Source organism: Triticum dicoccoides, chromosome 5B (assembly GCF_002162155.2).
Source record: "Triticum dicoccoides isolate Atlit2015 ecotype Zavitan chromosome 5B, WEW_v2.0, whole genome shotgun sequence".
Classification (NCBI taxonomy): Eukaryota; Viridiplantae; Streptophyta; class Magnoliopsida; order Poales; family Poaceae; genus Triticum; species Triticum dicoccoides.
This window is the reverse complement of record NC_041389.1, coordinates 176804863-176872137: the sequence shown is the minus strand read 5'-3', so window position 1 is coordinate 176872137 and position 67275 is coordinate 176804863. Positions and strand designations below refer to the sequence as shown.

At 47.2% G+C, this 67275-nt stretch overlaps 1 protein-coding gene across 1 annotated transcript; it reads left to right on the top strand.

Moving 5' to 3' along the window:
- The first annotated feature begins 24735 nt into the window (after positions 1–24735).
- On the top strand, positions 24736–33538 carry LOC119308006 (NAD(P)H-quinone oxidoreductase subunit U, chloroplastic-like). Its single transcript, XM_037584120.1, has 5 exons — positions 24736–25090; positions 25703–25764; positions 26206–26295; positions 26389–26523; positions 33299–33538. Exons 1-5 carry the CDS (start codon positions 24790–24792, stop codon positions 33395–33397), a joined length of 687 nt encoding a protein of 228 aa, XP_037440017.1. The 5' UTR covers positions 24736–24789; the 3' UTR covers positions 33398–33538.
- Positions 33539–67275: the final 33737 nt, after the last annotated feature.

The following is a 67275-nucleotide window of genomic DNA, read 5'->3' as shown; positions in this document are numbered from 1 at the left end:
ACCTCAGGCACGGCCACCACCACCGTTCGACGCGCGGGAGCAAGGGCTCTCCAACGAGCCCAAGCACGGCCTCGCCCGTGCCCTGTAGCGCGTTTCCGTATCGCGCCGCCGTCTCGGGCCTCGCCGGCGTCATGTCGCCGGTGGGTTTGACCTGTTTGACCTGGGGTTTGACCCCCCCAGGGTCACTGACGCGTGGGCCCCGTCGGCCAGGTGGTCAGATTAGTGCTAATCACTGTTAGCTAACCCCCTGACACTGACCAGTGGGCCCCAGCGCCACTAATTCCTAATTAGGATTAAACTAACCCTGTTTAACCCCCCTGTCACTGACGTGTGGACCCCACACGTCAGGTTTGACCCCAGCCAGCCGCAGTTGACCACTGACGTCATGCTGACGTCATGCTGGCGCAATATATATATTTCTGGATTTAATTTAAATCAGGAAATTCCAGAATATTATTTAAACTTCAAAAATTCATAACTTTTATTCTGTAACTCCAAATTAGACAAATTATATATGAAAAATTATCAGAAAAATCCAATCTATCCATCTGTACTATTTTCATGCATGATCAAACAAGTTAAATTGATGTTTTAAGCAGAACAAGGAAAAGCACTTTAAAAGGCCATACTTGAGTTTGAAATTTGAATCTTTGATTCAAATTGGTTCAAACCCTTCTAGTTTTAGTTGCATTAGCCCAACACACTCATATTGCCATGTTTCATGCATGCATCATATTGTTGCACATTGTTTGGTGATGGTTGTGTATCGGTGTCCTTTGCGACAGGTTCTGCCTCCGAGGAGTACCGTGATTACCCTAACGAAGAACCGTATCAGTGCATCGAACCATCAGGCAAGCAACCAACCATTTGATCATATCGATACAATCCCATGTTCTCGCTCCTGCTCTCTTTTACTGCATTAAGACAACGCGTTTCAAACTGCTGTGTGCTACGGTAGTTGAACCCATTTCCTCTACATGACCTGTCATTGCCACAGTAACTAGATGAAACCCACTAGCATGTGTAGGAGTTGTTTGAGCCATATGTATGTGTTGTTCCTACCTTGCTATGCCTGCTATGCTTAGAGTCGTGTCAGGTCTGGTTCATCTGGGTGATGGGCTAGAGTGAAATGTTTATGTCGGTAATGAGAGTGGTGTGGTGAACACGATTTGGTAAAGGTATCGATGAGAGGCCATGTAGGAGTACATGGTGGGTTGTTTCATTGAAGCCGACCTTAAGCACTGAGATCTGTATGTGTGATTTAAGAATCAGCTACTACCATGCATTGGGCTCGAAACCAATGGACCCTCTCGGCTTCTTATTCACCCTAGTTCTCCGTCCAGGAGTTGCAAGTAGTTTCTGGTGTTTGTAGCCTACTGGAGGCCGTGGACAGCGCTGACCGTAGGGGTGGGCTGTGATGCGGTAGGTACATGGCCGGGTGTACCGAATACCCGTTAGGTATCTCGGGAATCCTGTTCACATCGTTCGGGGCCGTATGGGAAACCTCGGCCGGACTCCCTGCGGATGGAACCTGGATAGGCGATAAACCTGGACTGGAGGCTTAGGTGATTAGGTAGGTCGTGGCCGACACCCACGTTGGGCTTCCGCTTGAAGGTTGCCGAGTACATGTCGTGTAAACGACGGTAAGTGGTGAGAGCGTGTATGAAGAAGTACACCCCTGCAGGGTTATCATAACCTATTCGAATAGCCGCGTCCGCGGTAAAGGACTACTTGGTTGCCTATACAGTTCATAGACAAGTAAATGGAAACTGCTAAAAGCCTCAAGATAAGTGTGAGTGCCGAGGATGGCTCTTTCGTAGGAAGACGGAGGCGGATCCTCGGTAGTTTATTGAGTTGGTGAGTAGTGGACTCGTGTGCGCAAAACCTTTTCAAGTTGGAGTATCGTAGGATAGTCTAGCCAAGAGTCAAAGCTGGCTTGCTGCAATAACTCCACCAACCCTTCTTGATAATATGCATGTATGTAGGATCTGATGTAAGTCTTGCTGAGTACCTTTGTACTCATGTTGCTATAATTTACATTTTTACAGAAGACGCTGCAACCCCTTCTGATGGGTTCTATGTAGACATTGACATCAACGAGTAGGCTAAAGGCCCAGGTGGTGACCCTGAGCTTGTGAAGGACCACGTAGTATAGCTAGGCTTTCCAAGCCTCTTTTATTTTACTAGTTGTCTGTACTCAGACAAGTTACTTCCGCTGCTGGTTTGTATGACTGTATGACTTGAATGTTGGGTCGTGAGACCCGTACCTTTGTGTATGTTATGTATGGCTCCCTAAGCCTTAAATAAAGTACTTGTGTCGTAGAGTCATGTTGTGATGCTTCGTTGTATTTGCACATATCGAGCATATTGTGTGTATGATTGAAATGCTTGGTATGTGTGGGATCTGACTATCTAGTTGTTTATCTTTAGTAGCCTCTCTTACCGGGAAATGTCTCCTAGTGTTACCGCTGAGCCATGGTAGCTTGCTACTACTCTGGAACACTTAGGCTGGCCGGCATGTGTCCTTCTTCATTCCTGTGTCTGTCCCTTCGGGGAAATGTCACGCATTGAGTACCGGAGTCCTGTTAGCCCGCTACAGCCCGGTTTACCGGAGTCCTGCTAGCCCAGTGCTACAGCCCGGACCCACTTGCTGTTGACCGACACGTTCGAAGCTGGGTCATGGATGCCTGTCCCTGTAAGTCTGTGCCACTTTGGGTTTACGACTAGTCATGTCAGCCCGGGCTCCTTATCATATGGATGCTAGCGACACTATCATATACGTGAGCCAAAAGGCGCAAACGGTCCCGGGCAAAGGTAAGGCGACACCCGTGGGGATACCGTGCGTGAGGCCGCAAAGTGATATGAGGTGTTACCGGCTAGATCGATGTGACATCGAGTCGGGGTCCTGACAGCGTTGGCATCAGAGCCGGACTGCCTGTAGGTTCTCCAAGCCAAACTGGTCGATGTTGAGTCTAGAAATTCTTTAGTTATATGTAGGGGAATTGTTTGTGGGTTGGAACGTAAGGCTCTTTTTTACTCCTTTATCTAATGACATTCTGATCTGGGTCAGTCTATTCTTCCACCGGGGGTTAAGGAATTAGGATCTATTCTCTCTATCAGGATCACGTGTTACTAATCAGTAGTACCTTATAGGTATGATGGATACAAGCCTAGTTCAGTTCTTCTACCATATTATGTTGCTAGGATGGACTCAGAATTTGATATGATGATGTTGAGTGTGTATGAAATCCTTTGTCAAATGTCTCAAAATCCTTCTTGAGCATTTACAGCTGTTATGCTGCCGAAATTTTGCTAGAAATTCTAATGCCTTTGCATTATGATTGTGCTTTCAGATGGCCACTCGCGACCTCAATCAAGTGGTTCGCCTGACTCGATGCCTAGATGTACCCGGCCATACTGCCAAGTTGGTCAGGGTAATGACTGAGGCTGGATACCGCTGGTATCCTGAGTACACGGTCGAAGAGCAATTTCGGGACTTCAATCAAAGCCAGTATCTCTGCACTATCAGGATATTTCCATCTTATCCTGGATCCACCGAGCCCCTTCACTGCTCCTATGGACTCGGGGTTACCATTGAGATGGCTGTGCAGGACGCCGCCTACTCTATGATGACCATCATGCGAGTCAGATCTGGACTATTTCGGGACTCTGATTTCCGGTATATGCCAGGATCACTTCCGGGAGCACAAGGGTATCTCCAGGCTATCTATGCTGACCCCACTCAGGAGGATTCACGGACTCGCACCACTGCTGAGATGCTCGAGGATAAGGACCGTGAAAATCGGGCCTTGAGGTTAGAGCTCTTCAATACCCGTGCTGACCACTGGGCCACATTGACTCGGTTCGCACCGGCGGTGCAAGCTGGATATTCAGATATGCGCGATCTCTATCCTGTGAGATCTGCTCTGCCAGACGTGATGGGTTGGCGTGATGTAGGAGGCATCACCCCACCTCGCGGTCCCCGCAGGCCACCGTCTGTTGGTCCAAGGCCTCATCCTAGCCCCTATGGTCCACAAGCTCCGCGAGATCGTCTGTTTCCGGATGATCATGTTGAGCTTCCAGGCTATGGAGGTGACTTCTACGAAGACTACTACAGATCGGTCTGAGCTAGTGGTAGTATCGCTAGTTTGCACTAGTTGTGTCGTCTATCGTCCCGCGTGATCGTGGGATATGACCTAGTTTGTACTCTTTCCGGAGGTGTAGAAAAATAATGTATAGGAGCTTGGAATGCCTCCGATGAGATGTAATCCTCTTTTCACCGTAATAGTACTTTGTTTGGTCTTGTACTAAACCCTGTATGGTGTGTATGACGATGGAATAAAGAAGCAGCTTCTGTATTTACCATGTCATACGGATGATCATCCTGCATTTCGAGTTATTCCTTACATTTTATATCCTATGTCAGAATTTTATCATCCTGACTAAATCATTGTCTTGTTTACCTAGGATGGTCAACACGCGCACTAACCCTGCTCCTCAGGAGCAGGCCGAAGGCAGTGAAGTCAGGGATGCAAATCTGCCTCATCCTCCTTCCCTAGCCGAGTTTATGATGGAAGCTGAGAGAAACAAGCGGGAGACCAACCGTTTGTTGGAGCGTATTGAACAGAACACAGCACACCATCAGAGGACTAACGTGGTGTCACTCAGTGATTTTATCAAATTACATCCACCCACGTTCCACCACTCCGTCGAGCCTCTCGACGCTGATGACTGGCTTCGCAGTATCGCTCACAAACTGCGTTCCGCGCTGGTAGCGGAGGCTGACAAGGTCACCTTTGCTGCATATCATCTTGAAGGCCCCGCCAGTCTATGGTGGGAGAATTATGGAGCTATGCGCCCAGCGGGCCATGTCACTACTTGGGCCGAATTCAGCGAGGCTTTCCGTGAACACCACATTCCGGAGGGTCTCATGGACCGTAAACGTGAGGAATTTTGCAGTTTCACCCAAGGCCGACTTTCTGTGGATGCTTACAGCAGGGAGTTTGGTAATCTCGCACGATATGCAACTGAGGAAGTGTCTACTGATGCCAAGAAGCAAGCAAGGTTCCGTAAGGGCCTTAGTCCTGAGCTTCGTCGTGACCTCCGTCTGCATGAGTGCACATCTTTTCAGAAACTTGTCAACAAAGCCATCAGTGCTGAAACTGGTCAGACTGACTATGACGCAACACGCAAGCATGGCCGTGACATGGGTTCCTCATCCGGTGCTGGTCCTCAGAAGCGCCGCGTGTGGGTACCCAACACCGCCCTGCCACCCAGGTTCACACCGAGGCCATCTTTCCAGGCGCCTCGCCCTGTTCAACAGTCTGCACCGGCCAAGCCCTATGGGCGTCCAACCAACAATGCTCCTCCACGTACCAGTTCCGTGACTTGTTTCAAGTGTGGGGAATCTGGCCACTATATGCTGAGTGTCCCCAGACCAACCCCAACCAGTCTGCTAAAGCTGTTGGCCGTGGCAAGCCGACAGGGAAAGTGTTCCACGCCAAGCCGGCCACCGCCTCACGTGGCCATGTCAACTGTATCTCTGCCGAAGAAGCTCAAGAGGATCCCAACGTCGTTCTCGGTACGCTTCTTGTTAATTGCCACCCGGCATCTGTTCTTTTCGATACAGGAGCCTCTCATTCTTTTATATCTGAAAACTATGCTCGTTTGCATAACACCGCATTCTGTGACATGCCATCCACTATGGAAATTTCTACTCCGGGTTCTAGATGGCAGACCTCTAGGGTAAGTTATGGAAATGAAATCCAAGTCGACAGACTTGTTTTTCTTGCATCTTTGATAGCCCTTAAATCTTCAGATATTAATATCATTTTGGGTATGGACTGGATGTCAGCTCATCAAGCCAAAATTGATTGCTTCTCTAGGACTGTTCAACTCACCCATCCTTCGGGGAAGATAGTCAATGGCTTGACCCGAATAGCCAAGCGACAGTTATTTTCTCTTAACGCCAGCCCTTTGCCAGACCTTGAGGACGTTCCGGTAGTCCGTGACTTCCCGGATGTCTTTCCAGAGGAATTGCCAGGTGTTCCACCTGACAGGGATGTTGAGTTCGTAATAGACCTCATTCCAGGAACCGTTCCGATTGCTAGAAGACCTTATAAGATGGCACCACTAGAGCTAGCCGAGCTTAAGAAACAACTCGATGAGTCCCTGAAAAAGGGTTTCATCCGACCTAGCTCATCCCCGTGGGCTTGCCCCGTCCTATTCGTCAAGAAGAAGGATGGTACGGACCGGATGGTTGTAGATTACCGACCTGTCAATTTGGTCACAATCAAGAACAAATATCCGCTTCCCAGGATCAACGACCTGTATGATCAGCTTGCTGGATCCTCAGTCTTCTCCAAGATGGATTTGAGGTTGGGCTACCATCAAATCAAAATCAGAAACGGGGACATTCCTAAAACGGCCTTTGTTACTCGTTATGGCCAATACGAGTACACCGTCATGTCCTTCGGATTAACCAACGCTCCAGCCACCTTTTCTCGGTTAATGAACTCAATCTTCATGGAGTATTTGGATAAATTCGTCGTAGTTTATCTCGATGATATACTCATCTACTCCAAGAACGAGGAAGAACATGCCGAACATTTAAGGCTAGTGTTGAAGAAACTTCGAGAGCATCGCCTTTATGCCAAATTTTCTAAATGTGAATTCTGGTTGTCAGAAGTGACCTATCTGGGTCATGTAATATCTGGTAAAGGTATTGCTGTTAACCCTGAGCGAGTTCAAGCCGTCCTTAATTGGACTCCACCCGAATCGGTCAAGCAAGTTCGGAGTTTTCTGGGCTTAGCGAGCTATTGTCGTCGCTTTGTCGAGAACTTCTCCAAGGTTGCTAAACCTCTAACCGAACTCCTCAAGAAAGATAAGAAGTTCGAATGGACTCCACAGTGTGAGCACACCTTTCAGGAACTGAAAAGACGCCTGACCTCTGCTCCCGTACTGGTACCGCCAGACTTCTCCAAGGACTTTGTTATCTACTACGACGCCTCGTGACAAGGACTAGGTTGCATTCTCATGCAAGATCGACACGTAATTGCCTACGCTTCACGGCAATTGCACCCACATGAGGAGAATTATCCTACTCATGATCTAGAGCTTGCAGCCGTAGTCTATGCACTTAAGACCTGGCGACATTACCTCCTCGGTAATCGTTGCGAAATATTCACTGATCACCAAAGTCTGAAGTACATTTTCACCCAACCGGATCTGAATCTCAGGCAAAGACGTTGGGTTGAGTTGATCACAGACTTCGACTTAGGAATAACCTACACCCCAGGGAAAGCCAACGTCATGGCTGATGCGCTAAGTCGTAAATCTTATTGTAACAACCTGATGTTACAACAAAGTCAACCGCTTCTCCATGAGGAATTTCGGAAGCTTAACCTTCACGTTGTACCTCAAGGTTTTCTTTCCACCTTGGTGGCAAAACCTACCCTTATGGATCAGATTATCAAAGCACAGAAGGTAGATCCGGGAATCTCCCGCATCAAGAGAAACATTCAGAAAGGAATTGCGAATTGCTTCTCCATTAATGATCAAGGGGTCGTATACTTCGGGGATCGACTAGTGGTTCCCAAAGTGCGCAACCTGAGGCGATTGATCCTTAAGGAAGCTCATGAATCTCCTCTCACCATTCATCCCAGTAGTACTAAGATGTATCAGGACCTACGCCAGAGGTTCTGGTGGACTAGGATGAAGAGGGAAATTGCTCAGTATATTGCTAATTGCGACGTCTGTCGTCGTGTAAAAGCAGAGCATCAACGGCCTGCTGGCACCCTTCAACCCTTAGCTATTCCTGAATGGAAATGGGATAAAATTGGTATGGATTTCATTACCGGTTTTCCCAGGACCAAGAGAGGGAATAATGCTATTTTCGTCGTTGTCGATCGTCTTTCCAAAGTAGCCCATTTCTTACCTGTTCGTGAGAGTATAACCGCTAGTCAGCTGGCAGACTTATACATCTCCCGAATAGTGTCCCTCCATGGTGTTCCTTTGGAAATTAACTCGGATCGAGGAAGTCTTTTCACCTCTCGATTTTGGGAAAGCTTCCAAAATGCTATGGGAACCCGTCTCTCCTTTAGCACCGCCTTCCACCCTCAGTCGAGTGGTCAAGTGGAACGCGTCAACCAGATTCTAGAAGACATGCTTCGAGCCTCTGTTATCTCATTCGGAATGGACTGGGAGAAGTGCCTTCCATTTGCCGAATTCGCTTACAACAACAGCTATCAATCTAGCTTGGGTAAAGCCCCTTTTGAAGTTCTCTATGGACGACGGTGTCGAACACCCCTTAACTGGTCAGCGACCGGGAAAAGACAATTCTTTGGCCCGGATATGATTCAGGAAGCAGAAGAACAAGTTCGTATCGTTCGTGAAAAGTTGAAAACAGCCCAATCTCGTCAAAAGAGTCAATATGACCGAAAACATAAGGCTATGACTTTCGAGGTTGACGAGAAGGCTTATCTTCGGGTCACCCCTCTAAAGGGAACCCATCGTTTCGGTATCAAAGGCAAATTGGCTCCTCGTTACATTGGACCTTTTCGCATTCTCGCCAAACGAGGAGAAGTTGCCTACCAGTTGGAACTACCTCCGCACCTCTCCAGAGTCCACGATGTCTTCCACGTTTCTCAACTCAGGCGTTGCTTCTCGGATCCTATCCGTGGAGTGGACCACGAAACGCTTGATCTCCAAGATAATCTTACATATCGAGAGTACCCCATTCGTATCCTCGATCAGGCCGAACGTACCACCCGACGTCATAACATCAAGTTTCTCAAAGTACAATGGTCGCACCATTCTGAGGATGAAGCAACTTGGGAAAGGGAGGATCGTCTTCGATTTGAGTATCCCGCCTTCTTCCCGGAGGAACCCAAATCTCGGGACGAGATTCTTTTGAGTGGGGGTGAGTTGTCACACCCTAGCTAGTCATGCATTAGAGTGTTGCATCATGTTTACTCTTTCATCAGAAATTTGAAATGGGGATCTGTGAAACCCTCAGAATCATTTTGAAAATGACCCAAATAAAAATTTCTCCAAAAGGGTCCAAGAAAATGCTCATGTTGCTCTCTGAAAATATTGGACAGAGATAAAAATCAAACCAATATTTTTAAGAGCTCATAGGTATTTATTTTGGGCATTTGGAATTAATGCATAAATATTTGCATTGGAAATATATTAGTTATATATATTAATATATGTCCAAAAACTATGCCACCTGTTGGGGAGCTCTGGAATAATATATCTAGCTCCTGCAAAAATTGGCATAAGGAAATAAAATGATTTAATATTTTATTTAAATCAAAACAAATGTCAGAAATTAGAAAAACAAAAATAAATAAAAGGAGGAGCTTACCTGGGATCCTCCCTGTCCGGCCCAGCCAGCTGGCCGGCCCAGCCAGCAGGCGGCCCAGCCCACCACTGCAGCCCTCCGTCGTCTTCCTCCCCTCGCCCCGAAGCTGCTGCGTGCTCGCACGCGCACGGCCGCGCGGCCACCTCCTGCTTGCCGACGAGCTCCTGGCCGCGTGGACGACTTCCGCAGGCCGTCCCGATCCCCCTGACCCCCCTCACTCTCCCGTGCACCTCTTCCCTCTCTCCCTGCTTCGCCTCCCTCGCCCCCTCTCCCGAAGCAGAGCGCAGCCGCCGACGCCGTTCGCCGTAGCTGCAGCCACCGCCCTTCCCTCGCTCCCCCGACTAGCCCAGAGGCTCCGCCTCGACCCCCTCTTCCTCTCCACCGAGCCACGAGGCCCCGGACGCGCTGCAACGCCGCCACCATCGTCGTTTCCGTCGCCGGCCGCCGTGGATCCTCGTCGTCGATTTGAGAGCTACCGGACGTCCCCGAGCCCGCTAACCATCCCTGCAGCTCCGCGGTGAGCCGCTGAACCGATTCCCCCTTGCCCCGTCGTCCCTAGCATCCTGTAGTTGCCGTCCCCTTGAGCTCCGAAGCTCGCCGCCGCCGTGCCTCGTCACCGCCGTGGCTGGAGCCGTTGTAGCTCGAAGCCGAGCACACCATCGTGCTCCACACCTCACCAGGAGCACGTAGCACGCACCAACGCCTCCCCTAGCGCCCTGCATCGCCTAACCCGCCGTTGGCCGAACTCCGGCCGCCGCTCACGAGCTCGCCGTCGTAGGTACCGGCCACCTCAGGCACGGCCACCACCACCGTTCGACGCGCGGGAGCAAGGGCTCTCCAACGAGCCCAAGCACGGCCTCGCCCGTGCCCTGTAGCGCGTTTCCGTATCGCGCCGCCGTCTCGGGCCTCGCCGGCGTCATGTCGCCGGTGGGTTTGACCTGTTTGACCTGGGGTTTGACCCCCCCAGGGTCACTGACGCGTGGGCCCCGTCGGCCAGGTGGTCAGATTAGTGCTAATCACTGTTAGCTAACCCCCTGACACTGACCAGTGGGCCCCAGCGCCACTAATTCCTAATTAGGATTAAACTAACCCTGTTTAACCCCCCTGTCACTGACGTGTGGACCCCACACGTCAGGTTTGACCCCAGCCAGCCGCAGTTGACCACTGACGTCATGCTGACGTCATGCTGGCGCAATATATATATTTCTGGATTTAATTTAAATCAGGAAATTCCAGAATATTATTTAAACTTCAAAAATTCATAACTTTTATTCTGTAACTCCAAATTAGACAAATTATATATGAAAAATTATCAGAAAAATCCAATCTATCCATCTGTACTATTTTCATGCATGATCAAACAAGTTAAATTGATGTTTTAAGCAGAACAAGGAAAAGCACTTTAAAAGGCCATACTTGAGTTTGAAATTTGAATCTTTGATTCAAATTGGTTCAAACCCTTCTAGTTTTAGTTGCATTAGCCCAACACACTCATATTGCCATGTTTCATGCATGCATCATATTGTTGCACATTGTTTGGTGATGGTTGTGTATCGGTGTCCTTTGCGACAGGTTCTGCCTCCGAGGAGTACCGTGATTACCCTAACGAAGAACCGTATCAGTGCATCGAACCATCAGGCAAGCAACCAACCATTTGATCATATCGATACAATCCCATGTTCTCGCTCCTGCTCTCTTTTACTGCATTAAGACAACGCGTTTCAAACTGCTGTGTGCTACGGTAGTTGAACCCATTTCCTCTGCATGACCTGTCATTGTCACAGTAACTAGATGAAACCCACTAGCATGTGTAGGAGTTGATTGAGCCATATGTATGTGTTGTTCCTACCTTGCTATGCCTGCTATGCTTAGAGTCGTGTCAGGTCTGGTTCATCTGGGTGATGGGCCAGAGTGAAATGATTATGTCGGTAATGAGAGTGGTGTGGTGAACACGATTTGGTAAAGGTATCGATGAGAGGCCATGTAGGAGTACATGGTGGGTTGTTTCATTGAAGCCGACCTTAAGCACTGAGATCTGTATGTGTGATTTAAGAATCAGCTACTACCATGCATTGGGCCCGAAACCAATGGACCCTCTCGACTTCTTATTCACCCTAGTTCTCCGTCCAGGAGTTGCAAGTAGTTTCTGGTGTTTGTAGCCTACTGGAGGCCGTGGACAGCGCTGACCGTAGGGGTGGGCTGTGATGCGGTAGGTACGTGGCCGGGTGTACCGAATACCCGTTAGGTATCTCGGGAACCCTGTTCACATCGTTCGGGGCCGTATGGGAAACCTCGGCCGGACTCCCTGCGGATGGAACCTGAATAAGCGATAAACCTGGACTGGAGGCTTAGGTGATTAGGTAGGTCGTGGCCGACACCCACGTTGGGCTTCCGCTTGAAGGTTGCCGAGTACATGTCGTGTAAACGACGGTAAGTGGTGAGAGCGTGTATGAAGAAGTACCCCCTGCAGGGTTAACATGATCTATTCGAATAGCCGCGTCCGCGGTAAAGGACTACTTGGTTGCCTATACAGTTCATAGACAAGTAAATGGAAACTACTAAAAGCCTCAAGATAAGTGTGAGTGCCGAGGATGGCTCCTCCGTAGGAGGACGGAGGTGGATCCTCGGTAGTGTATTGAAGTGGTGAATAGTGGACTCGTGTGCGCAAAACTATTTCAAGTTGAAGTATCGTAGGATAGCCTAGCCAAGAGTCAAAGCTGGCTTGCTGCAATAACTCCACCAACCCTTCTTGATACTATGCATATATGTAGGATCTGATGTAAGTCTTGCTGAGTACCTTTGTACTCATGTTGCTATAATCTACATTTTTACAGAAGACGCTGCAACCCCTTCTGATGGGTTCTATGTAGACGTTGACATCAACGAGTAGGCTAAAGACCCAGGTGGTGACCCTGAGCTTGTGAAGGACCACATAGTATAGCCAGAGACTTTCCAAGCCTCTTTTATTTTACTAGTTGTCTGTACTCAGACAAGTTACTTCCGCTGCTGGCTTGTATGATTGTATGACTTGTATGTTGGGTTGTGAGACCCGTACCTTTGTGTGTATGTTATGTATGGCTCACTGAGCCCTAAATAAAGTACTTGTGTCGTAGAGTCATGTTGTGATGCTTCATTGTATTTGCACATATCGAGCATATTGTGTGTATGACTGAAATGCTTGGTATGTGTGGGATCTGACTATCTAGTTGTTTATCTTTAGTAGCCTCTCTTACCGGGAAATGTCTCCTAGTGTTACCGCTGAGCCATGGTAGCTTGCTACTGCTCTGGAACACTTAGGCTGGCCGGCATGTGTCCTTCTTCGTTCCTGTGTCTGTCCCTTCGGGGAAATGTCACGCTTTGAGTACCGGAGTCCTGTTAGCCCGCTACAGCCCGGTTTACCGGAGTCCTGCTAGCCCAGTGCTACAGCCCGGACCCACTTGCTGATGACCGACACGTTCGAAGCTGGGTCATGGATGCCTGTCCCTGTAAGTCTGTGCCACTTTGGGTTTACGACTAGTCATGTCAGCCCGGGCTCCTTATCATATGGATGCTAGCGACACTATCATATACGTGAGCCAAAAGGCGCAAACGGTCCCGGGCAAAGGTAAGGCGACACCCGTGGGGATACCGTGCGTGAGGCCGCAAAGTGATATGAGGTGTTACCGGCTAGATCGATGTGACATCGAGTCGGGGTCCTGACAAGAAGTGAATCGCATTTCTTTTTTTCGCTTCCGTAACATTTTTTTTGCACTTACGGGATGAACATCACACGGCCGATCGCACTGCTTTTAGAATGAAAACCGCACTGCATCGGACGGGCAAGTGAGCTGCATAATTTCTTTTATCGGACGTTATTTTTCTCATACGAGTTTTTGTTGTCTTTTTTCAACTTTCTTTTATGGACGAGAGTGCACCGCAAAGACAAGGGCAAGTGAGCCGCAATATATATCAAAGTGTACCGCATTACCATCTTGTTGTTTCACTAATTTTTTTGCATTTTCATGTTGGGGGCAAGTGAACAGCGTCACTCTAAAAGATAGACCACATCCAAGGACCAAACGCACTGCAAAATGAACCACACACATTTTTTGTTTTCTTTTTAATTTTAAAAATTCTTCCGCACTTCAAGGACGAGGCGACTGAACCACACCGTTTTTTGCCTATTTTTTTCTTATCCACCGTCATGTTTTTTGCTAAATGTAGTGAACCACAAGACTCCTCGAAGTGGGATGCATCCATCCTTTTTTTTCTCTTGAAAAGTGACCAATTTTAATGCTTTTTGAAATGAACTTCTTAACAAATATTTTTTATACAAAATACATCTTATCCCAACTACATACATTCGATAGACACACAAAAAACCACAAACAACAACACCTATAATGGTGCTTGACTTGACTGATTTCCCTAGGAAATCTGTCGGATGATTTGTAGCAGTCGCCCTTCTAAAATGCAATGAACCCCACGTATTAACATAGCGAGAATGCAAATACTTTGTGCCGCCGAACCGCACGCACTCGCCGCATTGCACGCACGTGATTGCTTGAACTACATGGAGGTGTTGCCCATGCACTATACCAGCAAGCGAGCTACAAAACAAACTTTCAGCGAGCTGTAAAATAAACTTCAATGAGCTGCAAAGAGGGCCCCCTCGCCCTGGGCAACCGGAGCCGTTGACAACCTGGACCCGTAATCCATCCACTCCAGCGTCATTGAGGAGCCTGCGACAATGGCAAGGAGCTCACCGCACTTCTTACATCGGCACTGCCACTGGACTACACGAACGCGTGCACCGCACTGCATGACACATGCCGGAGACCGTGAGGGCTCACCCTCAATGAACTGCATCAACACACTGGAAAATATACTCAACGGGAGCTTCTAAACAACACTGCACCCAATTCACTTATCAGTTTTTCTGAAAAACATTAGAAAAAATAAAATAAACAATAGCAACTTTGTCGACAAATATATTTAGAAATGTGGCTATAGCAGGGCGCATTGGACTTGGGCATATGGATGCGATCCAGTAAAAAGACTAGACACAGGTTAGTCGTCGCTAGCATGTATTTAATTAGCAGCGGTCAATGAACAAGAACCGACAAGGAAGCAGCAATTCAGCAAACACCTAAGCTGCACGCACGCATGAATGGATCAAGCATAGAAATGAAACTGGGGGAGGGATGCGTATCAATGAATCACCTCTGGTCTCCGCAAGTGAATAGACAACACTTCATGCAGGGGGACGGTTCATTAACGCTGCTATCCGTCCTGCAGGGTCGGGGATGCCGGGATCCGGCGATGGCAGAGACCCCGATGCAGGCCATGACAGGGATAGGGGAGGGGCAGAAGAAAGAAATATTAATGGAGTTGGCCACTGGAGAGCCACGCCATGCCACCACCATGGGAGAGGACAACAAGGAGGACCAAGGAGGCGGCCCCGAGCGCCATCCCTCTCCCACTCATGCTCTCAGAATAGGCTAGGCGGGGGATGGAGGAGGTCAATGGATCCAGGGCATCTTCGGCGGATCTTGGGGCGGATGGGTGCCCGATGCACCTCTGGTGACAGTCGGCGGCGGTAGATCCGGCCTGATCCAGCGTGGTCTCCCCCTCCTTCCCATGGATGGATCTGGTGGCGGGCTCGTAGGAGAATGCTGGAGTGGATCCCGGCGGCAACGACGCGGGGCAAGGAGGCGTCGTGGCGGCGCGAGGGTAGGAGGCGGCACTGGGGAAGGAGGCGGGGCGGCGGCGCGAGGGTAGGAGGCGGCGCTGGGGAAGGAGGCGGGGCGACGCCGCGGGGGTAGGAGGCGCAGCGGTGGTGCAGTGGTAGGAGGCGACGAGGCAGGGATGGGGAGTGGGCGACCTGAAGCGGGGGTTCGTGGGGGACATGGTGGTCGTGGGAGAGAAGGAGGATTTGGTGGATAAGAAGATAAGGTGGGATAGTGTATTTTTATGCACGCGCAGTTCGCTCGGTGTAGTTTGTAGCTACGGGGCAGTTCGATAGTGTTAGCAGAATAAGCGTGTTTGATGTGTAGACTAAGGTCTTGAGGGGTGTTATCATAATAGACCCACCCTATATATATATATATATATATATATATATATATATATTCAAATGAAGAACAACCACGGAAAGAGTGAAGACAAAGCAAAGTTGAAGAATTTGAAAAACTGAGGAATTTCAAAAACGAAGAAAAACTCAAATTTGAAGATTTTCAACTTTGGTTGCCGGCGTAACCCACCGTATAAGAAAGCTGATTTCAGACACTACGTACAATTGTCGTAGGGCTCTGAGAATCAATTTCTTCATTAATTCTTCACACTTAGAGGGTTACTCTTCATTGATTGAAGAAAAGCGTTACTTTGTGTGTTGCACATCTAAGTCATCAAGTCAGCATAAGTGTTAGGATGTGTGTCCTTTTCAGAGAACATTCGAAGATTCTAGGATATTTAGCTCACACCGCAACTTGCTAAATCTCTTCTCATCCAAGGGCTTAGTGAAGATATCGGCCAGCTGATCTTCAGTGCTTGCGTGGTCGATGGAGATGTCGCCCTTCAACACATGATCACGAAGAAAATGATGACGAATCTGGATGTGCTTTGTCTTCGAGTGCTGAACTGGGTTATGAGAAATCTTGATAGCGCTCTCATTGTCACAGTAGAGAGGCACATTCTTCACATTGATGCCATAGTCCTTGAGTGTTTGCTTCATCCATAGTAATTGAGCACAGCACGATCCTGCAGCAATGTACTCAGCTTCTGTAGTGGAGAGTGATACGCAGTTATGTTTCTTCGAGGACCAACAAACCAAAGATCGTCCGAGGAAATGGCATGTGCCTGACGTTGACTTGCGGTCCACACGATCACCAGCATAGTCAGAGTCTGAATATCCAATGAGATCAAATGAGGAGCCCCTGGGATACCATAATCCAAGTGTTGGTTTGTGAGCTAGATATCGAAGAATATGCTTCACAACCTTATGGTGTGATTCCTTCGGTGTAGCTTGAAATCGGGCACACATGCAAACACGAAGCATAATATCCGGCATAGATGCACAGAGGTACAATAAAGAGCCAATCATGGAGCGGTATACCTTTTGATCGAAGTCTTTACCATTTTCATCAGTGCATAGATGGCCATTTGTGGGCATTAGAATTTTGACCCCTTTGCAATCTTGCATGCCGAATTTCCTCAATACATCTTTGAGGTATTTCTCCTGAGATATGAATATGCCATTGCGCTATTGACGAATTTGAAGACCTAAAAAGAATTTCAATTCTCCCATCATAGACATTTGATATTCTTCACTCATCATATAGGCAAATTCATCACTGTAACGTTGGTCAGTACAGCCAAAAATGATATCATCAACATAAATTTGGCACACAAACAATTCACCATCATAAGATTTAGTGAAAAGAGTTGGGTCGAGTGAACCGGATTTGAAGCCTTTCTTCGTGAGGAATTCCTTCAAAGTATCATACCACGCCCGAGGGGCCTGCTTGAGGCCATACAGGGCCTTATTGAGTCTGAAGACTTTGTCAGGATGCTTTGGATCTTCAAAACCTGGGGGTTGAGCAACATATACTTCTTCCTCAAGCTTACCATTGAGGAATGCACTTTTCACATCCATTTGTTGTAAGATAATATCATGATGGTTAGCATAAGCAAGTAATATGCGAATAGCCTCAAGTCTAGCAACAGGTGCAAAAGTTTCATCGAAATCAATTCCTTCAACCTGTGTGTAGCCTTGAGCTACAAGTCGTGCCTTATTCCTCACCATAAGGCCATTTTCATCTTGCTTGTTGCAGAAGATCCACTTTGTGCCAATGATGTTGTGCTTGCGAGGATCTGGATGTTTGACCAGTTCCCAGACGTTGTTGAGCTCAAACTGATGTAATTCTTCTTGCATAGCTTGAATCCACTCAGGCTCCAAAAATGCTTCTACCTTAGTGGGATCTGTGATAGAGACAAAAGCAAAGTGCCCACAAAAGTTAGACAAATGTGAAGCTTTTGAGCGTGTGAGAGGACCTGGTGCTTCAGTGTCATCGATGATCTTCTTGACTTGCACTTCATTTGCAATGCGAGGATGAGCGGGTTGTCTTCAAGGAATTTGATCCACATTTTCTTCAGGAGCATTTTCCTCAGCACCATTTTCTTCAGGTGCGCCAGCTCAACGTTCTTCACGTTCTGGAATGAATTCTTCAGCAGATTCTTCGGTAGGAATGACATCCTCAGTATCCTTGAACTTGATAGATTTCTCAGGTCTTGGTTCATCTAACACAAAAGGTAGGTGCTCTCTTTGCGAGCCATTAGTTTCATCGAATCACACATCTACAGTTTCAACAACCTTGGGGAGAACGTTGTTGAAGACTTTTTAGGTGTGCGAGTCCTTTCCGTAACCAAGCATAAAACCCTCATGCGCTTTCGGTGCAAATTTAGAATTGTGATGAGGATCTCTAATCCAACATTTAGCACCGAAGACTTTGAAGTAACTCACATTGGGTTTCTTGTCAGTGAGGAGTTCATAAGCAGTCTTCTTAAAGAATTTGTGAAGATATACTCTGTTGATGATGTGGCACTCAGTATCAATTGCCTCAATCCAGAAATGATGAGGTGTCTTGTATTCATTAAGCATAGTGCGAGCCATCTCAACAAGAGTTCTGTTCTTGCGCTCCACGACGCCATTCTGCTGAGGAGTATAGGGAGCAGATAACTCATGAGTAATACCAAGTTCATCAAGATAGTCATCAAGACCGGAATTCTTGAACTCAGTCCCATTGTCACTTTTGATGTGCTTGATCTTCACACCAAAGTTGGTTGAAGCCCTCGAGTAAAATCGTTTGAAGACTTCCTACACCTCATGTTTGTAAGTGACAATGTGCACCCATGTGTAACGAGAATAATCATCAACAATAACAAAGCCATATAGAGATGCATCATTTGTAACAGCAGAATAATGATTAGGACCAAAGAGATCCATGTGAAGCAATTCAAATGGTTGAGTGGTAGTCATGATAGTCTTCGCTGGATGCTTGGCCTTTGTCATCTTTCCAGCTTCACAGGCTCCGCATAAGTGATCCTTGAGGAATTTGACATTCTCAATGCCAATGACATGCTTTTTCTTCGCAAGCGTGTGCAAATTCCTCATGCCAGCATGACCAAGTCGTCGATGCCATAGCCAGCCTTCTGAAGCTTTTGCAAGTAGGCATACGGCCGGTTGCGGTACTGTAGAGAAATCAGCAATGTACAAGTCTCCTCTCGTAAAGCCTTCGAAGACTTTGGAATTGTCAGCTTCCATGATCACAACACACCGATATTTGCCAAATACAACAACCATATCGAGATCACAAAGCATTGAGACAGACATGAGGTTGTATCCTAAGGACTCGACAAGCATGACTTTGTCCATGTGTCGATCCTTTGAGATCGCAACCTTACCTAGACCCAATACCTGACTTTTTCCTTTGTCAGCGAAGATGATATGCTTCAGATGCGATGGTGATAAAGGAGAATCCATCAATATATTCTTGTCACCACTCATGTGATTCGTACATCCACTATCGAAGACCCACTCATTTTCTTTGGGTTGATCATCCTGCAGATGAATTAGTGCAACTTACGAACTCATATACTTCATCAGTGAAGAATATGACATCAATATCATCAGATCAATTTCATCAAGCAATAGAACAGATAAAACAGTATGAGGACGTGAGACATGAAGGTTCATTTCTTCATGATTAGCCTGCGTCCTTTCAGGCAATGTTCAGGTCTCCAGCAAATTCTTCAGACGTTTTAAGCACGTCTGGAGACCTGACCCTGCATAAGAGATTAGTTCTTTTTCTTCACCACCCACATCTGAAGGGGTGGCAAAGAATTCATCACTCTGCGAGCACCATATGAGAAAGGTGGCATAGAAGCCAGTCAACTTCGTTTCACTTAAGAGGGGTTAGGATAAGCATATGAATAAGCAGAGAAATTCTTCGAGGACTTATGAACATAATGATTAGAAGAATAATGCTCATATTCATAGCCCTTAGCTCTACCCTGCGAAACAGAGGGGTTAGCACGATGATGATCATATGAGGACTTTGATCCATTTGAGGAATTTGATCCACGTGAGGAATTTGGTCCGTATGAGGACTTGGATCCATATGAAGAATTTGGTCCATATGAAGAATTTGATCTGGAGTTCCTATTCTTCATAGGTGGTGTCATGAGTACATTCACCTGAAGACTTTCAAGGCAACTTTTGGGAACCCAGATTTTCTTCATAGGGAAACCGTTCCTGTAGTTAGTGCCAACATATCTAGCAAATACTTCATCATTCTGATTTTTGAACAGTTTATAGTTGGAGTCAAATGACTCATCAGAAGAATGAGGAGATTCACATGAAAAGCCAGATAAATTGGATGGATCAACTTGAGGTCCCTTTGCAGCAACCCATGAGGGTTTGGGGTACTGCTCAGGCTTCCAATATGTTCCATCAGCATTGAGTTTCCTCTCAAAGGTAATACCCTCTTTCCTAGGGTTCCTGTTGAGGATCTGCTTTTTAAGCACATCACAAAGAGTCTGATGCCCTTTGAGGCCTTTATACATGCCTGTCATGTACAATTCCTTCAGCCCCACATCATCAGTGATACTAGCAATGTCCTCAGATGAGGAATTAGTGATAGCAGAGACAAGTGAAGAGTTTGTAGCATTAGAAGCATTTGAACATTCAGGTCAAGAATTAGCAGTTTCACGTTCAATGCACTTCAGACATGGAGGAACAAATTCTTCCTGAGTAGTGCTGATTTGTTGAGCAAGTAATGAATCGCACTCCTTTTGAAGATCTTCATAACTCACCCTTAGCTTCTCAAGATCTTGCTTTCTTTGAAGAAATTCATAAGAAAGCTTCTCGTGAACAGATAAGAGAGTGTTATGATGACCTTGAAGGGTGTCAAACTTGGACTGAAGTCTCTGAATACTCTCAGCCAAAGCTTTTGACTGATCCATTTCTTCACCCAACATATCATCGCTCTTATTTAGCATGTATTGAACTATTTTCCAAAGCTCTTTGTTGTTTAGTGGCAGGGGAAGCAAGTTTGACATAGGTGGGTCCAAATTCATCTCCAGATTCATCATCACTGGACTCGGATAGGTAGCATTCGGTTACCTTAGCACTTTTTGCCATAAGGCATGGTGAAGAAGATGATGATTCTGGTTCGAATGTCATTGCATTGAGAGATTCCTTGTAATCCTCAAACCAAGGATCATGACGTGTTCGATGACCTTCATAGACCTCAGAGAGCCGGTCCCAGATTAGCTTTGCGTGATTGAGATGCATGAAGTTCCTGAACTGATTTTGGGACAAACAGGAGCAGATGACATCCTTCGCTGTGAGGTTAAGTAGAGTGTACTTGTGAATGTCATCATCCTCCGCCATCTTGCATAGATCGGTAAGACCAATCTCAGTGACGGTCCACAGTTTGCTGTCCATAGCCATGAGTCGCTTCTTCATCATGGCCTTCCACCGAGGATGCTCATGACCGTCAAAGATGGGGCAGGATACATTCCTCATTCCTGCAGTCAACATAACTAAAACTCCAGGCGGTTAAACCAAAATCACACAGAACAAGGGAGTACCTTGCTCTGATACCAATTGAAAGTGCGTTATATCGACTAGAGGGGGGGTGAATAGACGATTTTTATGAATTCTTCACTAAGGAATTTGCTGGTGAGGAAATTCCTAAATGAAGAACTACTTGCAGCGAAATAAGTACTCAAAAATAAGCATAGCAGAACACAAGCATAGTCATCATGATGAAATGAAGACAAGCACAGAGTACAGAAAGCGTAAGCACAGGATAACACGGGATGAAGACGGACAGACTGAAGAAATCAAATTGAGGAAATTGAGAAAGTCTTCAAACAGATATGAACAAGCACACAACAACTGAAATGAGAAATGAAAGAGTTGAGGAAATAGAACCAGTAAGCTTGGTGAAGACAATGATTTGGTAGACCAGTTCCAACTGATGTCTTAGTTATACGTCTGGTTGGAGCGGCTAGGTATTTAAATCTGAGGACACACAATCCTCACCGTATTCTCCTTGAGCTAAAGTCACACAGACCTCGCCCAATCACTCGTGGTAAGTCTTCAGGTGACTTCCAAACCTTCACAGACTAGGTCACTCGGCGATCCACAATTCCTCTTGGATACTCTAGACCATGACGCCTAACCGTCTGGAAGAAGCACAGTCTTCAAAGGTAATAAGCATCGGATCCACGCAGGATCAATCTCTTCAGTGATGCTCAATCACTTTGGGTTGTAGGTGTGTTGGGTTTGGGTTTTCCTCACTTGATGATTTTCGCTCAAAGTCCTCGGAGGATGGGATGCTCTCAAATGACAAGTGTCAGTTTCTCTCGGAGCAACCAACTAGCTAGTGGTTATAGGGGGCGGCTATTTATAGCCTAGGGAGCAGCCCCACATGATAAGACATAAATGCCCTTCGTGATATGACCGTTACGTGGGTAGATATTTTGGGACAGTTGGCGCATAGCACAACAACGGTCAGAATTTTGACTCTCAAATTCCTCAGGGCTACCATGTTCCTCACTGTGTAGGCAATCCGCACTGGCGAATTCCTAACTCCTCAGTCAGAACAAATTCCTCAGGGACCAGAAGAACTTCGTCTCTGTCACTGAAGAATATGACTGAACTGTATGAGATTTCCAATGGCTTCACTCGAAGGGATTGGTAGGTGTAGGATTTTGAGTTAAGCATCACTTGAAATTTTTTCCTTAGTATTTCCTTGACCCCTTTTAACAGTACGGTTTTTCCTATGACTCGAGAAAGAGAAAATGAAACTACGAAAACAAAAGTCTTCACGCTTCATGTTCCTCGAATGATTGCCAAGTCTTCAAGGTCACACCAATTTCTTCACTTTCAAAGTCTTCAGAAAGTCTTTAGAAATCCGAAGTCTTCAGTTGAAGAACTTCATTTTTAGGGGTCGACTTTCTTTGTAAATATCAAACTCCTCATAAACTTATAGACCTGTGTACACTCACAAACGCATCAGTCCCTTAACCTATAAGTCTTCAATACACCAAAATCACTAAGGGGCACTAGATGCACTTACAGCTAGGAGGTCGCTGGGAAGGCTAGTTCTTAGTCTTTTCGAGTGAGGGTCCTACTGCTAGGTTCGTCCAGTTTGGTGTTACATTGGTCAGCAAGTGGTCATATCTACCTAACACACTACCCTGATAAAGGCTGGGTGTAAAGTAACACAACACAATCATAGTCATTGGCATATGAAAGAAACTCTTTTAAATAGTTAGCCTCACTTTTTGGTTGCATTTGGTTTTTGCGCCAAGTAAGCAATGGACGAGAAGTCATCTGGGCGGACTTTGATGCCACGAAGAAAACGTGGGCGGGGGAGGACGCGGTGGGCAGCCATGGAAGAGGACCTAGTGTGAGCCGACTGCTGATGGGATCCCAGGCCCTTCTACTTGATGTCTGAGTCCGCTCGCAGTAAAGAGTTTCTGGTAGCCCGCAAGAAGTGCAAGGTGTCCATAGAAGAACTTCGAGGGTGACGTTGCCATGGTTGAGAAGGAAAGCGATGCCACATGGCCGGAAGTTTCTATAGATGAGGTGGTTCGGGTCGATGTTAGTTGTATCTATGTCACAGTGCTTCCGTTTGGCAGTTACCTATGCTTTTGCTTATTCACAACTAGACCATGATGACACACATTGTCACGCCTGTAATATAAAGATGGGAATTTCCGCAAATTACAGTTTTCAGTTACATGAAACATGTAAGCTACTAACTAAATTGTCTGCCATTTCGAATTTGAAGGCAACAATCAAACTTAGTGGATTAACAGAACAAACCATTGATACTTGTTCTTATGAGGATGATACCATGAAACATATAGCTTCATCTGTAACATAAGCCACGGAATTCATACCTTGCCGCCTATGTGGGTTTGTGTCAAATGAATGATAGAGATACTTCTAAAAATTATTAAGGTACAATGTGTCAAACTGGATATGCATGCATATAGAAGTGGCAAAATGCAGTTTTGCTAACGGCACACATGAAGGCAACTATTTTGCTGATTCTTCAAATGGTTTGGTATCTCTAGGGTTACTATCATACAAAGTTGTCGGTACACCAGTAAAGAAAAATAGAATGGAATACAATTAACATGAATAATAGTCTCCCGCAAAAAGAACATGATTAATAGTAATGCTTCTGTATTTATGTACGAAGCAAAAAAGAAAGAGGTTCTGGTATTCACTCGTGGGGCATTAAAAATGCTAGTCATCTTTTTGCCTTTAGTCCTATCTCCTATTTATGTTTCCATTCACTTTCTTCACGGTTTGATGAAATGGGGCCACTTTCATGCTGCATCTTATTCCCTCCGTAAAGAGATATAAAATTATTTAGTTTGCTACTTTAGTTATCTAAACGATCATATATTTCTTTATGGAGGAAAAAAAATCTGCAAACAATATAATGGGACAAATGATATCTGATAAAATAAGAGGACCATACGTAGCTTCTCCTCAATATCTACAATTGCTAAAGTGGTTTTGTAGATACCATTATCTAATCGGCGCATGATCCAGGCATGGCCTATGCAAACGAGCTCCCGGTGTATATCCGCCCAAACTTTCTCAACACGGTGTGCTGGGATCATAAAGGGTGTAATGCATGAACATTGGAGATAAGGGTGTAGTAGGCAGCAATAGTCAAGTTTAGCCTCATGATTATTTTCACAATTTCAAAATAAGAAAAGGCTGAAGCATGAAAACAAAAAACTAGAGTCATTCACCTGCTCAAGCGAACGGCTTTTATGTTGTTAAAGAAAGCCACTCACAACGATAATTATTATCTTTCATTAGTAAATATACAAGACAAATATAGGCGTAGTATAAACATAATCATTTGCATGCAATTCAAGAAAAACAACCTTCAAATAGTTTCAAAATCTGGGGTAGCATTTGGGTTTTTCTTTTTGCGGATCATTCATAAAACATGTTGTTCACAAGTTGCTTGTCTTTTTGGTTGCAGTTGGTATTTGTGCGGTTGGCAAGCTTTAATGATTAGATTTGGATCCTTTTCTCAAGCAGTGGTTTTTTGATTTTCTCATAATCCTGGTGTGACTTTTATTATGTTTGAGGTGCTTTATATTTTTTATAAAATTTATAATTGATTTTTCTTCCGACAAAAATAAAGAACGTACTAGACAAACTTGAAAGCCGTCCGTAAAAAAAGAGGAGAAATACCTCCGTCAGAAAAAAGGAGATTTTTTTTGAATTGGAAAAAAACAGGAGAAACTCGAAAGCCGATAAAGAATGGAAAAGCTAAAAAACTTCTACTTCCATCCCCAGTTCCCTTATCTCCCGCGCTCCTCTTCCTCCACTCCCCATGGCTGCCGTTGGCGTCACCTCCCCGGCGGCACCGGCCACCGTATCCGCCGCCGTATGTTCCTCGTCGACGCGCCGCCGAGTACATCTTGTCCCTACCCGATTCTTCGCAGCAGCGTCGTTCCGCCGGCGATGTGCGGCTGCGGCCGACGGCGGGGCCGCGGCCTCTGAGGACCTGGCTGCGGCAGCGGATGGGTATCCCGACGCTGGAACTGACGTCGCCGGCGGCGCTGCCACTTCCACGCGGCCTCCCTACTCGCTCATCTCCGCCGCCAACGTGCAGAAGGCGATGCGCGGCCTTGGTGCGCGTTTCTTGTTTGATTTATACGGTTATATACAACGCCTACTAATGCCAATGTTTCTGGCTAATCTCTCGTAAGCTTTTAATATTGGACCTCACATCTCAAATTTTGCGATTTGATGTAGACACGATTGAAACACAGGAAAAGTTAAAATGAACGAATAATTGTTTAACATTAGCTAAATTTCTGTTATTGTTTAGCACATTTAAGTGTCATTTATTTTAGTGTTCTAGTTGTGCTCATGTAATTGCACTCATTTAGCACTCGATCTAGTAAATCTGGATATATGGTGTGTAGCTTTGTTTGCCCCCTTTACAATTGGGAGCAACTGTGCCTTGATAATAAACCAAATTAACGGCATAACCTTGTTGATGTTTCCTATATGTCAAAACTTAATCGTTCAATATAGTCACAATCGTGTGCCTTCAGGAATTCAGGCGCTGTTTGGATGCAAGGATAGTTCCTAATTCCAGTAGGACATGAATTATTTTCTGTGGTTTCTGCATTTAAATTACTATGGTTTTCGCAGGAATAGTTGAGGCTGAGGATACCATGTATAGTTTGTCTGTTGGAAAACTATTCTTATATAAGGGCAACTTTCCATACTTGCAGCAATTACAGATGCTGATCACTATGGGAGGCTTGGAATTACCAGATTAGCGTCAACCGATGAGGTACAGAGGAATTTCTGATAAGTGGATCTCATTACAATGACATGTGGAATGTACCTGGTAGATGCAAACTTGCAACGAGTATGACAACCTTTTCCTTGTACAAAATTACGTGGTACCGAACAAGACTAAGCACTAGCTGACTCCAGTGCAGCCAGCATACTTCAACCATGCTTGAGTAGCCTACACTCCTCTGTTTTCCTAACTGGATCATGGTGTGTTACATTCTCAGTATGTTATTTCTTAAGCAAGAAACTTCGTGATTTTGCTGAAGTTGCAACAAGTTTACATTTACCATTGCATTGACCACATGCTTTGCTTCAACTCAAGTGTGGATTAATATATGTTGGCCTCCTTATTCACGTATAACTCGTAATAAGATCGTAACTGCACTTTGTGAAGTCTTGCCAACCCAGCATCACCTGATTTTAACCTTGAAATCAGGTCAAAGCTGCATATGAGAAACGGTGTGAACAACTAAATAAGCAAGGACTGGAAGAAGAGGAAATCAGCAAGGAACATGACCTATTGAAGGTTTTGAGCCACTATTAAGAGTCTGAATGCTTTTCTCCATCCATTACAAATTTACAATTTCCAATAATTCTTAATATACCTGCACCACTGCAGGAATCTTTTACCATATTATCAACCGAGGAAGAGAGAAGATTATATGATTGGAGCTTGGAGAGAAATGGGCAGCCTGAGCGATATGTTTGGCCTTTTGAAGTTGACCCCATGGAGTTGGCACCAGATCCTCCTAAGGTCAGCATCAGCCCATAGCAGAATAGATGGTTTCTGCTGAGTAAATAGGCAATTTTCCGACTAATTTAATCCATAAGTATATGACCAGCATGGCATTGACATGATGAACGACATATTGATACTGATCTAAACAAGCACGTACTACGCAAACAATAAACAAATCTACACATGATGCTAGTACTGCTAATACAGAAATAATCAGGAGAGGGATAAACGCGTTATACCCTCCAGTAGGCCATGTAGAAGCCGCGGCGCCGGTGACAGCAGCAGCGGCATCCTCGGCGGCCTTCTTGTCGACTTCAACTTTCTCCTTCTCGGCGGCGGCACGTTCGGCGTCGGTGGACATGGTGATGATGAGGGCGACGCGGACGTAGAGGAAGTAGATGAACAGCGAGCAGTCGCGTAGTCGCTTTCCAAAAACCTATTCGCCTCTCTCCCGTGCAGGAACCAGAGAGACAGGGTTTCGGAGACCTGCTCTCCCGTCGACCGTGTACGCGGCGGACGGGATGAAGTCACCAGCGGCAGTAGCAGCAAAGGAACGACGGTGGGCGGTTTGCGTGGAGAAGATGTGATCTGATCGTGGCGGCTAGGGTTAGGAGACACCGCACACTTATATAGGCGCAGCCGCGTGGAGAGACGTGGGCTCGACCCACATCCGAGTCCGTGACAGCCCATGATCCGACGTCTCAGATCGTGGCCCAGCTGTCAGAAACTCTCCGTAAGAGACTGGCAAAAATAAGCGCGTAGGTGTGAGCTCGGCTTGGCTCATTCCCGCAACCCGCGGCGCGTCGTGACTTGACGAGGCGAGGCGTGGTGTGGCGAGGCGGGCGGTGGAGGAGGAGCGCGCGAGGGCCTCTTCTCTTCTCAAGATCCAATAGCATGTAGAAGAGCCACCCTTATAAGGAGGTCCAACTCCTCTTCCACTTTCGGGGTGGGACTAAACTTCCCACCTCCACCTAGTGCCAATAAACCCACATGGGCCCTTAGAGATTTTTCAGAAATTGCTATATGGGCTTAAGGCCTATCTCAAATTTCAGTCCCCCACCAGATCTCGAGGGTCCATTGTGTCCTCTGTTCCAATTGTTGTTTCGATATACTAGTGTTTCAGTGAAGACCTGTTAAGGTTGAGCTTCACCTAGAGCAAGTAGCTATACTCCTTCACAACTGAACAATGGACTATGCCTTGAATTGTCAGTTTGGCGTAAAGAATCTTTACAACATGTCTTACTAGTACTAAGCTGCCGAAGGCTGACCCCTCAGGTGGAGCATATAAGTCACACTCCTGGCCTATTCATGAGCTTACTAGAGATCACCCCAATCTCATAGACTGTGACCAGCAGTCAGGCTCATATAGGTGTGTTCCTTCAAAGATCGCTTTGTAGGATAGCATCTTGCTTACATAAGCCTCGGAACACATTAAGACAATAGTCACCCTTCCATACAGTATTGAGAGTATTGCATCTCCAACGGAGTGGGTTAGTATAGGTACTCTCCTTAGTTCTCCACTGGCTTGTTTTCCCAGTTCCTACTTCACGGGATCTCCGATCACATAGGTTAGGTTACCACCATGGCAACTCATGCGGGTCTCATACCCATCTCCCTCGATGCACTATCTATCACAACACGTGATAGCCCTTTTGTAAAGGGATCTGCCAGATTCTTAGCCGTATGGACATACTCCAACGCTATCACTCCGGAGTTTCTTAATTTTCTGACAGCTTTTAATCTCATTCTTATGTGTTTGTTGGACTTCATGTTGTCCTTTGAACTCTTCACCTTGGTGATGACAGTCTGATTGTCACAGTTCATAAGGATAGTCGGAACCGGTTTATCAACCAATGGCAAGTCCATCAAAAGATCTCGAAGCCATCCTGCTTCGACACCAGATGTGTCTAAAGCTGTTAATTCTGGCTCCATTGTCGATCTCGTTAAGATCGTTAGCTTGCAAGACTTCCAGGAAGCAGCGCCACCTCCAAGAGTAAACATATACCCAGTTGTGGCCTTCATCTCATCAGCATCAGAGATCCAATTCGCATCACTATACCCTTCAAGTACCGACAGGTATCCGGTATAGTGAAGTCCGTAGTTCATAGTACCTTTCAGATAGCGCATAACTCTCTCAATAGCATGCCAATGTACATCACCCGGATTGGAAACAAACCGGCTCAGTTTGCTCACAGCAAACGCGATGTCAGGCCTCCTTGCGCTTGCTAGGTACATGAGTGAACCAATGATTTGAGAGTATCTCAGTTGATCCTTAGCCGTGCCTTCGAACTTTCGGACCAACACACTAGGATCATATGGTGTTTGAGATGGTTTGCAGTCCGAATATCCAAAACGGCTCAACACCTTCTCAACATAATGGGATTGCAGAAGTGTGATCCTACCTCATTATCTCTCAGCAGCTTGATGTTCAAGATAACATCAGCCACACCAAGGTCCTTCATCTCAAAGTTCTGAGACAGAAACGACTTGACCTCCTCAATGACTTTGAGGTTGGTTCCGAATATCAGTATGTCATCAACATACAAGCACAGTATGACTCCTTCGCCCCCACTATGGCGATAGTATACACATTTGTCAGCTTCATTAACAACAAAGCCAACAGATGTCAGAGTTGTATTAAACTTATCATGCCATTGCTTAGGTGCTTGCTTCAGGCCATATAAAGATTTCAGCAACCTACACACCTTTCTTTCCTGACCATCTATCACAAAGCCATCTGGCTGTTGCATGTAGATTTCCTCGTTTAGCTCTCCATTCAGAAAAGCCGTCTTAACATCCATCTGGTGGACGAGAAGACCGTGCGAGGCCGCCAACAAGAGTAATACTCGAATGGTGGTCAGTATAGCCACATGTGAATAAGTATCGAAGAAATCTTCCTCTTCTTTGTGGTCATAGCCCTTGGCCACAAGCCTAGCCTTGTACTTTTCAATCGTACCATCGGGTCTAAGCTTCTTCTTGAACACCCACTTACATCCCAATGGTTTGCAACCATAGGGACGCTCAATGATTTCCCATGTCCCGTTAGCCATGATGGAATCCATCTCGCTACGGACCGCATCCTTCCAGTAGTCATCTTCTAGAGAGGCATACGCTTTTGAAATAGAAGTGGGAGTATCATCCACGAGGTACATCAAGAAATCATCACCAAAGGTCTTTGCAGTCCTTTGTCTCTTTGCCCCTACCAAGGGTTTCTTCGTCATCCTCCTCAGGATTTTTATCATGTGTTCGTTCATAATATTTCATAGGAATGGCAGGCTCAGGAGTCTCCTCAGATTCCTGTCTAGAAGTGCTTTGCATATCTCTCATAGGAAAAATATCCCCGAAGAATGTAGCATCCTTAGACTCCATAATTGTACCGACCTTCTGGTCAGGTATCTTAGATTTCACTACTAGAAATCTATAGCCAACGTTGTTCTTAGCGTAGCCCAAATTAACGCAGTCCACAGTCTTGGGTCCAAGCTTACGCTTTTTGGGGATCGACACATTGACTTTCGCCAAACAGCCCCAAGTACGCAAGTACGAGAGTGTTGTCCTTCTCTTTGCCCATTTCTCATAGGGAGTGATCTCATTATCCTTTGTCGGAACTTTATTCAGGACATGACATGCCATCAATATAGCCTCCCCCCACCATGCCTTGGATAAACCCGATGTATCTAACATGGCGTTAACCAGATCAGTTAGAGTACGGTTTTTCCGCTCGGCAACCCCGTTTGACTAGGGAGAATAGGGAGGCGTCCTCTCGTGAATAATGCCGTGTTCCGCACAAAAGGAATCAAACTCACTCGAGAAGTACTCTCCACCACGATCTGACCGGACTCGTTTAATTTTCTTTTCAAGTTGATTCTCAACTTTTGCCTTATAGATTTTAAAGTAGTGTAGAGCCTCATCTTTAGTATTTAACAGATATACATAGCAATATCTAGTGGAATCATCTATCAATGTCATGAAGTATTTCTTTCCACCTTTAGTCAACACGCCATTCATCTCATAAAGATCAGAATGTATGAGTTCTAGTGGTGCCAAGTGTCTCTTCTCCGCAACCTTGTGAGGCTGGCGAGGTTGGTTAGCTTGCACACATGAAAGGCAATTAGAACCTTTGGCTGAAGTGAAACTCGGGATTAAATCCAACTTAGCTAGCCGCGTCATAACACCGAAACTTATGTGACAAAGACGTGAATGCCAAACTTCAGATTCATTAACACTCGAATGAATATGGTTCACAACTTTATTATAGAAATCTGCGAGGGAAAGGCATCCCTCCGCTCGCATAACCTTTTCCAACAAATAGTCCATACTTAGTAACAACTAATTTATTAGACTCGAATACCAACTTAAACCCTTCTTTACATAGATGGCGGGGACATGCTGCACGTTCTTCAGCTGCACGATCCTTCCCGAAGTAAACTTCAGATCGACTATGCCAACACCATAAACAGAAGCACTCACGCCATTCCCCATCAATACGGACCCGTGGCCTGTGACCTGGTAAGAAGAGAACAATGAAATGTCAGTGCACATGTGTCCACCCACCAATCGGTAGGCTGAAACATAGAAAAACAGTAAATAAATTACCGTATCCAGATGCACTATTCTCATTGTTGCCCACAATCATGTTGACGGACTTGGAGTCCTGTCCTGACTTCTTAAACTTGTTTGGGCACTTGTTGGCCCAATGTTCAACCGAACCACAAGTGAAGCAGCCCTTCTTCTTGTTCTTCTTGAAGGTCTTCTTACCCTTCTTCTTGAAGTCGGTTTTCTGTTGGACACCGTTCTTTCCCTTGGGCTTGTGGGAGTTGAAGTTCCTCTGGTAGACCATGTTGGCAACAGAAGTCCCTTCGGCCCCTTTTCCGTGCGAGTCCTTTGCCCTCGAATTCTGCTCAACACTCAGATGGCCAATGACATCCTCCACAGAGAATTCGCGCATCTGATGTTTCAGAGTGGTGGCAAAGTTCCTCCAGGAATTAGGGAGCTTATCAATTATGCAGCCCGCGACAAACTTGCCCGGTAACTCGCACTTCAGAAGCCCAAGCTCCTTAACAATGCATATTATCTCATGAGCCTGCTCCAGTACAGGACGGTTCTCAACCATCTTGTAATCGTGGAACTGCTCTATAATATACATCTCGCCCCCTGCATCGGCGGCCCCGAACTTAGATTCGAGCGCCTCCCACGAGTCCTTGGCGACATGCACATGTAAATATGCGTCGACCAATTTATCTCCGATCACGCTAAGAACTGCTCCGAGAAACACAGTGGTTGCCTCCCTGAACGCCTTCTCTTGTTCAGGAGCAATCGTCCCCGTGGACACACCGGTGACCCAGAACACGTTCATAGCCGTGAGCCATAAAGTGGTCTTTGTCTGCCAACGCTTAAAATACGTACCGGTAAACTTATCCGGTTTCAGTGCTGTGGCAAAGCCACTTGCCGAAAAATTCCTACACATAATAGGTTTTCGGATTGATGAGTAAATAGGCAATTTTCCGACTAATTTAATCCATAAGTATATGACTAGCATGGCATTGGCATGATGAACGACATACTGATACTGATCTAAACAACCACGTACTACGCAAACAGTAGACAAATCTACACATGATGCTAGTACTGCTAATACAGAAATAATCAGGAGAGGGATAAACGCGTTATACCCTCCAGTAGGCCATGCAGAAGCCGCGACGGCGGTGACAACAGCAGCGGCATCCTCGGCGGCCTTCTTGTCGGCTTCAACTTTCTCCTTCTCGGCGGCGACACGTTCGGCGTCGGTGGGCATGGCGATGATGAGGGCGACGCAGACGTAGAGGAAGTAGACGAACAACGAGCAATCGCGTAGTCGCTTTCCAAAAACCTATTCGCCTCTCTCGCGTGCAGGAACTGGAGAGACGGGGTTTCGGAGACCTGCTCTCCCGTCGACCATGTACGCGGCGGACGGTATGGAGTCACCGGCGGCAGTAGCAGCAAAGGAACGACGGTGGGCGGTTTGCGTGGAGCAGATGTGATCTGATCGTGGCGGCTAGGGTTAGGAGACACCGCGTGGAGAGACATGGGCTCGACCCACGTCCGAGTCCGTGACAGCCCACGATCCAACGTCTCAGATCGTGGCCCAGCTGTCAGAAACTCTCGGTAAGTGACTAGCAAAAATAAGCGCGTAGGTGTGAGCTTGGCTCGGCTCATTCCCGTGGCGTGGCGAGGCGAGGCAGGCGGCGGAGGAGCGCGTGAGGGCCTCTTCTCTTTTCAAGCTCCAATAGCATGTAGAAGAGTCACCCTTATAAGGAGGTCCAACTCCTCTTCCACTTTCGGGGTGGGACTAAACTTCCCGCCTCCACCTAGTGCCAATAAACCCACATGGGCCTTTAGAGATTTTTCAGAAATTGCTATATGGGCTTAAGGCCATCTCAAATTTTAGCAGTTTCTAGATGAATGCTCAGCACTTAACATTTTACTAGTTGAATGATGAGCAAGCTCATCAACATACTCCAAGCTGATGATCATTAGGAAGTGTTACCTTTAAAAACAACTAAACTGTCCATATTAAACTGAAGAAAGAAGCATAGGAGTCATATGTACTGAGCTCATAAAATCCAAACTCCGTAGGTAGAACTTGAAAGTTGAAACTCTAGGAGCTGTTTTCTACTTGATAAACGGGAAACCTTATTAGAATCCTTGGGCGGAAATTGTGTGTTTCAGCTACTAACATAAATTTCCTATATTTATGTATGTCGCTTTGGTTATGAAAAGGTATTGAGTTGTTTGTACTTAATTGATGAAACAGGAACCGGAAGATGAGTTTCCTACAAAGCTTGTCGGCTACTTCTTGTTGACATGGTTCATAATTTCTGTAGCCTGCTCGCTGATTCTCAACAGATCATGAAGTTCTCCGTAAACAAAGATGAATCATAATTCAACAGTGTTTTTCTAAATTAGTCAAAGTACATAACTGCACAGTTTGTACAGATCAATTATATGAACCTTTAATTAATTATTCACATGGGCTACCCTGAGTTGTTGACTATGTACTGCACATGATTAGAACAATAGTCTCTATACTCCTGTAGCGCATTTTAGGGAGTGCCGGACACACATTTAGGAGCAATAGTTCCAGATGTTTTATGTTTGCACAAAATGTCAAAATATCGCAGTGCGTAGACCAGTTACAGAAATCTATGTATTAATTGTAAATTATGTCGTGACAAGATAGCCAACTGTTCTTAGGGAAAGAGAAAGGCTGCAATAGGTATATAAGAACCTGAAAAAGGAGTCCTAATATCCTCCATACACACTTATGTCCTTATAGTATTTTTTAGAGAATATACTTTTGCGCCACTTTATAAATAAAGTCAAACGGCTAGACGATACAGAGTGACAAGGAGCCAAATTACAGACTGTCGGGCCCGTGGGACTGGGGTACCCAGGCCTGTCTGCCTGCGGCCCAGTGCGCGGCGCCACCAAGAGGCCCCAGGCTGGCACACCGCTAGAGCTTCGTGAGCAAGGCCCTCGCGAGGACCTTACCTCGCGAGGCGTGCGTCATCAGGTGTCCTCAAGAGCCTCGCGGGGCGGCTTCCAGAGGCCGCCTCTCGAGGCCCCTCAGGGAGGCATGCGAGTCAAGAGATGTTCAGCGGAGTTGCACGGCCCTGCGTCTTCACATGGTTGACGCGCGTGGCGACGAGCGAGGCCAGAGGAGCGCCAGTAGACGCGGATAAAGAGGCTTACCTCTTTCGTGCTAAGGGAGCAAGGACAGCGCGCCGGTTCCCAAAGCAATCCCCAAGGGTTACCCGTTCGGTGCAAGAAGACCAAGACGACGGGCTCGCCAGGATGGAGGTCATCATCGAGCCCACCGGTGCGTCATGGCAGGAGGCTTTTGCAGGCGAAGACCACCTTTAGTCAGGATAGGTTGTACTCCTGTCCCCCTTCAAACTGGCCGTTGTGGCAACCCTTCCCGCCGAGTGTTTTCGGGGGAAGAGGACCAAGGCTAGTATAAGTAGGGACAAGGTGCCACCATGGAGGGGGGCTTGGATCCAATCCCTCTGAGGGTCACTCATCTCCCCACTTGTATTCGCATACACATCCTCCCTAGCGAGGCAATCCAACCACAAAGCAGGAGTAGAGTCTTATACCGCGAGGTGGCCCAAACCTGGGTAAACTGCCGCGTCCTCTGTTCTTCTCTAGCTCGAGCATGCCGGAGCATCGCCGTGAGTGGGTCGTGAGGTAGGGCTTAGTGGAGGTAGCGAGCGCACCCCAATGTTCGAATCTTCTCGGGTCCCGAGAGCCCCGATTCCGACATTTGGCACGCCAGGTAGGGGTGTGTCACAGTTCTTTCGCTTCACTCCGGTTCCTGCTTCATAGTTGCCATGGACGATGCTCGCCGTGTTCGTGCCGAACACCGGGCGGCTCGCGTCGCCCAGACAAAGTCCGCAGGCCGTGGCAACCGCTGCCACTCCGTCGAGGCCGAGGATGCTACTGCCGACCCTGCCGCTCACGAGCAGCAGGACTCTTTTGTGCACCCTTCCGTGCAGCCTGACAGCCGCACCTCTACGCCTTCGCTCGCCACCACTACAGCCTCCTCTTCCCGTGGTCGCCGCGGGCCGCCAAACACGCCGAATGCACTACTCATGGCGCATGAGCTGCTCCGCTACCGCCCGGCCAACGCCAGCTACGACGCCTCCACCGAGCTCGTCAACGCCGTCGGAGAGGCCCCGACGCTCTCCCATTCACTCCGCCCTCCGCCGTCTCACGCTGGGGATGTGGCGCATAGTGCGCCTCCATCTCCCCCTTGCGCAACTATATGGCCGAGCCCCGGCACGACGCGTGGCCGTGTGACCCGCCCCGCGGTGCGTCGGCGCTGGCCCGTGACGAAGTCAGCTGCCAGATCGTCAATCGCAAGCCGCCTGACGCGCCCGTGCTCGTCGAGCAGTAGCGCCAGCGCCAGGGCCGGAACGCCCACGAGGTCGCGGCGGCAGGGCGTCAAAACCGCGCCGCACATGCATGCGGTGCACCCACGAGCACCATCGGTTGCCCGACCTTCACCCGCGAGCTGCGCCGGGTGGTTTGGCTCGTCAAGTTCAAGCTGGAGCTGCCCCCGCGCTACGACGGCATTCCCGACTCCACAGAGTTTCTCCAGCTCTACGTGCTGAGCATCAAGGTGGCGAACGACGACGACAAGGTCGTGGCGAACTGGTTCCCATGGCCCTCAAGGAGACGCATGCTCTTGGCTCATGAACCCGCCCGAGGAGTCAATCTCTTCGTGGGGCGAGCTCTGTGATCAGTTTGTCGCCAACTTCAGGGGCACCTACGATCGCGCCCTCACTGTCAACGGCCTGCGATGTGTGAAGCAGCGCCTTGGTGAGACCCTCCGCAAGTACATTTAGCGCTTCAGCCAGGTGCGCAACAAGACCCCGCGCGCCTTAGACGAAGCCATCATCTTGGCGTTCTCCAATGGCGTCACAGATGTCAGGATGTGTGAGAGGCTCGCCATCAATGACGATCTGGGTTCAGTGCTGGAACTATTCAACATGGCCGATAAGTGCGCCAAGGCTGAAGAGGGCCATCTCTTCATTCACAACGACTATAATGCCGCGCTTGAGGACAAAAAGGCCATGGGCAAGGAGGTGAAGCTCAAGGGCCCTGCCGTGCTGGCGACGGAGCCTGAGCAAAAGCACGGCCGCGACCGCGACGAGCCCATCAAGGATGCCCGCCCATTCCGCGTCTACCACAACATGCGCACGCATAACACCGATGACTGCCAGGAGCTCAAGGCGCACCGCGACGAACGCTTGGGTGGCCGCCCAGACCATAACGACCGTGGCGCCGGCCACGGGGGCGGCCGCGGCGGTGGCCAGTGGGACAACCGCAACGACAACCCCCTCTAGGGCTGTGATACGTCTCCGTCGTATCTACTTTTCCAAACACTTTTGCCCTTGTTTTGGACTCTAACTTGTATGGTTTGAATGGAACTAACCCGGACTGATGCTGTTTTCAGCAGAACAGCCATGGTGTTGTTTTTTGTGCAGAAAATAAAAATCCTCGGAATGTCCTGAAACTCCACGGAACACCTTAGAAAAAATAAAGAAAAATCCTCGCAAAAGATGAAGACCAGGGGGCCCACACCCTGCTCACGAGGGTGGGGGGCGCCCCCCTGGGCACGCCCCCTACCTCGTGGGCCCCCTGGTGGCCCTCCGACGCCAACTCCAACTCCATATATTGGCTTTCGGGGAGAAAAAAATCAGAGAGAAGAAATCATCGCGTTTTACAATATGGAGCCGCCGCCAAGCCCTAATCTCTCTCGGGAGGGCTGCTCTGGAGTCCGTTCGGGGCTCCGGAGAGGGGGATTCGTCGCCGTCGTCATCATCAACCATCCTCCATCACCAATTTCATGATGCTCACCGCCGTGCGTGAGTAATTGCATCGTAGGCTTGCTGGACGGTGATGGGTTGGATGAGATTTATCATGTAATCGAGTTAGTTTTGTTAGGGTTTGATCCCTAGTATCCATTATGTTCTGAGATTGATGTTGCTATGACTTTGCTATGCTTAATGCTCTTCACTAGGTCCCGAGTGCCATGATTTCAGATCTGAACCTATTATGTTTTCATAAATATATGTGTGTTCTTGATCCTATCTTGCAAGTCTATAGTCACCTACTATGTGTTATGATCCGGCAACCCCGAAGTGACAATAATCAGGACCACTCCCGGCGATGACCATAGTTTGAGGAGTTCATGTATTCACTATGTGCTAATGCTTTGTTCCGGTTCTCTATTAAAAGGAGGCCTTAATATCCCTTAGTTTCCAATAGGACCCCGCTGCCACGGGAGGGTAGGACAAAAGATGTCATGCAAGTTCTTTTCCATAAGCACGTATGACTATATACGAAATACATGCCTACATTACATTGATGAACTGGAGCTAGTTCTGTGTCACCATATGTTATGACTGCTACATGATGAACCACATCCGGCATAATTATCCATCGCTAATCCGGTGCCTACGAGTTTTCCATATACTGGTTTACACTTATTTACTTTTTTGTTGCTACTGTTACAATCACTACAAAATACCAAAAACATCACTTCTACTGTCTTTACTTTTGTTACCGTTACCACCACTATCATATTACTTTGCTACTAAACACCTTGTTGCAGATACTAAGTTTCCAGGTGTGGTTGAATTGACAACTCAGCTGCTAATACTTGAGAATATTCTTTGGCTCCCCTTGTGTCGAATCAATAAATTTGGGTTGAATACTCTACCCTCGAAAACTGTTGCGATCCCCTATACTTGTGGGTTATCAAGACTATTTTCTGGCGCCGTTGCCGGGGAGCATAGCTCTATTCTTTGAGTCACTTGGGATTTATATCAGCTGGACACTATGAAGAATTTGAAAGATGATCGAACTACTATTTTGCCCTCAACTACGAGGGGAGGTAAGGGATTGCCATCTAGCTTTGCACTAGATTCTCCTTCTGTTATGAGTAAGTTTGCGACACCTAAACCTACTACTGCTATTGATTCTGATATGTCGCATGTTATTGATGATGCCACTTCTGCTATGCATGATACTTATGATGAAACTACTTCTATGCTTGATACTACTGTGCCACTTGGTGAATTTCTTGATGAGCAAATTGCTAGGTCTAGAGAAAGAGAAACTATTGAACCTGAACACGATGATGTTAGTGGTGATGAACCTATGCCTGCTATCCCTGAGGGTTATCTTTTTGATGCTGAATCTTCTGCAGCTATTTTTGCTTGCCAGGATAGATATGAACTTAAGAGGTTACTAATTAAATGGAGTAAAGAATCTTTTAGAGATTGGATGAGACCTGACCCTGCTTTTGCTACTTCGCCTATCTGTGTTCCTGATCAGGACTATTATGATTTTTCTGTCGATCCAGATATAATTACTTTGGTTGAAGCTGATCCTTTTTATGGCTGTGAATCTGAGACCATTGTGGCACATCTTACTAAGTTAAATGATATAGCTGCCCTGTTTACTAATAATGAGAGATCGTGCTACCTTTATTTACTTAAGATATTTTCGTTCTCATTAAAGGGTGATGCTAAGATATGGTATAATTCTCTTGATCCTGGCTGTGTGCAAAGTCCCCAGGATATGACTTATTACTTCTCTGCTAAATATTTCCCCGCTCATAAGAAACAAGCTACTTTGAGGGAAATATACAATTTTGTGCAAATTGAAGAATAGAGTCTCCCACAAGCTTGGGGGAGGCTTCTCAAGTTACGTAATGCTTTGTCTGATCATCCTCTTAAGAAACCTGAAATATTTGATATTTTTTATAATGGACTAACTGATGCTTCCAGAGATTACCTGGATAGTTGTGCTGGTTCTCTTTTCAGGGAAAGAACACCGGATGATGCAGAAATTCTATTGAATAATATGTTGGCTAATGAAAATAACTGGGCACCTCCCGAGCTACCTCCTGAGCCAGTTCCTGAGCCAACTACTGAGCCTATTCCTAAACCAACTCCGAAGAAGAGAGGTGTTCTATTTCTCAGTCTCGAAGATATGCAAGAGGCAAAGAAATCTATGAAAGAAAAAGGTATTAAAGCTGAAGATGTTAAGAATTTACCTCCTATTGAAGAAATACATGGTCTTAATTTACCGCCTGTTGAAGAAGTACATGATCTCAATTACTTATTTAATGAAGAACCTCCCGATATCCTGACACAGGTAGTAAAGGCAAACTTTCTCTATAGATATGATAAAGCTGAAGTCCCTCCTACTAAAATTGCTAGTCAGTGCTTGGATGAGTTTGATGACTTTATGTTTAAGCAAGATGACTTTAATGCTTATTTTGGTAGACAATTAAAACAGAATACCTTTATGATTAAACGCTTGGGTGATTATATGGCTGATATTAGAGGTGAACTTAAACTTGTTAGCAAACATGCTTCTATGGTTACCACTCAAGTAGAACAAGTACTTAAAGCTAAAAAAGAAGTGCTTGATGAAATGAATAGCAAGAAAAATGATTATGCTGTTAGAGTGGCTACTAGAACTGGTAGAATGACTCAGGAACCTTTGTATCCTGAAGGCCACCCTAAGAGAATCGAGCAAGATTCTCAGAGAAACAATATTGATGTACCTAGTTCTTCTAAAAGGAAGAAAAAGAAAAATGATAGGACTTTGCAAACTTCTAGTGAACCTATTGCTGAACCACCTGAGAATCCAAATGATATTTCTATTTCTGATGCTGAAACACAATCTGGTGATGAACGTGAACCTAGTGATAATGTTAATAAAAATGTTCATGTTGATGCTCAACCTAGTGATGATAATGATGTAGAAGTTGAACCTGCTGTTGATCTTGATAACCCACAATCAAAGAATCAACATTATGATAAAAGAGATTTTGTTGCTAGGAAACATGGTAAAGAAAGAGAACCATGGGTTCAGAAACCCATGTCTTTTCCTCCGAAACCATCCAAGAAAAAGGATGATGAGGATTTTGAGCGCTTTGCTAAAATGATTAGACCCATCTTTTTGCGTATGCGATTAACTCATGTGCTAAAAACAAATCCTTATGCTAAGTATATGATGGATATTATTACTAATAAAAGAAAGATACCCGAAGCTGAAATTTCCACCATGCTTGCTAATTACACTTTTAAGGGTGTGATACCAAAGAAACTTGGAGATCCCGGAGTGCCTACTATACCATGCTCCATTAAAAGAAGTTATGTTAAAACTGCTTTATGTGATCTTGGAGCCGGTGTTAGTGTTATGCTTCTCTCTGTATATCAAAGACTTGACTTGAATAAGTTGACACCTACTGAAATATCTTTGCAAATGGCTAATAAATCAACTGCTATACCTGTCGGTATTTGTGAGGATGTGCCTGTTGTGGTTGCAAACGTTACTATTTTAACGGACTTTGTTATTCTTGATATTCCCAAGGATGATAGCATGTCTATTATTCTTGGAAGACCTTTCCTTAACACTGCAGGGGCCGTTATTGATTGCACCAAAGGCAATGTCACTTTTCATGTTAATGGCAATGAGCACACGGTACATTTTCCGAGGAAACAACCTCAAGTTTATAGTATCAACTCTATTGGAAAAGTTCCATCGATTATATTTGGAGGTTTCAAATTTCCGCTCCCTACTGTCAAGAAAAAGTATGATATTCTTATTGTTGGGGATTTTCATATCCCCATTGAGATAACTTAGTGTCATTCAAAATTTCTCCGGTTCTAGGATTATTCGGAATGGGTTTGTTAACAAGACTTGATCAACCTTGTTAGTGGGTTCATTTTGATGATCACGAGATGGATGAAACTAGAAGCACAACTTTCTGTACCTTTTTTATATTTTCTGTTATTTAGTAGAAATAAAGTAAAATAATATTTTTCTGTCTGTCTCCTGAATTATCTGTGCAATATAAAAATATCCCGAAAATAAAAGTTCTCAGAATGCCATGCCAATTTAATATGATTTATTCGGGAATATTTGAGAATTTTGTGCAAAAATTACCACGGGGGGAGCTGCCACCTGGCCACGAGGGTGGAGGGCGCGCCCCTGCCTCGTGGGCCCACGGTGGCCCTCCTCCACTTATTCCTGCACCCTTCTGCTTCCTCTGCCTCACACAAACACGAAAAACCAACTCAAGCACGAGTTCCAGCCCCCGTTGGTGTGATTTTCGATCTCCATGCTCAAAGCACCTCTCGCAAAACTGCTTGGGGAGATTGTTCCTTGGTATGTGACTCCTCCATTGGTCCAATTAGTTTTTGTTCTAGTGCTTTATTCATTGCAAGTTTGTGCTGCATAGGTGACCATGTTCTTGAGCTTGCATGTCAAATTTATATGGTTCCAAGTAGTTCTAATGCTTTATATAGGCTCTAGGCACTTATGAGAGTTGTTGCTATCAATCTTATTGAAGTTGGTTCACTTTTATTTGAAGTTACTAAAAATTTCAGAAATTTTTCAGAGGAAACAATATGCTTAGGAGGATGTTCCAAGGTGGTCCTTCAAGGAAGCAAGGTCCCAGACTTGCAATACGTGATGCTGATGAGGAACCACCAAGAGACGCTCCTGTGAGGCCTTGTGAATGGCCATCAATATTTTTTATGAATCAAGTGGGAATCAAAGAAGAATTTAGCACATATTTGAGTAACGCCGGTCTTGAGGACTTTGAAGCTGACAAATGCCCCCAGTATCGTGATCTCACAAGTTCATTTGTGAGGAGGTTTGAGTTTTCATCTTCGCATAATTCTCCTTCAGTCATGTTTGACCTTTATGACAAATCCTATACCATGGACTTAGAGGATTTTACTTCTGCTTGCAAACTTCCATCTTGGGGTAATGTCAGAGATCCCCCTAAATCTGAATATAGAGACTTTCTTGCTAGAATAACTGTGGGGAATCTAGAGATATAACGCAAGCTACTATAGGGAGCATTCACTTTCCTGCTATACATTATTTTCCTCTCTTCATAGGTAGATGCATAAATGCTAAGGATGAAGCATGTCACATGTGTGTCCCTGATCTCAGTATTCTTAGGAGTGCTGTGTTAGGAGACCAATCTTATCATTTGGGAGCCATAGTAGCTCGCAGGTTGCATCAGAATAGACATAGCGGAGATTTCTTTGGAGGAATTTATGCAACCCGCTTAGATAAATTTTCTTGAGGTAGACATTCGTGAGGGTGACTGCTACCTCTTGAGCACTGCGTTGGATTTCCCCGAAGAGGAGAGGATGATGCAGTAAAGTAGCGTAAGTATTTCCCTCAACTTTTGAGAACCAAGGTATCAATCCAGTAGGAGACCACGCACAAGTCCCTCGTACCTACACAAAACGATAGGAACTCGCAACCAACGCTTAGGGGTTGTCAATCCCTTCGCGGTCACTTATGAGAGTGAGATCTGATAGAGATAATATTTTTGGTATTTTTGATAGATAGATGCAAAGTAAAAAGTAAAGGTAAAGTAAAAACAAAGCAAGTAAATAAAGTGATATAGATTGATATGATGAGAATAGACCCGGGGGCCATAGGTTTCACTAGTGGCTTCTCTCAAGAGCATAAGTATTCTATGGTGGGTAAACAAATTACTATTGAGCAATTGAAAGAATTGAGCATAGTTATGAGTATATCTAGGCAATGATCATGTATATAGGCATCACGTCCAAAACAAGTAGATCGAAACGATTCTGCATCTACTACTATTACTCCACTCATCGACCGCTATCCAGCATGCATCTAGAGTATTAAGTAAAAACAGAGTAACACCGTAAGCAAGATGACATGATGTAGAGGGATAAATTCATGCAATATGATAAAAACCCCATCTTGTTATCCTCGATGGCAACAATACAATACGTGCCTTGCAACTCTTTCTGTCACTGAGTAAGGACACCGCAAGATTGAACCCAAAGCTAAGCACTTCTCCCATTGCAAGAACTACCAATCTAGTTGGCCAAACCAAAAAGGATAATTCGAAGACTTGCAAAGATAACTCAATCATACATAAAGGAATTCAGAGAAGAATCAAATATTTTCCATAGATAATACTGGATCATAAACCCACAATTCATCGGTCTCAACAAACACACCGCAAAAAGAAGATTACATCGAATAGATCTCCACGAGAGAGGGGGAGAACATTGTATTGAGATCCAAAAAGAGCGAAGAAGCCATCTAGCTACTAGCTATGGACCCGAAGGTCTGAAGTAAACTACTCACACTTCATTGGAGGGGCTATGGTGATGATGTAGAAGCCCTCCATGGTGGATGCCCCCTCCGGCGGAGCTCCGGAATAGGCCCCAAGATGGGATCTCGTGGATACAGAAGGTTGCGGCGGTGGAATTAGGTTTTTGGCTCCTGTTCTGATCGTTCGGGGATACGTAGGTATATATAGGAGGAAGGAGTACGTCGGTGGAGCTCCGAGGGGCCCACGAGGTAGGGGGCGTGCCCAGGGGGGGCGCCCTCCACCCTCGTGACCTCCTCGGGCACTGCTTGGAGTAGGGTCCAAGTCTCCTGGGTCACGTTCGGTTGGAAAATCACGATCCCGAAGGTTTCATTCCGTTTGGACTCCGTTTGATATTCTGTTTCTTCGAAATACTGAAAAAGGCAAAAACAGCAATTTTGGGCTGGGCCTCCGGTTAATAGATTTGGCCCAAAAGTAATATAAAAGTGGAAAATAAAGCCCAATATAGTCCAAAACAATAGATAAAGTAGCATGGAGCAATCAAAAATTATAGATACGTTGGAGACGTATCAGGCATCCCCAAGCTTAATTCCTGCTCGTCCTCGAGTAGGTAAATGATAAAAAAAAGAATTTTTGATGCGGAGTGATACTTTGGCATAATTTCAATGCAAATCTTCTTAATTGTGATATGAATATTCAGATACGAAAGATTCAAGACAAAAGTTCATATTAATACAAAATAATAATACTTCAAGCATACTAATCAAAGCAATCATGTCTTCTCAAAATAACATGGCAAAAGAAAGTTCATCCCTACAAAATCATATAGTCTGTCTATGCTCCATCTTCCCCACACAAAATATTTAAATCATGCACAACCCCGATGACAAGCCAAGCAATTGTTTCATACTTTAACATTTTCAAAACTTTTTCAATCTTCACGTAATACATGAGCATGAGCCATGGATATAGCACTTATAGGTGGAATAGAAGGGTGGTTGTGGAGAAGACAAAAAGAGGGAAGATAGTCTCACATCAACTAGGCGTATCAACGGGCTATGGAGATGCCCATCAATAGATATCAATGTGAGTGAGTAGGGATTGCCATGCAACGAATGCCCTAGAGCTATAAGTATATGAAAGCTCTACAAAAGAAACTAAGTGGGTGTGCATCCAACTTGCTTGCTCACGAAGACCTAGGGCATTTTGAGGAAGCCCATCATTGGAATATACAAGCCAAGTTCTATAATGAAAAATTCCCACTAGTATACGAAAGTGACAAAATGAGAGACTCTCTATCATGAAGATCTTGGTGCTACTTTGAAGCACAAGTGTGGTAAAAGGATAATAGCATTGTCCCTTTTCTCTTTTTCTCTCATTTTTTTTATTTTTTTATTTGGGCCTTTCTCTTCTTTTTTTTTGGCCTTTTTTTTATTTTTCGTCCGGAGTCTCATCCCGACTTATGGGGGAATCATAGTCTCCATCATCCTTTCCTCACTTGGGACAATGCTCTAATAATGATGATCATCACACTTTTATTTTTCTTACAACTCAACAATTACAACTCGATACTTAGAACAAAGTATGACTCTATATGAATGCCTCCGGCGGTGTACCGGGATATGCAATGAATCATGAGTGACATGTATGAAAGAATTATGAACGGTGGCTTTGCCACAAATACAATGTCAACTACATGATCATGCTAGCAATATGACAATGATGGAGCGTGTCATAATAAACGGAATGGTGGAAAGTTGCATGGCAATATATCTCGGAATGGCTATAGAAATGCCATGATAGGTAGGTATGGTGGCTGTTTTGAGGAAGGTATATGGTGGGTGTATGATACCGGCGAAAAGTGCGCGGTATTAGAGAGGCTAGCAAAGATGGAAGGATGGGAAAAAGTGCGTATAATCCATGGACTCAACATTAGTCATAAAGAACTCATATACTTGTTGCAAAAATCTAGAAGTTATCAAAGCAAAGTATTACGCGCATGCACCTAGGGGGATAGATTGGTAGGAAAAGACCATCGCTCGTCCCCGACCGCCACTCATAAGGAAGACAATCAATAAATAAATCATGCTCCGAGTTCATCACATAATGGTTCACCATACGTGCATGCTACGGGAATCACAAACTTCAACACAATCATTCCTTGAATTCATAACTACTCAACTAGCATGACTCTAATATTACCATCTTCACATCTCAAAACAATTATCAAGCATCAAACTTATCTTAGTATTCAACGCACTCAAAAGAAAGTTTCACATATCTTGAACACCAAGTATATTAACATTAAGAGAATTACCATGCTATTAACGACTCTCAAAATAATCTAAGTGAAGCATGAGAGATCAATAGTTTCTTTAAAACAAATCTACCACCATGCTCTAAAAGATATAAGTGAAGCACTAGAGCAAAAATTATCACGCTCAAAAGGTATAAGTGAAGCAATATGAGCAAAACTATCAAGCTCAAAAGATATAAGTGAAGCACTATGAGCAAAACTATCAAGCTCAAAAGATATAAGTGAAGCACATAGAGTATTCTAACAAATTCCAATTGATGTATGGCTCTCTCAAAAGGTGTGTACAACAAGGATGATTGTGGTAAACTAACAAGCAAAGACACAAATAATACAAGACGCTCCAAGCAAAACACATATCATGTTGGTGAATAAAAATATAGCTCCAAGTAAATTACCGATGGAAGTGGACGAAAGAGGGGATGCCTTCCGGGGCATCCCCAAGCTTTGACTTTTTGGTGTCCTTGGATTATCTTCGGGGTGCAATGGGCATACCCAAGCTTAGGATCTTACCACTCCTTGTTCCATAATCCGTCAAAAGAATTCACCCAAAACTTGAAAACTTCACAACACAAAACTCAACAGAAATCTCGTGAGCTCCGTTAGAGAAAGAAAAAAAAGACTACTTCAAGGTACTGTAATGAACTCATTCTTTATTTATATTGGTGTTAACCCTACTGTATTCCAACTTCTCTATGGTTTATAAACTAATTTACTAGCCATAGATTCATCAAAATAAGCAAACAACACACGAAAAACAGAATCTGTCAAAAACAGAACAGTCTGTAGCAATCTATAACTAACGCAAACTTCTGGAACTCTAAAATTTCTACCAAAATAGGAAGTCCTGGAAAATTTGTTTATTGATCATAACCAAAAAGAATCAACGCAAAAACACGTTCTTGCAATTTATCATAACTAAATTCGTGCGCGCAAAGTTTCTGTTTTTCAGCAGAATCAAATCAACTATCATCGTAGGTTATCCTATAGGTCCTACTTGGCACAAACACTAATTAAAACATAAAACCACATCCAAACAGAAGGTAGATGGATTATTTATTCCTAAACAGAAGCAAAAACAAAAAACACAAAATAAAATTGGGTTGCCTCCCAACAAGCGCTATCGTTTAACGCCCTTAGCTAGGCATAAAAGCAAGGATAGATCTAGGTGTTGCCATAATAATAAGATAGATCTTGAAAACTCATCTCGTATTCCCTACGTTCGGCAGCAAGTTTCCTTTGAGGCAAGCAAAAATAATCAAAAGGGCTAAATTTAGCGGGACAAAAATCCCCAAGATCAATCACGGGAGGAACGGGTTCCTCCCTTGGTCCTTCATAGTGCACAACTATTTCATCACTGAAAGCATTATTTTGGTAAAATCTTGTGAGCTTATACTCGAGAGAGTATCCTAGCTCATTATTTCTAAGGGCAAAATCATTATTAAGCTTGTTAATGCAATCAACTAAGACATTGATAGGGACCTTTTTTCTAAGGTTTTCATTGAAAACGACATAGTCTGAAGATTGAAAACGTCTAATTTCCTCTTGATCATAGATGATTTCTTCTATGGGTGGACGACCGACGTCCACCCTATAGTGCGAAAAGATTTCTTTGGCTTCTCTTATGATAAATCTAAATTCATGAGCCAAAAAGATAGTAACATCGCGCTTAATAGAAGAGTGCTCAATATTAGAGAATTCTAAGAAAATTCTCTGTATGCAAGGGTGCAAATGCATAAATTGTCTTTCAAGTTCAACCACAAGCATAGCTATAGCATCCGCAAGGCTACTAGTTCTATGAAGAATAGAACAGCCCATGGAAGGCAAAGCACCGGCACAAGTAAAGAAATCTTGAATAACGCCTTTGCCAATGATGTTACCACTACCGATTTGAAACTTTTTGGTATGCAAGATAGGAGGTTCATCGGCCGGAGCCTCGAGATTTTCTGTATTATCATTGTTGTCCATATCAAAGATAATCTCCCCAATTTCAGACATAGCGGCAGAAAAAGCAAGGCGGGAGAAAGCAAACAAAAGAAAAAGGAGGAGGAGATTGGGAAAGAGAGGGCAAATAAAACGGCAAGGGTGAAGCGGGGGAGAGGAAAACGAGAGGCAAATGACAAATAATGTAATGCGAGAGATAGGGATTGCGATGGATACTTGGTATGGTTGACTTGCTTGCGTGAGCCTCCCTGGCAACGACGCCAGAAATTCTTCTTGCTACCTCTTGAGCACTGCGTTGGATTTCCCCGAAGAGGAGAGGATGATGCAGTAAAGTAGCGTAAGTATTTCCCTCAGTTTTTGAGAACCAAGGTATCAATCCAGTAGGAGACCACACACAAGTCCCTCATACCTACACAAAATGATAGCAACTCGCAACCAATGCTTAGGGGTTGTCAATTCCTTCACGGTCACTTACGAGAGTGAGATCTGATAGAGATAATATTTTTGGTATTTTTGATAGATAGATGCAAAGTAAAAAGTAAAGGTAAAGTAAAAACAAAGCAAGTAAATAAAGTGATACAGATTGATATGATGAGAATAGACCCGGGGGCCATAGGTTTCACTAGTGGCTTCTCTCAAGAGCATAAGTATTCTACGGTGGGTGAACAAATTACTGTTGAGCAATTGACAGAATTGAGCATAGTTATGAGTATATCTAGGCAATGATCATGTATATAGGCATCACGTCCAAAACAAGTAGATCGAAACGATTCTGCATCTACTACTATTACTCCACTCATCGACCGCTATCCAGCATGCATCTAGAGTATTAAGTAAAAACAGAGTAACGCCGTAAGCAAGATGACATGATGTAGAGGGATAAATTCATGCAATATGATAAAACCCCATCTTTTTATCCTCGATGGCAACAATACAATACGTGCCTTGCAACTCTTTCTGTCAGTGAGTAAGGACACCGCAAGATTGAACCCAAAGCTAAGCACTTCTCCCATTGCAAGAACTACCAATCTAGTTGGCCAAACCAAAAAGGATAATTCCAAGAGACTTGCAAAGATAACTCAATAATACATAAAAGAATTCAGAGAAGAATGAAATATTTTCCATAGATAATACTGGATCATAAACCCACAATTCATCGGTCTCAACAAACACACCGCAAAAAGAAGATTACATCGAATAGGTCTCCACGAGAGAGGGGGAGAACATTGTATTGAGATCCAAAAAGAGAGAAGAAGCCATCTAGCTACTAGCTATGGACCCGAAGGTCAGAAGTAAACTACTCACACTTCATCGGAGGGGCTATGGTGATGATGTAGAAGCCCTCCGTGGTGGATGCCCCCTCCGGCGGAGCTCCGGAACAGGCCCCAAGATGGGATCTCGTGGATACAGAAGGTTGCGGCGGCGGAATTAGGTTTTTGGCTCCTATTCTGATCGTTCGGGGATACGTAGGTATATATAGGAGGAAGGAGTACGTCGGTGGAGCTCCGAGGGGCCCACGAGGTAGGGGGGCGCGCCCAGGGGGGCGCCCTCCACCCTCGTGACCTCGTCGGGCACTGCTTGGAGTAGGGTCCAAGTCTCCTGGGTCATGTTCGGTTGGAAAATCACGATCCCAAAGGTTTCATTCTGTTTGGACTCCGTTTGATATTCTGTTTCTTCGAAATACTGAAAAATGCAAAAAACAACAATTCTGTGTTGGGCCTCCGGTTAATAGGTTAGTCCCAAAAGTAATATAAAAGTGGAAAATAAAGCCCAATATAGTCCAAAACAGTAGATAAAGTAGCATGGAGCAATCAAAAATTATAGATACGTTGGAGACGTATCAGTGACATGGAGTTACCCCCTTCTTACTTAGATTTTGATTCTATGGTTTCCCACCAGTTTGTTGAGAGGACTGAACCACCTCTCCAGTATCGACTAATCTTTGACAGACGTCGTGTAGTCCATGTTGCTCTTCCTGCTCCTGCTTTCTTTGATTCACAGGCAAAAAGAAGATATATTATTACCAGAGAGGAGGCAGATGAGTACGAAAGGAGAGTGGAGGCTGCTCGACTCCACGCTACAGCTCAGGTGGCGATAGCCGCTGCGTCACAGTATGACCCCAGCTTCACCTACGGATATCCGCTAGGCCACCCCTGGCATTAGACCAACTTAGGCCAAAAGCCTAAGCTTGGGGGAGTACGTATTTCCCACCGACATTACATTTATGTTCACACACACTCATTGCTAGATGTTGGTGCTCATACTCTTTCACTGTATTATCCATGCTAGTTTGAATTTGTTTTTCCTGCTTTCTTCTTGTGTGTTTGATAAACCTTAAGAAAAACCAAAAAAATTAGTGAGTTTACTATCCATGCTTGTAGTAGAATTAAAAAGAAAACCCAAAAATATTTCCCGTTCTTCTTTTTACTTGTTGGGAGCTTTCCCGTGTAAATAGTTTTTATTTCTTTTCCTTTCTTGGGGGGGGGGGTCGAGAAGACCATATTGAAAATGCTTAGTGGCTCTTATATGCATGATTGTTTATTTAACTTAGAGCCCATATTACTTGTCTTCTCTCTTGAGTTGAATGCTTGCAGATCCCAACTTAGTCCAATGCACGTGCACTCTTATTATTATACACACCGTTCGGTCGTGCAAGTGAAAGGCAATAATGATGATATATGATGGACTTATTGGGAAGAGAAAAGCTGGTATGAACTCGACCTCTCTTGTTTTTGTAAATATGATGATTCATCATTCCTGATTCAGCTATTATGAAGTAAACATATTTGCAATGACATTTAGAGATTATAGTTGCTTGTGCCATGCTTGATTAGCTATGAGTTATAATGATTTACCTTGCGTGCCAACATGCTATTAGAATGATTATGATGTGGTATGATGGGATGGTATCCTCCTTTAAATGTATTGAGTGACTCGACTTGGCACATGTTCACGCATGTAGTTGAATCCAATCAACATAGCCATCATGATATTTATGTTCATGGTGGATTATATCCTACTCATGCTTGTACTCGGTGTGAATTAATTTTAATGCATGTTTATGACTGTTGTCGCTCTCTCAGTTGGTCGCTTCCCAGTCTTTTGCTAGCCTTCACCTGTACTAAGCGGGAATACTGCTTGTGCATCCAAACTCCTCAAACCCCAAAGTTATTCCATATGAGTCCACTATACCTACCTATATGCGGTATTTACCTACCGTTCCAAGTACATTTGTATGTGCAAAACTCTAAACCTTCAAATAAACATTATGTTTTGCATGCTCGAATAGCTCATATGTCAACTAGAGCTGCCCTTATCTTCTGTGTTAGGCGGGTTATTCTCAAGAGGAGTGGACTTCGCTCCTCATCCACGAGAAAATGGCTGGTATCCGGGATGCCTAGTCCCATACTTTATGCAAACTAAATCAAAATAACTGCAAACAAAACTCCCCTTGGGACCCGTTGAATGTTGGAGGCACTCGTTGTTTCAAGCAAGCCATGGATTGATGCTTGTGGAGGAAGGGGAGTATAAACTTTACCATTCTGTTTGGGAACCGCCTATAATCTGTTTAGCATGGAAGATATCGTCGTCTTTTTAGTTGTTATGTTGACAATGAAAGTATGCCGCTCAAAATATATTTATCTCTATTTCAAAATCGAGCTCTGGCACCTCTACAAATCCCTTCTTCCCTCTGCGAAGGGCCTATCTATTTACTTCTATGTTGAGTCATCACCCTTCTTATTAAAAGCACCCGCTGGAGAGCACACTGTCGTTTGCATTCATTATTATTGGTTTATATTGGGTATGACTTGACTAGATCTCTTTTACCATGAATTACAATGTTTAGTCAGTCTTTGATCTTTAAAGGTGCTCTGCATTTATGTTTTGCGGTCTCAGAAAGGGCTAGCGAGATACCATTTTGTTATGTCATATTATGATTATTTTGAGAAAGTGTTGTCATCCGAGTTTTATTATTATGGCTCGCTAGCTGATTATGCTATTGATACGAGTAATTGTGAGACCTACGTGTTATTGTGAGTATGGTTAGTTCATAATAATTGCTGAAACTTGAATGCTGGCTTTTCATGTTTATAACAACAAGAGCAAACAGAGTTTGTAAAAGTTTTTCTTTTTCTCTTTCAGTTTGTCAACTGAATTGCTTGAGGACAAACAAGGGTTTAAGCTTGGGGGAGTTGATACGTCTCCGTCGTATCTACTTTTCCAAACACTTTTGCCCTTGTTTTGGACTATAACTTGTATGATTTGAATGGAACTAACCCAGACTGACGCTGTTTTTAGCAGAACTGCCATGGTGTTGTTTTTTGTGCAGAAAATAAAAATCCTCGGAATGTCCTGAAACTCCACGGAACACCTTAGAAAAAATAAAGAAAAATCCTCGCAAAAGATGAAGACCAGGGGGGCCACACCCTGCTCATGAGGGTGGGGGGCGCGCCCCCCCTGGGCGCGCACCCTACCTCGTGGGCCCCCTGGTGGCCCTCTGACGCCAACTCCATATATTGGCTTTTGGGGAGAAAAAAATCAAAGAGAAGAAATCATCGCGTTTTACAATACGGAGCCGCCGCCAAGCCCTAATCTCTCTTGGGAGGGCTGATCTGGAGTCCGTTCAGGGCTCCGGAGAGGGGGATTCGTCGCCGTCGTCATCATCAACCATCCTCCATCACCAATTTCATGATGCTCACCGCCGTGCGTGAGTAATTGCATCGTAGGCTTGCTGGACGGTGATGGGCTGGATGAGATTTATCATGTAATCGAGTTAGTTTTGTTAGGGTTTGATCCCTACTATCCATTATGTTCTGAGATTGATGTTGCTATGACTTTGCTATGCTTAATGCTTGTCACTAGGGCCCGAGTGCCATGATTTCAGATATGAACCTATTATGTTTTCATGAATATATGTGTGTTCTTGATCCTATCTTGCAAGTCTATAGTCACCTACTATGTGTTATGATCCGGCAACCCCGAAGCGACAATAATCGGGACCACTCCCGGTGATGACCATAGTTTGAGGAGTTCATGTATTCACTATGTGCTAATGCTTTGTTCCAGTTCTCTATTAAAAGGAGGCCTTAATATCCCTTATTTTCCAATAGGACCCCGCTGCCACGGGAGGGTAGGACAAAAGATGTCATGCAAGTTCTTTTCCATCAGCACGTATGACTATATACGGAATACATGCCTACATTACATTGATGAACTGGAGCTAGTTCTGTGTCACCCTATGTTATGACTGCTACATGATGAACCACATCCGGCATAATTATCCATCGCTAATCCGGTGCCTAAGAGTTTTCCATATACTGGTTTACACTTATTTACTTTTCCGTTGCTACTGTTACAATCACTACAAAATACCAAAAACATCACTTTTACTGTCTTTACTTTTGTTACCGTTACCACCACTATCATATTACTTTGCTACTAAACACCTTGCTGCAGATACTAAGTTTCCAGGTTCTGTTGAATTGACAACTCAGCTGCTAATACTTGAGAATATTCTTAGGCTCCCCTTGTGTCGAATCAATAAATTTGGGTTGAATACTCTACCCTCGAAAACTGTTGCGATCCCCTATACTTGTGGGTTATCAGGCTGGCATGACCAGCCTTGCGAAGGTGGCTGGGCGACCAACCTCGTGACAACGCCTGGTGCGAGAAGCCTCGTGAGGCGCGCCTTCAAGACAATGTTGCCCTTTCGCCACTACCTCCACCGCCGAGAAGGAACGACAACAACCAGCAAGATGAGGGGGTTGGGAGCTACCAGGAGCCTCGTGCAATAGCCGGCATCCTCGGCGTAGCTCAGGCCCCCATGTCCAACCGCCTCTTCAAGCAGTTCTCTCACGAGGTGAAAGACTTCCTCCCGAGGCTTGAGGCCACGAGGCTCCTCAAGTTATCGTAGTACCCCATCACCTTTGACTCCAAGGACCACCTCAAGTGGTCCGCCATTGCAGGTGCGCTTCCCATGCTAGGCACCCCCACCATCAGCAACGTTGCTATCACCAAGACCCTCATCGACGGGGACGTTGGTGTCAAAAACGGCAGATCTCGGGTAGGGGGGCCCAAGCTGTGTGTCTAAGGATCGATGGTAACAATGGATAAAGGGGCACAATGTTACCTAGGTTCGGGCCCTCTTAAAGGAGGTAAAACCATACATCCTTCTTGATTGTATTCGATAGGTATAGGGGTTACAAGAGTTGATCTACCTCGAGATCGTAATGGCTAAACCCTAGATTGTCTAGCCGATGAATGTTATGATCCTCCCTCCGGTCTAAGCCATCCGGTTTATATAGACACCGAAGGGGCCTAGGGTTGTACAAAGTCGGTTTATAGATAAAGGATATAGCATATCCGAACACTTAATCTTGCCGTTCATGCATACAGGAGTCCAAACCGGACACAGGAGGTGACCTTCTTCCTTCATCTTTACAACCAATCAGTCCGGCCCATATTGAATAGACTGGATGCCCGAGGACGCCTTAGTTCAGGACTCCCTCAATAGCCCCTGAACCAGTCTTCAATGATGACGTGTTCGGCACGCGGATTGTCTTCGGCATTGCGAGGCAGATTCCTCCCCTTGAACACCATACATCAACTTTCCCTTATAACAGAACTATACCCGGCTCTGGATAATTAACACAACCCTTAGCCGCGAAGGCAGAATATGTGAAAAATAGGAATAGTGTCTTTATTGACAACTTTTTCCTGCGAAGCGTCAGACTTGGCTCTTCAGTATTTTGAACCGTTTTCACACTCCTCGTTTCGTGTTTCGAGGTCGAGCCCCGTTGGCCCGCCTTGTCAAAACAGAGATTGTACCCACTTATTACGGGATTCTCATCAATGGGAGTTTGGTAACCCAACCGATTAGGGAGCACGCTCTCATCGGGAATAGGCGAGTTTTAAGGCATAAGTGGGGGGACGGTTGGCATTTCTACTACCTATAAGAGGGCAAAAGATTCCTCCTTTCCTCCCCACGCCTTCCTCTAGCCTTTGCCTCCCAATCTCTCAACCTCCAGTGTGCGAAAAAAAAGTTCTCGTCTTCCTCACCGCCACCACCTTCTCCAGCCATGGCCGGGTCAGGCTCCAAGGGAAAGTGGGAGGCCTCCTCCGTCACGACGAAGGAAGTGAAGGATCTCCGAAGCGCGGGGTACCTGGCTGCAGACATTGCGCACAGGCTCCCCGATGAGGGCCAAGTCATCCCCACTCCGGCGCCCGGTGAAAGGGTTGTGTTCCTCCCTCATTTTCTTAGAGGGCTAGGGTTTCCACTCGATCCCTTCCTCTGGGGCCTCATGTTCTACTATGGGCTAGATTTTCATGATCTAGCCTCGAATTCTTTCCTCCACATCTCAGCATTCATCATCGTGTGTGAGGCTCTACTCCACGTCCCCCATACTTCGGCCTATGGATCTTCAATGTGAAGCCGAAGGTGGTTCACTGGCAGCATGCAGACTACGGCAGGGCCATGGTAAGAAAGTTTCCCAACGCCACATGTCCCAAAGGGGCCTTCATCGAGACCGTCATGGTCTGGCAGCAAGAATGGTTCTACATCACCGAGCCCCGCCGTGCCAACTAGGCGGCCATTCTGGAGTTCAGATCCGGACCCCCCACGAGGCTCACTTCGTGGACCGCTAAGGGCTCGACTAGGGGTCCCAGACGGAGGTGCAGATGCTGCAAAAGTGCATCACCAATGTGCTGTGCAAAAATGTCAGTCTCACCAATGTGGTGCAGATCATGCTCTTCCGCCGCATCCTCCCCTGCCAATGCTGGGCCTCCCACATGTGGGAGTTCAATCTGGAGGAGCTGCGGACCTTGAAGCGCTTCTTCGGCACTACGCATGAAGGAATATGGAAGCTGCTCTTCAAGGCCCAAAAGAGCTGGTCCATGGAGACCGAAGATGTTGGGCTCGATATCGAGAATCCGGCCAGTCTGGTAAGTATTAACCTTTCTGAAGACGTGTCCGGTCAATATCTTTTAATCAACAAGAATTTTACCAACGTACTTCTTCACAGGGCTGGACAGCAAATGAGGAGCGGATCAAAAGTCTGGCTCCTCAGCTAACGGAGATACTGGTCCCGGTGCCCTACCAGGCGCTGGAGAAGAAGGGCAAGAAGAAGGGCAAGGAGCCCATGGGTGGCGCTCGCCGCAGAGGACCTTCGGATGCTGTGTCCGAAGAGATCGAGATCATCTCCTCTCATGAGGGATACAAGGACGAAGAGGAAGAGGAGGAGGTGGAAAGCGACTCTCCCCTCAAGTGGAGGAGGAAGAAGAGGATGACCTCTGAGAACCCGGAGGGGGTGGCACCGAAGAGGGGGAAGATTACCCTCTCGATCAGTTCAGACCCAGAGTCCGAACACATCCCCAAGAGAGCCCCCATGGCGAAGCCCTTGGCCGATTCGTAAGTATCCAAAATTTCACTCTTCAGTTTCGGCTTGCCTACCTTGGTTATGTAAGCTATTTTATTATTTGCTTTTCAGTCCCCCTCGCGATATTCTGAATGCCTCATCTTCGTCGGGGAACTCCCTGCCGCCTGAGCAGGCAGAGAGCAATGCGCCGCCGCGAGCCCCCTTGCCTACTGCCATGGAGGACACTGAGGTGTTGTCCCAAAGGACTCCTCCTGGCCGAGGAAGGGCACACGAGAGCGTCAAAAAGGCGCCTGAGGTTAACACCTCGGTCACTGAAGACCCGGGGGAAGCGACCCCCATGACCACCAACAATGGGCAGCCCCAATAGTCCGGACCCCCGCTGCACACCATTCCGGAGACCAATACGGCTCCATAAAGGAATGTGCAACCTCCTTAGATAGAGGGGGGAGGAGAAACGGCTCCCGAAGCAGCCTCCGTTGATATGGAGGCTTCTCATGCTCTGGAGGAGGCACTACAACGCGCTTCCATCATGGAGGAGCACCGCACCCTGATGGGTGCGGTTATGGAAAAGGTTCAGTCTGCAAAAAGCGGACTGGACGAAGCCTTCAACAGCCTACTGACGAGCTTTGAGGTATGCGATGTAATCCTCTAACAGGTTTTTCATATGAAAGGATGAACCCAAGTATAGACAGTAGCTCCTGAGACCTTGTTTGGATTAGACCAATCCAGATAGAGAATCCCCAGGCAAAGTTACTAATATACCGTGCTAATGTGTGTGACATGCATCCATGTTGGCGGCTACTGCCCATGCCGCAGAGGTTTCCGAGCTCAATCAAAAGCTTCAATTGGCTGATGAGGAGCTCGACCGCATCAACAAGCGGTTTGACGAAATGCTAGGTATGCAGAACTTATATATCAGAAGTGATATGTGTATTGAGTCTTATGACTTATTTGATTTTGTGATTATGATCACAGTTGGCGCGGCCGAGGTCGAATCCCTAAAGAGCGCGCTTGCCCAAGCCCAGAAGGAGGCGGAGGCAAATAAAGCAGCCGCTAACAAAGTGGCTAAGGAGCTGAAGGCAGAGCAGACCGCCCACCGCCAACATGAAACTCGGGTGGCCGAAGTCGAGCAAGAGCTCAAGGACGCCATTACCAAGTGTGAGCCCTTGGAGCAGAAGACTTCGGACCAAGCATCCGAACTCGCCAAGACCCTCCAGGATATCAAGGAGGCCCGGGTCGAGTCCCAGAGTGCTCACCAGGAGATCGAGCAGGCGTGGAAGATAGTGTCTGGTAAGGCTTTTCTTCTGCAGAGTAAATTTGGAAGTAGGAGATATATCTTGCTGACCCAAGTTTGGAGTTCTCCAGGTGTGTTTGCGAATATTCCGAGGAGCGTTGCTGATGCCCCGCAGTTCTTCCGAGCCGAGGAGGGGAGCACGACCGAGAAGCTGTTCTGGTTGTAGTATCTTGTGCCAGAGCATCCAACGCCCCTCAGCGACCAGCTGAAGTAGCTGACCAAGCTACACAGGGTGGCCGGCTTGGCCGTGAAGGATCTGATAGTCCAGCTTTGGCCAGCCTAGCCCATGCCCAACAGCTACTTCGGCCTCGTGAAGTGGCTTGCCAACACGTGTCCTTGGATTGACGCCATAAAGCGGTCGGCCTGCATAGAAGGTGCCCGGATGGCCTTCTCCCGCGTGAAGATGCAATGGGCGAAGATGAAGGCCACCGAAGTGGCAACCGCAGGGCCGCCTGAGGGCAAAGATCATCAGAAGCCAGAGAGGTACTTTGCAGAGGTCCTGGAAGGGGCCCGAATAGTAGAGGGCCAGTGTTCGAAGGACGTTGTGTTTAATTAAATGTATTCGGGTGGAAGAGACTCTGTTATGAATCCTCCTACGCAGCCGTTTATTATTTATACTTCTGAAGGTTGCCAGTCGTCGGCTTTTGCCCCCATGTAAATAGTTTAGGGGGTGTTCGTGAACGCGTGGCCGCACTTTATGCAACGTCTTTGTCCTTAGAGGAGGCGTCCGCGCGGTGAACTAGGCAATCAGACTATGCGGCTTTATTACCTTCACTTAGCCATAGGAGTCCATTGGTGGTTTAACTAGTAACCCCTGTTGCAGAGGCAATCCGGATTATGGTGCCTTTGTAACGTGACTGGTCAAGTCCCAGCCCCTTGTGTGACACGGCAAGAATCGCTAACGATCTGTAGTATAACACTAAGTCACCGGATTGCTAACCAGCTCTCGCTTATCATGACGGTCAGTTTTCGGCTTTCTCTACTGAGGTACTTAGCCGGACGAACCAGAAATACAATCGCGGTAGTTCTCCCTTTAATACCTTAGCCGAACTGGTGGAACGTAAGGTGGTAAGCACAGGACCCGAGCAACCCAACTATAGACCAAAGACATGAATCGGAGCCGATGCATATAATGCAATATCCAGGACGCTGAAGAGTTCCCATAGGTGTTCGGACTTTTAAAATGTGCAGGGCCGAAGATAGCCCCCAGCGCGGAGGCCGGGTTACAACACATACGTCGATCAGAAGTAAGGAGGGAATGCAGATGATAGTGTAACATAAGTACCAAACAAAAGGTGGTGATCATTTGCTTCCTGTATATCCTTGTGAATACATCAAGGTGTGTTTAGGCAAATAGTGCCATGAATATTGAGGTCATGTTACATGCCAGAAAATCTGTATAAGGGAATGGTTTACATAGGGCCTTAAAGTAATGGTTTGAAGATCCCAATGGTACCCTGCCGCATGTCTACACCGTTTCTCCTTAGTAGTGAGTCCTTTAAGGGGAGAGGTAAGGTGGTTGTCTGTAAAGAAGATAAAGTGGGGCCGAAGAGGGAGCCCTCATGCAACCATACATCTTTTAGGTCTTCGAAAGAACCTATAGTGAAAGAGAAAAGAGAAGAAAGGTATGTGAGGTCTGAATAGGGTCGAGCCGTACTATGGACCAACCCCGCAGTGTGCCTCCGGCGCGGCCTTATGGGGCAGTCGACGGAGGTAGAATTGCTATTTGGGGTCTGGGTCCAGCGAGCTATCTCCATGAGGTGCGGGCCGGACCTATTTGGAAATGTCATTGGTCATAGTGGCCGATGTATTGTTCGGCTTGATGTGGTCGTGGTATACCTCGTCTGCTAGGGCCGCGGTGTGCTCTTCGGCACGGAGGGAGCGCTCCATATTTCCATTGACTGTGATGACGCCCCGTGGTTCGGGCATTTTAAACTTCAAATAAGCGTAGCACGTAACCGCATTGAAATGGGCGAAAGCGGTTCGTCCGAGCAGTGCGTGATAGCCACTACGGAAAGGGACGATATGAAAGATGAGCTCTTCACTGCGGAAGTTATCCGGAGAGCCGAATACCACTTCCAGTGTTAATGAGCCCATACAATGGGCCTCCACGCCGGGTGCCACTCCTTTAAAGGTGGTGTTAGTAGGCTTGATTCTTGACGGGTTGCCCATTTTGCAGACAGTGTCTTGATAAATCAAGTTAAGACTGCTGCCGCCGTCCATAAAGACTCTAGTGAGATGGTATCCGTCGACGATAGGATCGAGTACCAGGGCGGCCGAACCCCCGTGACGGATACTGGTTGGGTGATCCCCGCGATCAAAAGTGATCGGACAGGCTGACCATGGATTGAACTTTGGGGCCACAGGCTCTACGGCGTAGATGTCCCTTAATGCGCGCTTGCGCTCCTTTTGGATATATGAGTGGCGTAGATCCTGTTCATTGTTTTTACTTTGGGGGGAAACTGCTTCTGACCCCCGGTGTTTGGCTGAGGGGGCTCATTGTCATCCTTGCTTCGGGGCCCCTTCCCCTTGTGTTTGGTATTTAACTTACCGGCCATTTTAAAAACCCAGCAATTTTTATTGGTGTGGTTAGCAGGCTTGTCGGGGGTACCATGAATTTGATAGGGCCTCTCGAGGATTTTTTCCAAGTTGGATGGACCGTCCCTGTTGCCTTTGAAAGGTTTTTCTGCTGACTGGAGTTGGAGCCACTGAATCCGGCATTGACTGCCATATCTTCGGCGGCGTCGTTGTTACTCCGGCGTTTGTTTTTGTTTCGGCGTGGCCTGCCATTGCCGTCTCTGGCCTCAGAGGTGCCAGGATCGCTGGAACTGTTGCTTCCATGAGCTAGCCAGTTGTCTTCTCCTGCGCAGAAGCGGGTCATACGTGTTGTTAGGGCTGCCATGGTTTCCGACTTTTGCTGCCCGACGTGTCGGGCAAGCCATTCATCACGGACGCTGTGTTTAAAGGCCGCTAAGGCTTCGGCGTCTGGACAGTCCATGATTTGGTTCTTTTTAATGACGAACCGATTCCAAAGTTTGCGGGCTGACTCTCCGGGTTGCTGGATTATGTGACTTAGGTCGTCGGCATCCGGAGGCCGGACATAGGTGCCCTGAAAGTTGTCCAGGAAAGCGTCTTCTAAATCTTCCCAGCTCCCTATGGAGCTCTTTGGGAGGCTATTCAACCAGTGTCGTACTGGTCCCTTCAACTTCAAGGGGAGGTATTTGATGGCGTGGTGGTCATATCCACGAGCCATGTGAATGTGGGGAAGAAAATCCTCAATCCAGATGGCAGGGTATGTTGTTCCATGATATTTTTCGATGTTTACGAGTTTAAACCCTTTTAGAAATTAGTGTTGCATTACTTCATCAGTAAAGCACATAGGGTGTGCGGCACCTCTATACCTGGCTACATCGTGACGTAGTTCGGATGACATCTGTGTTCGGTGCTGGCCTCGAACTTGATGATGTTGATCGCGCCAGGCTTGGTGGACGTCATCTCGTGCCGGAGCACGTCCTTTGGATCCATAGAGTGATCTGGTCTGAATGGCTTTATTTGCCAGGTCCTGAGGTAGGTCATAAGTGTAGTCTGGCGCCACTGTCTCCTTGCCTCTATGGCGAGGTGGTGCGGGCTGGTGTTCGGCTTGATAGGTTGTTTTGTCACGTCTACGTGGTGGTCGGTCTGGTTGATCAACATAGTTGTACTTCAACGGGATTGGCTCAAGGGCCTCATCGTCGAATTGTGGAAGCAGCAACCTGCGCTTGGGGTAACTTTTTACTGGTCGCTCAAGGCCGTACTCTTTGGCGGCTAGGACCTTAGTCCATCTATTGTTGAGCATGTCCAGTTCAGCTTGAAGCTGCTGTTGTTTCTTTTTCAGGCTCCACGCAGTGGCGATGAGTTGTCACTAGAAGCGTTCTTGTTTGAGGGGTTCCTCTGGGATGATGAAGTCTTCGTCACCGAGGCTCACATCCTCTTCGGAGACAGGTAAGTAATTGCTGTCCTCCGAGTCCTCGTGATCAGCGTGCTCGGGGCTATACTGACCCTCCTCCCTCTCATCGTGTTCGGGTGTGGGCTCGATGGGGTGGTCTTCGACGTTGTCCGGGGTTTCATTATCTCCGGTGCCGGTAGTGCTATCCTTTGCCAGACGCGATCGTGAGCGGCGCTGCTGACGCTAGCGCCTTGATGGTTCATCGATGGGCTTGTCTGTCGGCGTTCTGGGAACGGGGGTCCCCAGACTTGCCTGCCTGCGGCCTGCGGCGTGGCTCAAAGAAGGCCCAGCACAGCCCATCTTCATCGACACAAGCTCAAGACCCTCGTGAGGGGCCAAGCCTCGCGGGGTGGACGACAAGGAGCTTCCTCAGGCATGGCCTCGTCAGGCAGGCTCACAAGGAGGCGGAGAGTTCAAGGCGGGGTACCTCGCGAGGTGCCCATGACGCAAGCCATGACGACCAAGGGCGCCAGTAGGGCGCCAGTCGGGCGCTAGCCTGCGCAGTGTCCTTCCTTTCCTCTTTGGTGCAAAGGGAGCAAGCGCAGGCGAGAGCATCAAGCAAAGGCATCCATTTCGGTGCAACAAGACCGAGACCAACCCAACGGCCGGGAGGAAGTCATTGTGGAGCCCAAACAGTCGTCACCACCAAAGCCTTTGGCAGACGAGGATCAACTTTAGTCAGGATAAGTGTACCCGCTGTTCCCCTTCAAAATGGCCAATTGTTGGCGCCCTTCCCGCTCAATATTTGGGAAGAGGCCCAGGGCCTTTGCCTATAAATAGGACTAGCCACCCCTTGGGTAAAAGGGGAGAGAGACCGGATCAGGAATCCAAGAGCCAGAACCAAGTAGCACCAGCCAAGAGCAGACCCTCGCGAGGCTGTTCTTCCTTGTATTGTTCATCATCAGCCCGAGAGGCAATCCACCAAACGACACACTGGAGTAGGGTTTTACACCACAATGGTGGCCTGAACCAGTATAAACCTTGTGTCTCTTGTGTTGTTCTATTTGGTAGTTTAGGTCCTAGCGATTCGGCGAAGAGCAAGTAGGCATAGGGTTGAATCTCCGCACGCACCCCAGCGTTCGAACTTCAAGGGTCTGCCGGAACCCGAAATCTGACATTTGGCGCGCCAGGTAGGGGTGCGCCGGAATTTGCCTTCCGTCGTCTCGTTCTTCTCCGACCGTCGCATCCATGTTTGACGCTCGTCGGGCTCGCGCCGAGCGCCGAGCCGCCCTCGCTTCCCGCGTCGCCCAGACGGCCCCCGTCAGGGGGCGCCCTCGTCGTTCCCCGTCACCTGCCATCAACGCCGCCATCGGCCCGGCGGGGAACGGGCAGCAAGCATCATCCCAGCGTTTCCCCGTGGCCTCCTGGGAAGAGCCACGCAGCCTCTTCCTGACTCACCCCGTCGAGCCGGCTCCCTTGGTCGTCGCGGCCCTCCTGGGCGGCTCGCAGGCGCCGCCCTCCAGCCACCACATCAAGCCGTTCGTCCGCCGGGTCGGCACCGCCTCTGCGTGGCAGGGGGCTCCCCAGGGCCGGCCGGAGCCACCGGCTAAGCTAACCTTCAGCTCCGAGGACCACCCCACCAACTCGGCCTGCCCGGGCGCGCTCCCCATGCTCTGCACGCCCACCATCTGCCAGGTGGCCTTCACCAGGACCCTCGTCGATGGTGGCGCGGGCCTCAACGTGCTCTCAGTTGAGGCCTTCAACCTCCTCTGCATACCCCGGGAGCGGCTGCAACCCAGCAGGCCTTTCTCGGGCGTCGGGGGCGGGTCGTCCAGCTCCTTGGGGCAGATCCGACTTCCGGTAACTTTCGGCACCTACGACAACTTCCGCACGGAGCTGGTCGATTTTGACATCGCCCCCATCGGCCTCCCCTACAATGCCATCCTCGACTATCCAGCATTGGCCAAATTCATGGCCGCGACTCACCCGGCGTACAACCTCATGAAGATGCCCGGGAGCAACAGCGTCCTCACCGTGCCCGAGGACACCGAAGGTGCCCTGCGAGTACTCAAGCTCGCCCTCAAGACGGCGGTGGCGGCGCGTCCCGCCGACGCGGAAACGCCCAAGCCCAAGGGGGCTGCGCCGACCAAGAAGAAGCAATTGTTCACCCAAGACAAGGCAGAGACCAAGCAGGTACCTGTCGACGAAGACGGGTCCACTAACGCCACTTTCACCATAGGCGCCAACCTCGAGCCCGAGCAGGAGGAAGCCCTGGTCAAGTTCCTGCGTGCAAACAAGAAGGTGTTCGCCTGGGAGCCCGATCAGTTGGAAGGGATCCCATGGGGCGTAATCGAGCACCACCTCAACGTGTGTCCCAACGTACGCCCCGTGAAGCAGAAGGCGAGGAGGCAGTCCACTGAAAAGCAGGCCTTCATCCTCCAGGAGACCCGCAAGTTAGAAGCCGCGGGGGTTATTCGCGAGGTCCGATACCCAGATTGGTTGGCCAACCCCATGGTTGTGCCAAAGAAGGGAGGGAAGGAACGCATGTGTGTCGACTTCACCAACCTCAACAAAGTATGCCCCCAAGATCCGTTCCCGCTCCCTCGCATCGATCAGATCGTCGATTCCACCGCTGAGTGTGACCTGTTATGCTTCTTGGATGCCTTCTCCGGGTATCACCAGATCAAGATGGCGGTGGAAGACATGGAGAATACGGCCTTCCTGACCCCGTGTGGGGTGTACTGCTATACATGCATGCCATTCCGACTGCGCAACACGGGAGCAACCTTTCAGCGGCTCATGCACATCACCTTGGGCCCGCAGCTCAGGAAGAATGTGGAGGCTTACATCGACGACATCGTAGTGAAGTCTCGTGAGGCCAAGAGCCTGATATAGGACCTGGAAGAAACCTTCACGAGCCTCAACGCAGTGAGCCTGCGACTCAACCCGGAGAAGTGTGTGTTTGGAGTCCCCTCGGGCAAGCTCTTGGGCTTCCTCGTGTCTCACCGAGGCATCGAGGCCAACCCAGAAAAGGTCAAGGCAGTCGAGGACATGAGCCCACCGAAGACCCTCAGAGAAATGCAGAAGCTCACGGGGCGCGTGACTGCGCTGGGGCGCTTCATCTCCAGGTTAGGAGAGCGAGCGCTGCCTTTCTTTCAGCTGATGAAGAAGAAAGGGCCCTTTGAATGGACTGAAGAAGCCGACAAAGCGTTCCAGGATCTCAAGAGATACTTGACCAGCCCTCCGGTGATGGTGGCCCCAAGCCCTCAAGAGCCCTTAGTACTCTATCTCGCCGCCACTCCTTACTCCGCCAGCACGGCTCTGGTGGCGGTTAGGGAGAAGCATCGGATCAAAGCCACGGCTGCTGCATGTGTCAGAGCGAAGCAGGACCAAAAAGGACACGCAGAGGTCGCAGCCACGGCTGAGGAGGATTAGCCGCCGAAGAGGAGCGCGCCGGAAGCGGAGAAAGCTCTTCCCCCAGGCAACCAACCTCCGGAGGCCCCGTCGCCTCAGCAGGCGCCATAGCCTCCGGAGGGCACCACCAGCACCGACGCCCCAAGCCTCGTCGAGCACCCGGTGTACTTCGTCAGCATGGTGTTGCGGGATGCGAGGGCGGTACCCCATGCCGCAGAAGCTCCTCCTCGCGCTGCTGGTGGCCTTGCGCAAGTTGCAGCACTACTTCCAGGGTCACCCGATAAAGGTTGTCTCGGCATACCCCTTGGAAAGGGTGCTCAGGAGCCCTAACTCGGCCGGAAGGGTCGCTGAGTGGAACATTGAACTGCAAGCATTTCAGCTCGAATTCAGTACGACCAGGGTCATCAAGTGTGCCGCCCTAGCAGATTTCGTGGCTGAATGGACGAAGGCACCGGACCTCAAGGCTAACGAGGACCGATCACTCTCCCCAGGAAGCGAGGCGCCAGAAGGCTGGGTCATGTACTTCGACGGGGCGTTCTCCAGGCATGGTGCTGGGCCTGGGGCGGTGCTCATATCTCCCACTCAGGACAAGCTATACTATGCCGTGCAGCTCTGCTTCCAACAGGGCGAAAAGGTTTCCAACAATATAGCAGAGTATGAAGGACTGATAGCAGGCCTGAAGGCCGCCGCTGCCCTAGGAGTGAAGCGTCTTACTATCAAGGGCGATTCGCAGCTCCTTGTCAATTTCTCCAACAAGGTATACGAGCCAAGAGATGAGCACATGGAGGCCTACCTTGTGGAGGTCCGCAGAATGGAGAAGCAGTTCTAGGGGTTGGAGCTACAGCATGTGCCCCTCGACACAAATCAAGAGACCGACGACATCGCCAAACGAGCCTCCAGGCGGTTGCCCCAGGAGCCGGCCGTCTTTGAGGAACGACTCTTCAAGCCTTCGGCCCTGCCACCATTGTCGAGCACATCACAGCCTCGGGTGGAGCTTCCTCAGCCACCTGCCTCGGGAGCCCCAGCCTGTGGCCCGGCCTCAGGAGCACGCCTGCTCCTGACGATGGAGCCTCAGGAGGGGTGCTGGATCACAGAGCTCCGGAGCTACTTAACGCAAGGGACCTTGCCGGAGAAGGAGGAGGAAGCAGAGTGTGTGGCACGGCAAGCCACAGCGTACTGCATCAGGGACGAAGAGCTCTACCAGAAACGTCCGAATGATGTGTCCCTACGTTGCATCACCAGGGAGCAAGGGAAAGAGCTGCTGTCAGATATACACGGTGGAGACCGTGGGCATCATTCGTCGTCACGGACCCTCGTCGGCAAGGCGTTCCGCAGTGGTTTCTATTGGCCTACTGCGCTCAGTGACGCTGTCGAACTTGTGAAGGCTTGCGAGGCCTGCCAATTTCATGCTAAGCAGATCCATCAGCCGGCAGGAGGTCTGCAAACCATACCCCTCATGTGGCCATTCGCGGTCTGGGGGCTAGATATCCTGGGTCCTTTTCCTCGGGCGCCAGGGGCTATCGCTACCTCTACGTCACCGTGGACAAGTTCACCAAGTGGGCCGAAGTCGAGGCCGTCTGCACCATCCCTACTGGTTCTGCGGTCAAGTTCATCAAGGGCATCGTGAGCCGGTTCGGGGTGCCGAACCGCATCATCACTGACAACGGTTCGCAGTTCACCAGTAACCTTTTCAAAACGTACTGTGCTAGCCTTGGAACGCATATATGCTACGCTTTGGTGGCGCACCCCCGAAGCAACGGCCAGGCCGAGAGGGCCAACGCAGAAGTCCTGAGGGGCCTCAAGACCAGGACATTCAAGAAGAAACTGGAGGCCTACGGCAGGGGTTGGTATGACGAGCTTCAGGCAGGGGAGCCCCAGAGCCTGTGAAGAAGGCAAGTGCCTGTGAAGCTATCGCGTTTTGGAAAAGGCCCAGAGCCTGTAAGAAGGCAAACGCCTGTGAAGCTATCGCGTTTTGGCTAAGGCCCGGAGCCAGTGAAGAGGGCAAATGCCCGTGAAGCTTGCTTCTCTGAAGAAAGGCCCGGAGCCTGTGAAGAAGGCCAACGCCTATGAAGCTCGCCGCCCGTGACACTCTCACGTAATAATGAGTTGGGGCTGTACATGCCCCGGAGTCTCAGGGGTGCCGGCCTCAGGCCCTGGGGCTCCCTCCCACGCCCAGTGGCAGCACTTAGCTCCGCGCTGGTGAGAAGACGTCGAAGACTAGACTACGTGCCGGACACGGCTTTTTCATTTGCTTTCTGCAGTTGGCTAGTTCATTCTCATTTGGAGTTTTATCAAAACTATCGCCACCTTTTGACCTATGGTTCTTCGACTTTTTCGCTCTCCTGCCTCGATTTCTCTTGCGCGGGGGCTCACAAGGTGGAAGCCCCGGGGCTCTCGCAAGTGTTCCTGCCCCTATCGCTCAAGTTTTCACGGCCCAGGTCCACTACTGGAGCGCCCCTCCAGACCATGCCTCACGGGCACTGTCGGATTTCGGGTTCCAGCAGACCCTTGAGGTTCCAACTCTGGGGTGCACGCGGAGATTCAACCCTCTGCCTACCTGCTCTTCGCCGAATCGCAAGGACCTAAACTACCAAACAGAACAACATAAGAGACACAAGGTTTATACTGGTTCAGGCCACCATTGTGGCGTAAAACACTACTCCAGTGTGTGGTGTGGTGGATTGCCTCTCGGGCTGATGATGAACAATACAAGGAAGAACAGCCTCGCGAGGGTCTGCTCTTGGCTGGCGCTACTTGGCTCTGGCTCTTGGATCCTTGATTTGGTCTCTTTCCCTACCCAAGGGGTGGCTAGTCCTATTTATA

What these genes read in the sequence shown, in the direction of transcription:
- LOC119308006 (XM_037584120.1), top strand. Translation starts at nt 24,790, where the DNA reads ATGGCTGCCGTTGGCGTCACCTCCCCGGCGGCACCGGCCACCGTATCC. An exon ending in GAAGGCGATGCGCGGCCTTG is followed by an intron (nt 25,091 to 25,702) that starts GTGCGCGTTTCT and finishes CCATACTTGCAG; the next exon opens with CAATTACAGATGCTGATCAC. An exon ending in TGGCACCAGATCCTCCTAAG is followed by an intron (nt 26,524 to 33,298) that starts GTCAGCATCAGC and finishes TTGATGAAACAG; the next exon opens with GAACCGGAAGATGAGTTTCC.